Genomic DNA, 72089 nt, shown 5'->3' on the forward strand with positions numbered 1-72089 from the left:
AGGTGCTTACATTCCCATATTTCATAAAAAAAGACAAATAGAAATTGTATGCAAATTGATATGTATTTGTTTATCAAGCAGCTAAGAAAATATGTATACTTATTATTTTTCAATGAATATTAATTATTTCTAATTTATCGATCCTGAAGAATTCATGTGTCGCGAGTAGAAACAGGAACATTAGCTCCGTGAACAGATGTAGCTCTTCGCACCAACCACGCCTGAGCATGGGCAGCAAAGGCTGGAAAATTGTGTCTCCGAAAATATTGAAGTTTGCCCAGATTTAATGTTGAAATGCAGAAACTTATCTCAATATGCATAATATTTACTACCGACCAAATCTGTTCGACCAAAAAATTCCAGGAACTTTTCATCGTTCAAACATACCGCAAGGAAACATGATAGTTCTTAACCTGTGTCAATTTCATTTATTTGGAACAATTCATGGAAGTGATTCAAATAATTAAATTGAAGTCGATGTAAAAAAATTGTTTAAAAATTAACCTAAGCTAGGAACCTTTCAGAATCTATACATGAATAGTTTACAGATGCACTGTGCTTTTATTCTCATGGAAACTTAAATTCTGCAACGTCATATTGTTCACAATGAATGTAATTCTAAATGAAATAGAGAGCTGGGATGTATGAGGCCAGGTGGTTCATACACGCGCCCTCGCATGTTGTAAAACGAATTGACGCAGCTGAGGAAACGGTAGCACAGGTGTGCCTTAACACTAGACCGAGAGTGAAATTCTGGATTTCTGTGCTAGCATCCCATTCACTTTTCAAAACATTAAAAAATCTATTATGTAAGGGTTCTCAAAGACCTTTGCCATTCTTCCACCGGATGAGTGAGACTAGAAATCGTTGAAAACGTACTTTTGAATCGGTCACTACAATACCAAATGATTATGATCAAGAATTTGGATTAAATCACTAGAAAATAGACATTAATTTTAAAATACGTGTACTTTAGTAAGGGTATAATGATTATTATTATTATTAAATAATAATGAAATATTGATTGGATGCGATGAAACCAAAAATGATCGTCGAAGAACAAAATATGTAAGTCCGGGGGCAAATGACTTGAATTGTCTTGTCCCAATTTTCTTCTTAACTCATACGTCGATCATTTTCAAAAATATTGGTTGGCTCATGTAACGCCACCAAATAATAAGAAGCTTGTCACGGGAGTAACTACTTTGTACTAAAATTCCCCATTACTTGTATGTACCAGGTTTTTATCCTTCTCACGTATGAATATGGCAGTAGATTCATTCAAAACCGAATACACGTGCTCAGTCTGGCTGACCCTGAGAGACACTATATACATGTATAAAAAAGAGTGTGACTGACGTATAGACTGCAGCATTCAATGAGCAGTGGCGCTCACAAGTGTCACAAGCGAAGCCNACACAGAGCAAGTGATGAAATTCAAGAAGCTAAATGAAAATTCAAAGTTCATGCGACAAGAATAACTTAAACTTCAAGTTGGAATGACCACTGGCCTGATCATTCTAAATTCCATCAAATAGTCGATAATTACCATAGCTTCTGGCTTGATTGGAAATTTTTCAAGCAGATAAAAAGGATATTGTAGGACATTTTATCGTAGAACATTTTCTACGACTGTAGACGTCGTACTCTTGTCTTATTGGGAATTAAAGGAGGTTTCCTAGGAAGCAAATCGTATAGGGTCAAGTGTGAATCAAAACAAAACAAGAGACCAGGAACAACATTTCCATTGCGGTGGTCTCAGTTAGAGGTCATAAAGCTTGTTTCTTGAGCAAGCAAGAGCTGACCAAGCCACCGGAAGACGCTGTTTACTAAACACGCCAGACCTGCGATCGCTTTACCTATTGCAAGCACCGACACCACGACGCCACGTAGCGGTGCGAGGGCAAACGTTGTGCATTCCTGAGCTGGTGACTAAATATTGCAATCGCGATGTCCTCAATAATTATTGGTGAGTTCATTAATTACATTATAGTATATCAGCGCGTTTAAATTACGTTTTAATTTGCGTGTGGCAGTATTAGTGTTCAATTGCATATTTAGTTTGCGACTTCATCTGCGGGTTGTAGTTTGTGTGAACATATGTGTGTTACAGCTTCAGTGTACATTAGCATATTGCCGCGAATATGTACACATAAAATTATAGTACGAGATGCGTTTGTTTATACAGTGCAGCTGATTTGTACATGAATAAATTGTCAATAAAGTGCTCATGAAATAGCTGCGGTCAAGAGTACAGTTTACGTGTATGTGCGCTGTAACTACGTAGAGTATAACCTGGTCAAGGTGCAGTCATGCACGCTCAATATAAACTTAATGAAACAATACATGAACGATATCAAGTTAGGGGATAGGGACAAAACTAATAATTGGGAAGCTGAGTAATGAATGAACCTGAGGAAAAAATACTGAGGCATGAATTAATAGTTTAAATGAGAACATTATATAGTAAAAGTAATTATAGTGTCCATTATAGTGCAAGCAAAATTTTTGAGTTACTTGCATGTCGGGTTAGTTCAGAGCTAGACGGAGTCTGTGAAAGAACTTGGAAGTGAAAAATGATATTTCTTAGGAGTCAATATCTCTATGCGCATCATCATTTTAAACTTGGACATTATTAGTGACTTTATTATAAATTGAAACATGTGCAACTCTTAATTTCGGAACTCTTAATGTCGGAATTTTTCGTACTTGACGATGATTGATATAAGTCTAATTGTGTTACTAAGGCAGTCAAATTGACAACAAAAAATTAACAATCTGATAGATACCTGACAGACATGTAGTTGAGTATTCAGGCATTCAGAATTCTGATATTGCTTGACGGTTTGTACCTTGACTGAGCAGATCAATTACCGACTGCGTAATTATTTGTGATACGACACTTGCACATAGACATAACCTCGGACGCTGCATTGAATGTCTTAACTCTCAGCAACAGCTACAACTTCGGGTAGCCTCATGAATATTGCGTATACATTTACACAGACACGTATAAACGTGTGCATGTATGTATGTATCACAAAACACGTCTACCCTCATGCACCACATACAGGAAATCCCGTACTATAAAGTGAAGAGGACCAATAAGCGTCAACTCTATAAACAACGCATGTCGCTGGGGGGAGAAGCTGAATCTTCAGCGCAAACAGAGCTGAATCGGTATCGTGTTTGATTCATGCTGAACAATAGCTGGTATCTGTAGCAGAACTGGAGACGCATTTGTAGCTGAAGCGATGGCTGGCGTAATTTTAGCTGAAATGAAGAGGCATTTGTAGCTGAATGCTTCAAAGTATTTTTAGCAGCAGTTTGGACGCATTTGTTGCTAATTTGCACACTGATTATAGTAACTGCAGCTTGAGAGGTAGACTATTTTGTAACTGAGCTGGAGTCTCATGGGTAGCAGAATAAGAGACGTATTTGTGACTGAGTTGCAGACCCATTATGAGCTGAATTAGTGAAACATTTTTAGCTGTAGGGGAGGCATGTGAGCAATCTGGAGTATGGCATTTGTGCCTGGAGGACTGGGATATTAGTGGCTGGAAGATTTACGCATTTGCAGCTGCTGGCTAAGAAACTAGCAGCTGGATGGAAAAGATTCACGGTGGTACGTGGCCATGAATGTATTTTATCCTCGTGGCGCGTCGCTTGAAGATTCAACAGAGTTGACCGAAAAATCAAAGGTCCAAAGGTCCAATAAATTTTAATTGCATTTTACTTGACACGCAATCGAAGCACAACTCATTTCATAGCAGCAACATAAATAAACGACTAAGCGTAGGTAGAACTGACGACTAAACTATCACTGAGCTATGGGAGGGAAATACGTAGTATGCGTGCAAGCAATCTAGTGCAAACAGTCTATAGTAACGATATCGCCTACAATATAGCTAGCTAGTCATGTTCGTCAATGCCATACTTCGTAAGTAGTACACATATTCACATATTCATACATTTTCACAGAATTTTTCAAAAAATGAATTCGTAATTGTGAATGAATTTACAGTAAGATTTTAATTAAAATGGGTACAAGAAATTTTGAAAATTTAATTAAGGCCACTTTGCAAGCTCCACGTAAAATCATTTCACAATTCAGGATTACTCGTATTCCTCCTGTGGCGGGAAAACGCCGTGTCATGTCAGATTAAATCTTTACATATGTTAATTCAATATTTCCTGCTATTAATATATGGCAGTACCAGCCACACTGTGAAATATAATGAAAAACTTTTAGACTCGATGCTTTTTTTCATCTCTAGCAGCGATAATTCCGGTTTTTTTCTCCAAGCAGGCGGACGCATTCATCAATTTTAGCGAACGCCGCTCGCGTCTAGATAACCTACAATTATAATTGGTGCCAGGCACGTGTTAAGAGGACGCACGAAAATTGGCATTATCGTAATAGAATAATTATTGTAATATATTGCATTGTATTAAATATTACAATTATTGATAGAAAGTGATAACAAAATGCATAGAAATTGACATTATTGTAGCGTTGTAGTTCGCAATAGTCAGCGTATTTACACGATCATTCTGAAAACTATACAAGGAACGGATTCCATACGTGTACAGATTATATATATAGACTTAATAGCGGATACGTGAGTCAGCGTTCCCTAGAATAGTGTCATGTACGTCTACACGTACCCCAGCAACACGTCACGAACGTCTCAACGTACCCCAGCAACACGTCACGAACGTCTCAACGTACCCCAGCAACACGTCACGAACGTCTCAACGTACCCCAGCAACACGTCACGAACGTCTCAACGTACCCCAGCAACACGTCACGAACGTCTCGTCATGCGTCATTAAAAGCATTACTCAAAGCTCAGGCCAACAGCGGACTTATTCGTTTCGGTGACGAGAGAAAAAAAAAACAGGGATTAGAATTGCGCCTATAAATAGAAGAAAAGTTATAAACTGCGAACAGATTAGCACACACAATACGTTTCAAATTAAGTTAATTATTGAATATTACTAAACCATCAATTCATTGATAAAATTGTCCCGCGAATCCGAAGAAAATAACTAAAAACTGATAATTCCACTATAACTTTAAGAAAGCTCTGGTTCAGACCAACGACAAGGTTATTTACGACTCAAACAGAGCGTATAAATATTGAATATTTTATGTAAATATAAATATTTTATGTAAGAGGAATATTAGTGGAGAACTTTTACACATCTAACAGAAACAAAATGTCGATACCTTGAAAATTAAGCGGCTTCTTGAAGTTCTCTCCTAGGAATTTCAGTTTAAACTTCTTTTCCTTATTTGTCGGAAATTGATGGTTTGGGCATGAGTATTTAATTTTGCCCTACTTGCGAACAGTTTCATTGGTTTTAAGAGTTTTTTTTGGCTGATCATTGGTCCCCTTGATTTTAAGCCCATATTTTTTATTGTTATTTTGATATCATCTTTTGTAAATTGTGAGTATCCCTGGTACGTTGGCCTAGGCCTTCTCTTCGGTTATCTAAATTTGGAACGTTCAGTGATAGAATATAATTGGAACTGGAAGCCAACAATAGGATATCGTTTCTGGATTGCATTGTAACTAAATATAGCGGTTCCTTTCAGTCTTCTGTTTGTCGCAAACGAATGTCACTGGTGTGGGCTTTTGATTCTTTAGCTTTTGTTCATTTCGTTTTAAATAGCATGAGCTTCAGACATAAATACACCGTGGCTATCGACCTTAGTTCGCCTACCTTGCTACGAATTCAAAATTCGAGTTAATTAGGGATACATTATGTCTGGATGAGTTTTAGCCAAACCTCGTATTTACTTAATTCATGTAATTCATCGCACTATGTCATACTTTGGAAAAAGTGCCTAGATTCCTAATGTTAACTTGAATTGAATAACGGAATAACGGATAAATAATTTTGAAATTGATTACTTATTCTGGTATAAGGATGTCAGTCCCACTCTTATGTAGTTATATGCCCTGCTTTACGAGTTCAGTTGGCGTACTGCTTCTCATCAGCGTAAGTCGGAATGACATCGCGTAAGTTCTTCATTAGATTGGCCGAACACCAGGGGAAGGAGTTTTTAGCGCATTTTCTCATTTATGAAAAAATGCACTATTGTGCTCGCCATGTCCGTCTGTCTGTCCGTGACTTCATGTTTCGTCGACGAGATTATGCGCTCTCTGTCACTCGATCACTGCAGTGAGTACTGAGTTATATTTTTTGCAGATTTGGACATCCCCAGTCGCCTTCACACCGAACAGTGCAAGTAATGATGTCTGAGAACGATTTCATGATTCTACGATTTTAAAATTTTAGGCTCCACCTTTGTTGCATTAGATTTAAAAATCATGGAATCGTTTCATGATTTTCTTAGAAAAAGTTGTTATATAGTTTTTACCCGCTTGAAACTCTCAATCGAAAGGTTTTATGTTACATCGTCTGTTCATAAGGCTATCCAAATTTAAATATTTGCCATGTAAATTTGATCATACTAATAATTATACTTCTATTCGCAAAGTTTTTGAACTGAGGTAGAAGCTTGTCAATGAAACGTTTTCAATAAAGCTATAGTGAATTTGTACGGCGCTTTTTACGCTTGCCAAGTGGATAAATTATTGGTAAATTTAGGGCTTACGCAAACAAATTATATAAATATCTGTCTAAATGATAAATATAATTTTAAACATTATTTATGAATTGATTTTAATTACTCATCGCCTGGCCTGTTCTTATTAGATTGATCTCCTAGTCGATCTAAGATACGATTGATCTCCTAGTCGATCTAAGATACGATTGATCTCCTAGTCGATCTAAGATACGATTGATCTCCTAGTCGATCTAAGATGCGATTGATCTAGTCGATCTAAGATACGATTGATCTCCTATAGTCGATATAAGATACGATTGAACTCCCAGTCGATCTAAGATTCGATTGATCTCCATGTCGATCTCCAAAGCGCGGATGGATGGCTGATGGATCTACTCTCTGATTTATGGATGTACTCATCGAGGTCTCCGCCCAAGAGATCGTGAACATCATGAAAGAGATAATTAAGACCTAATGTGTTGCTGTCTCAGACGTTATTAACGAAAAGGAACTCGGTTCGCTCCAACAAATGAGCTCCACAAAGTCTAAGCACATGAGAAATTTTTATTGTGGGAAAGTTCAAGATTCGACTCGGCAATCTAACTTCATAATTTGCTCATAATAGTTTCGAGATTGATAGTAATTTCGTAGTTTAATAAGATGAAATGTATCCATGCCACAAACTTATTTAACTTCAAAGAATATTCATTTCTTAGGGTTCACATTAAGTCCCGCGGAAAGAGTGAATTATATAATGTGAATATGCAAACCGGTCATATACATTTTCCTGTACACATCCACAGTTTCGACTGATTTTGTATAAAGCGAACAGAGTAAACTTAATTTAATCGCGAAATAAGTCCAAGCTTGCACCTTCTTAATGTTATATGAAGAAAAATTCCGGCTACCTTTTGCTTTGACTTGTGTAGCAATGAACTTGTGTTTTGTCTGATAAGATTCTCATACTTCAATCCATCACAGTCGACACAATAATTCCATACTCCGCTGGCTGTGGCATTTACCACACGAAACGACTTGGTAGGTAATTCGAAAATTAGGGCGATTTTGGAGGCATCATTTTGCTTCATTTAAGTGATAACACTGTTTTACGCACGATTTTGGATTGATATACACTCACAACAACGCAAGTCACGCGCATTGTCATGTTCTTATGAAAGATAATCGATTGATTTACGTTCACAACCAAGCAAGTCAAGTGTGTGGTGTCTTGATGGTTCAAAATTCAAGGCGTCAAACAAAAACATGAGCGGGTTCAACGCTTCTATCCTTAGTATCTGAATTGAGTGAATGGAGTTCATCTAATGAATAAACTTGAAATAAGCTTTCTGTCTAACAAACCTTAAATAAAGATGATAAGGGACGAAATTCGAAATTATTCCGTCAGCATTGGTATCCTTTAGTATATTTTTTCACTAGCCTACAGCAAATGTTATTACTGAACTTTGAAGATAATGAAATGTCTCAACAAACAAAATAGGCTGAAATATTTAACATCTAATGCCACATATAACAACTCGCAGAACAATCTGTTGGACTGAGGACTAGCCTCACAGGAAAATTAGGTATGAAATAATTTAAGTTTAATTTATTCCTTCGAAATTTTATTAGTCTGCAATTTTATGAGCCTGATTATTTAGCTAACCATAAAAAGTTGTTATGAAATTTTTGTAGTCTCTGGAGCTGAGAAAGCCGCTGATCGAAAGTTAGGCAAAATGAAATGCACTTCAGTTAACAATCTAAGAACTAATTAAGTTATACGAAGGAAATCTTAGAATTTTTCGCTTTATCACGACTTAATTTCAGACAGTTGTCACATAAACAATGTCTGGAGACGTTAACTTAATTCTCTGGAACTGTGCGGGTTTTCCTGGAGTGACGAAAAATAAACTGATCATAATCATAGAGTGCGATTGCATCGGGGTAACCTGGACTGATTCGTTTTCTTTATTGTTGGTTGTTATGGAGATTTGCTGCATTCAAATTCCCGAAGAAGAAATTAGAATTCAGAATATTGTAAAACATGAAAAATATTTGACATTGGCCGTTGTATATTAATTATTTTGGGTAGCGGTGAACGTGGGCGTGGAGATCGAGAAATGTTCAGAGCGATCAATCCGTTTAAACGAGCTATTATTATTAGGGCTGCCCCGTATAAGAAGTGAAATTGTTTGGACTGCTTAATTTTAGAGCTCATATCAGCGCCAAATGATTTATGATATTGTAACGGCATGTCTGTAACTTTTGTGGACTGTTAATGGGAATTCTGTGGACTGTTTGATTAGTCATCGCTTGTTATAAAAGGTGAAAATGTGCATTGAATTTATAGATTTAATAATTTATCCAGTAATTCTTGTCCCGTAGTTAATTTGAATGTGTTCCAAACACCGACGACAGTTTCTTCACCGACAAGCCGAGAAGAGTTAATTTATTTAAATTTTGAGGGCGGGAGTTTCTCAACGACGCCCAACGCAGATCATGGCTGTACAGTTGCTTAGCTACGCCCTAAGCCGATCATAGCTGCGTTACTCACTGATCCATATAAACTAACCAACCGCCTCGTTTGACCTACGGTCGGATCCCGGCATTTGCTCATGCCCGACCGAACCATTTTAGACAACCAACACGACCGGCTTCCCACACGCGACAGCTTTCACAAACAACTAACATTCGCAAGCAACGAACTTCATTACACAGACCGGGATTTGAACCAAGCAAGGAGCGACTCGAGACAATAAGGAGATGCGGACTGAACTGATCTGTCTTTACCATAATAGGACACGCGCAGTGTCGTGCACACGATCTGCAGGCATCTGGAAGCAACCAACGCCATGTATTCAACCCCGGGTACTGTTGTACGTGTTAACAGGCGCTCTTTTTCTCGTTTTATTTTTACAGAACGAGTCGTGAACAATTGATCTATTTCTGTCTCCGCCACTGATGATTAGTATGGAGAGTAATTGATGACGGGCAATTGGTTTTAATTTTCAGATATTGCGACACTTTATTTGTTATATAAAATATCTTGATAGTTGATTAAATAAAAACTCGAAATTTTGCATTCTTCTTTCCAGAGTTTAATGAATATCGCACATGACGCGACACTTCCATTCGCAGGAAATAGCATCCTAAACCATGAAATGGGGAATGAAACATGGTTTTCTATTTTCATTTTATTTCAGCCATTACATTTTTTATTTCAGCACAATCATCAAGTAAAGCGTTTTCTCATTGAATCCCTTTCCCTCTGCTACTCGAGAGCTAATGTACGCTGATATACACATTAGGACAAGAAAAAAACTATTCAGAAACACACGAAAAATCATGAAATTAAGATAATTAAAACACTTTGAATCATATTGTCCATTGTTAACAACAGCTTTTATGGTAGGTACTCAACCAGTGCCATAATTTGTCAATTTGAAAAATCCGTGCGAGGCTAAAACAAAAAATTTTAGAATTGCATTCACATCTAACAATGGAGTGACCTTTAATTTTTATTACAAAAATAAAGTATAAATACGAATTGTGGAGGCCATTATAAATTGTCTTCAAAGAACAAATTGAGATTAGTCACTCAAAGAAAGTTCCAACACTGGCCTATAAAAAGAGATTTCCTCAATGCACGGCAAGAAAATCCAAGTTCGGAACAAACAAAATTTTAATCGTTTCCAAGATGCAAGATTTTCACCATGAATTCTTTGTTAAATTAATTAGCACTCGACATTTTTGTTGTAAAATTTAATCTGGTTTAGGTTGCCTAAGCAGGAGTCTTTGGGATGGGATCGTAGGACATGAAAACTTGACCGAGTGAGACAGAACAACTATGGATGAGGTTCGTAAAAATGATACAAAAATATAACTAGTTTATAAGTGAGCAAAACATCTAGCTCAAGCACCGAACCTATGGTTAACTGCTTGACTATGGACACAACTTACCTACTGCACACTCACTAAATCTACGATATAAGTACACGAGTCTCGAGGAGCTTTGCCCAAAGCTTTAAACTGCACGGGCGTGGAGAGAAGAGAGCATCTTGTCGCTCAAGTTGCATATTTAAATACTTTTCTACTTTTGTTTCCAATTAAAAAAGAAAATACAAAAACTGCAACCGAGACTATATACTTTAATGCTATTCGGAATACAGACTTCTTATAAAGCTTCGAGTACAGCGCCTCAATCTAGCAATTACCGGGAAATGTACAAAAATGGAAGCTGATAATTTGCAACTATTTGTCTTGGATTAACTTGCCTCACTCGAGTTTTCACATGAACGATCCCTAGACTAACAGGATTCAATGACTAAAAAGACACTGACGCGTGAATTTCGGCTCGTTTCCTTCTACTACGGAAAGGCAGTCAATCACCGAGAGTCGTCAAGTCACCGTTAGTGATAAGGTACAATCAAGGGCTTTCGCGGCTTTACAGTAAATCCTAAATAAGCGTTAGATTTTGAAAAACTAGTCGGAGCATGACCGTACATAAAATATGCTAAACTTCGAGCAGCACACAGGACAGGTATAAAAGTCTTCTGTGGTCAGCTTTAGCGGCTAAGCGCTTTCGCAGCGAACTTGCTTACATCCTGCATTTTTGTGAGCATGTAATTAATTCATTGGATCATGGATAGCACGATAATGGCTGATAGTAGCATAGGAACATCCACGCTAGGCTTCGAGTGGAGAAAGGGATTGCAAGGAGAATTTGACATGATTGAACGATATTTTGAGGACCATGTACTCATAACATAACTCGTATGTAAGACAACGCTTTTCTAGTAGGCATATTTATCTTTAGCAAAATTCATCACAAAAGCTTTTCACAAACTTGCTTCTGCGTTTATCAGAAAAGTTGATGAGCATATTTCACTCACAGTAACTGGAGATATTGAGTACACTGATACTTGACATGGTCTGCAGTGATGATTCGAAACTTTCTGGAGGAACCATAATGACTCTTACTCTACAGGGCCCCAAAATGACCAAACAAGATCGTAGCTATGATTCTTCAATGAAAATTTGCAAGTTTAATTGAAGAAAATCAAACTTACAAGACGGCAAGGGGAAATGGTATTCGGAAGTGCTAGGTACCAGAAAATATGGGGCCAAAACACGCTTAGATGTTAAACATACTAGCCTGACGATTATAAGGCAGAACTAGACTCAAAACGAACTAAATTTACATGTGTACCTTACAAGTTTATTATGTTGAACTATAGCGTTATTGTATTCACACGAACTATATAAGCATCTATGGCCAGTCAAAAGCTGGATAAAGTTTGCTAAAAACTACTTTACAATGTCGTCAAGGCATCTTAAGTTAAGAAAAACCGAACTTATCCTAGAAACTACGACATTCGAGGTACAAGAATTTGGCTTAATTAATGAACTTATCAGTAATAAAACCAGTTTAATTGAAATACGTAAACTAATCAAACTAGGGAAGGAAAGTTATCTAGATAGAGCGCGTTGAGTGGTATTTCAGATTAGCTAATTACAACATTAGCATTCAAACTACCTAATTGCAAAAAAACACGTTATATGAGGCAAGGTTTGCAGAACATAGAATGCGAATGAGCACGAAAACGATTTTAGTCACTCACCATGTCCAGTTTGAGGTACTCGCACGTCAAAGTACACTCAAGTGCAAATGGTTAGGTTCTTGGATAAGTTCGGTGTCCAATTTAATTTCAAGTTATTACAATAATTTAATGCTACAAAAGGATGACTAACAAAATTTCTGGTGGCTTGATTACTGAAAGAACTGAAGGTCATTACATTCTCGGAGCCAAAATCAAAGTAAAGATTTAACATTAAAATCAAACGATTGTATCAATATGAAGAAAGTAATCGGTCTCATAATGCCCACGTCATTATACATACGCTCTATGAGAAGAGTGGTAGATCAGGTACAATGGACGTTGAATATTAAATAGGCTCGTACAACAAGTCATAGGTAAAAGAACAAGTCGTACGGAAGGCTTACCGTAAATTTCCATGAACAACAGGCGTCGAATGCGACCCGTTGTGCACACACATACGTGATCAAAAGTCTGAAGGTGTTTTACAACTAGTGCTAATTACTATTCATACAACTAGAGCTTAAAACTATAAACCGCGTAACTACACAAAAAATCTACGCGGATGAAAAACTACAAATAATTCTAACTAAAACTAAGGATTCGAAAACCATTCGAGAAATTACACACTAAGACATTAATTGTATTTATTTGTTGTCACATCAAATTCGCCTCTTCAGGTATCATGTCTAAAAGAGACGACGACGTCGTTGCCAGCAGTCCTAAAAATTTCAATGATTCGTCACTGGACGACAATTGTTCCATGATCAATTTCTGCGGTTATATAAATATGGGAATACAAATCTAGCGATGAAGGCAGGTAAAATTTCAGCTCCCAAACCAACGGACGAAACAACTACCTTTAGTGCGTTTCTACCTTCAACTTCAGTTATCCGCAAAAATTCAAACTATAACTCACCAACAATGAGCGATGGAACATAAATGGTATCGTCAACAATACCAAGTAAAATGCATATATATTTTAAGCACCTACGCACAAAGAACAATGTCAATTTTGACGCGGCCAGTCCAAACATTCGTGTGCTATCGCGTGGGCATTGATTTGGATTGAGTTTAAAAGCATTGAAACTCAATAAAAACACAGCTCGATAAGGCGTCAATGAAACAATCTACAATTAAGTTATTTTCAGAAATTGAAACCAGAAATACGAAATTATCAACTTAAAATTCCTCATTGCTGCAACAATAAGCAGCCAATCAGGAAATTACCTCCAATTATTGTGGACACACGAATTCATAAAAGACTATTTAAGAACGATCAAGTTCAAGTAAGTGCTCAAATTACTATCCTAAAAGCTTAGGTAATGTCAATTCATCGTTGACTTGGTACTTCCCGTGATTTAATGTTTACATTAATTAATTTAAAGAAGAGAGTGCCAGACGCAAAGAGAAATCGGAAATTCCAGCTACTATATAGAGCCTCTCAATATAGGTAACAGAATCCCAACAACAATAGGCAAACATTTCTCGACTGGCAGCGAAAAAAGAAATACTGCAATACCTACAGTAGACTCTCACAGGTTGGTTATTTAGCAATTTCTACAGCAGAATTTGTCGTCATTCCTAAATGGCGAATTTCTAGAAATAAATGGGAGCCATCCTCTTTTCTTAACGAAAAAGGCACCAAAATGAAAACGCTTTTCGGTAAGCTAATGAAGACGTGCTTCTAAGCAGACGTGCCAAAGCTTCTACCAGTTGCACAAGTAGGGTAAATTAACAGTTAACTTAACGATACCAAAAGGAACGTACGTAGAAACAAGAAAATAACGATAAAAATAGCGTCCATCAGAGTGCTAATTACTTGAAGTGACAATTTCAGTCCATAAGTACAGAAAACCTAGAACAGTTTCTGAATTCCAAGAAATCCGCAGTGAGAACAATTCAAATTCTCTACTGGAAAGCCAACAGAGAGAACAACCCACAGCTCAAGTCTTTTACTAAAACGACTAAGGAACAGATTAAAAAGAGCTGCAAATTAAGTGTCGCAATGAGCCGACAAATCATTTAGTGTCAGTCCAACGTGCCTACCACACTGTCAATACCTACTAACAGTATAAGAGAGTGAAGAAGTAAGAAGAGAAGCTGATGTTAATTAGTCGCACAAATACTAGTTTCAACCAGGAATCGTCGGGCAGAAAAGCCATGAGCAAATTTGCACTCAATATAGGAGGAATTCGTTGACCTATAGCTACTCTACTCATTCGTCGGCTGCGTCGATATTTTCATCAACACCAATTTATAAGCAAAACTTAAAAATTAATCAAGTATTCTGACGTTGGCAAGCGATTCATCAATGAAAAAATAAAAAAAACGGGTTACTTTCATCGAAAAGCCGCTTGCGTCAGAATAATTGGTGGCCTAACTCGGGGAAAAAACGGGACATTGAGCAAAACTAGAGAAACTCAACCTAAAACTTAAAATAACCTTAACCAATGATGTGCAATTGCGAGCAGGTGATCCCTGCACACTTCAGTTAGCACAACTAGTCACAAGACAAGTTACACTAAGGCACAAGTTTAAGTGCCCTGTAAATTAGTGTAAATAACACACCTATGATCTGATTAACCACATTTCCAGTAAAAATTCGAAAGGAGTTCGCAGCCACTCTACTTCATACACGTTTCAAACTAATCCAACACAAGGATATTCCTGAAATTTATTCCTCAACTCATAATCGTGATTCTCATACTTTAGTAAGTTCTACTGGCATTCAGTACATCAACACTCGGCATAACTTTCCTGCCGGCAGATGGTCTGGGTGCACCGTGGGCCTTTCGTCCCTTGATATCAAGAGAGCCGTCGTTTTTCTCGGCTTTCATTTTACGTTGTTCCCGAAGAGCTTCACGCCGTTGCCTCCTCACCTTGGCCAGCTTTTTCCTCAGTTTAGCCAAGCGTCGTTGCTGACGGGTACTCAGACTTTCTTCTATCACAAGTGCTTTATTAATTCGATTGCTTACGGCAAGAAGTGATTTACAGTAAGCAACACGATCATCATGTGCTCGGTGAGAGAAGATGAGCACCTTAACTTTAGGAAGCTTCGTTTTAGGAGGATCATTTTGGAGCAAGATTTGTCTAACCCCATCAAAAGCTAATCTAAGCTGTTTCCGGCGTTCTCTTTCAGATTGATTATGTAATTCACGTTTCACTGGGTCGAGGTTGGATTGTTTTCTCCTTCTGACGGGTGCAGGAATTTCAGCATTTCCTTTAGCGGCTGCACTTACAGGCACTGGGTAAATTGTTAGAGGTAACCCAGGAACAGAGGGGCCAGCTACAGGTACTGCCATAGCCGGAATATTGTTCGGAACGACGGGATCTTGTTTTGGTTTCCTGCCTCGTTTCTTCGCTGACGAAGCGTTTGTTAACGACCCACAAATAGAATTTTCATTTCGGTACAAACTATTGACAATATTATTATTAGCAGGATCGTTTCCTCGTATGAAGTAATTGGAAGGTAACGAATTCAATGGATTTGCGCCTGACCGCGGTTTACCGGCAGGTTTAGAAATGCTATACAAGGCGCTGTCATTGAATGTACGTATGTTACTGTTATGAGGTGCGAGAGGAAGAGGTGAAACTGGATCAGTATTGATAGTGGCACCAGTGAGGCAGCCAAGCCCTGGGTACAATTGTGAAGTAACACTGGGTACGGAGATGGTATTACTATTATGTGGTGGCGCGTGGTAGGTTGTTATAGAATTAGAAAGAGTGTTGGGGAGAGGGAAATGGGTAGAAGGTCTATGTACTAAACAACCATTCTCGGTTCTTTCCCCAATAGGGAGCGATGGGGAAGCTGGCGTAGGAGTAGGTAGAGGCAAGCGTTTCGAGTCGAACACTTCAATTTTCTTTATCCTCAAATTCTTTTTCTCGGTTGACATCACCACCGAACTGACTCCAGTTTTCAATGCCTTCCTGCCGCGGCCGACGGCAGCCGTGGAACCTACTAAGTAGTTAGCTCCGGACGATTGAGTGATAGCATCTCGAGCGGCCACTCTGCTGACAACTCGTGTGCGACTCTTAGCAGCTCGTTCACTACCCTCCTGAGGATCTGCACAGAAAAGAAATACGACGTTAAACAAGTTAATTTGTGGCGCTATGTTCAGTTTACAGTTTCTTGGAAATGCAACGTGTGAAATGCACACAACAGAAGCATTTAAAAATACTTTTGATAAATCAAATAAACCTGAAATCGACTACGTATATATGCCAAGACTACATGAACAACAATGATGTTCGAATTAACAAGAATAAACGTGTAGATAATAAACAAACATGCCGTTCTCACGAACGTATTGCTAGGGGCCAAGCTGCTACTACGTCTAGGCAATTTTATTAGCGGGTCGGATAAAATTGCCCAATTGCGAATTACTTCGCTTTCGAAGTCTAGCCGGCGACAGGCTTTAAAGCAGCACTGTTCGTACAACACAAACCTGACCCTGACACTGAGATCTGGTCCCTGACTCTTCCATCTACCCCCTCGCCCTCCATCTCTCTTTCCATAACTCTTCCATCTACCCTCGCCCTCCATCTCTCTCTTTCCAGAAATTTGCCGGCGCAAAACGGGAGACAAACATGGCCGTATGCATGGAGCTGCATGTTGTAAGTTAACCACCTCTCCTTCACCAGTAACTGGCAGTTTAGAAACTCAATAAGATAAATTTCAACCTAATAAAGAAAACTCTTGAAAACATCGAAATAAATACTCAATACCCATAGTTACACTTAGATTCTCTTCTACTGTACTACGATACTAACGTTTTCAAGCAGGACTTAAATTTTAAGAACCGTTCCAGCAAAAAGAGGTCGATTGAAACTCCTAAGAAACATTTGACAGACTTGATACAACATAGTCACGTCTACTGAGTTGACGAATGAATATTTGCAATTTTTTTTACAAAGCCTCGCTGCATTTCGATGGATGCTTAAAAAATGCCACGATGTTAGCATACGACTTGAATAACTCGATACGTTCGTAGCACAGCAATCAAGTGGCTCGAGTATTCCTGACCTTGATAGTAAAGTACCTGGCTGTCTCACCGCCGTCTAGACACACACTCACCAAATTGAATCGAATAATTCTCACAGTAATTCAAGACTTTACATCAGAAAATCAAGTTGAAAAATTAATGAAGCCTTCAGCTGATAGATGGTGGTAGCAAACGAAAACGTGAAACAACAAACAGAAAAAAACAGGATGCAACATAAAAATAAAAAGGTTGTAATATTTACCACAGATTGCATATCTTAGCTTATATCCGAGAAAAATGAAGCATATAAATTAAAAAAATTGTAAGTCCGCTAACGTTTCATGGCGAACGTTTCATAAAATGATGAGACTATTCAGCATTAAAATAATAAATTCCTGTTAAAAAGAGAAGAGCAGGTAGTAAAGGTGTATGTATATGCGAGAGGTAGTGATGTGGTCGAGGGAGAAGTTGAGTGCCACGAGAGAGAGTATCGATTTCGTCTGAGGCGAGACGCGCGGCAGGGCGTGTACACGTACTAGACATGAACGGGTACTAGAAGGTAACTAGCAACGAAATGTGGAGACAAAAGAAGGCTATTGTACTTTAATCAGGTCCAACAAGCCGTAACCGAAAAATAAGGCAGTCAAATACGATAGTATCCTTAGATACCTGGGTAGGAAAAATTTAAGTAGTGCAATAAGTGCATCATGTGACCACAATTCGAAGGTAAGGACATTACGGCAAGATCACTAAGTAGTAAAGAGGATAAGAAATGAGAATTTATTAGAAGTGATCATCAAAATAAAAGTAAAAATGTAATAAGAAAATATTACTAACATAAATTTTATAATTATAAAATGTTTCAGAAAACTTAAGAAACTAGTAAAATATCATACAAATAAAACAACGGTCGCAAGAAGCAGCGACGGAGACCCACAACTCGCCGGATGAAGCAAGGGGGAAAAAATGGTAAAGAAATAGTACGAGCCTCGAGCTTGGCAACAACGACAGAAGAATAGGTTAGCAACAGCCAGTCGCTAGCGACGTGGGAGAGACGCGACGCGTTAGTCGAAAGTTACGAGAAGCACCTGCTGATGTGAGACTCTTCCTGCCTTCTACACTCCGCTAATGAGGAACACTCTCCTCATTGACGTATCTCAACTGACTGGCTTATCGAAGTTTACATTCACAGTAAGGATTAATGTCTTCTTTTAGCGTGGAAATAAAATTTTTCTTGAGAAATGACGAAATTTATCAACGTTAAACCAAGGATTCAATTTCCTCTTCTCAGAAGTTCATCAACAAAGTGTACCCCCAACCACTCAGTAAATACTAAATAAGTATCCTTACTCATGGATAATGATATCGATACCATGAAAATTTTTCGATGTGCACTCGGATAATTTTTAATCAGCACAGATGCCCTTGAATTTGGGAACTGATTAAGCTAAATTTACATTTTTAGATATGTCGTTGAAAGCTATAGTAACACTATCAACCAATGCACATTAAACTCGAGCCGATCAATATAAAGCCAAGTTTGTTGAATTCACGGCCGAAAAAAAAAAAAATATTCCCTAGACCACGACGCACCTCTTGAGGCGACATAAAAGGAGAGCAGAGAAGTGAGCAGACACAAAGAGAGGAAAAGAGCCAGAGACTAGACACGCCTCAGACGCATCCCCAAACCCCACTTAGGCCGATCCCCAGTGGGGTTGCTTTCAAGAGCCGCACGCAACTAGAGCAACAGACGAAGCTGGCGTGAGAGGGGACCTGAGTCTGGTCATTATGCTCGGCTGGCTCGTACGGAACACGTGTTTCCAATGAGGCAAAAATGCCGTAACTAATTAAATTTTGGAGGAGCTTCTTACTAGAGGTGCGCTCCAAGTGTAAATCATTTTCTACGAAAAATGTAGCAATATACGAATAATAATTGACCATAGACAGTCATTAAATTCTGAAAGGACATTTCATAAGCCACTGATAATTTTGATAATTTATGATATGACAATGCCGTTTTTATCATTTATTAACTTGTCGTTTTTTTGATGAGCTCATCCAGATTTATATATTTGGTGATAGTTAGTTATTATTTCGTCTCGTATACTGCTGGAAGGAGAGGAAAAAATAGAGAGAATACACGAATAGCGGTGAGGGGCAACGGTTCATGTCTTGGAGCTTGAGTGCTTTTAACAGCTGCTCAGGGACTGATCAGAAGAGCGCTATTGACAATGATTGCGCTCAGGGGAGCGATGCTATTATAGCACAAACGACAAGCGTAGACTGCTTCTTCATGGGTGTAGGCGCGAGTGCAAAAACATGGAGCGTAGCAGGGAAAGCAAAAATTCTTACTATGTCTCATAAATCTGAGCGAAACAATTTCTTGGAGACTTTATTCTCCATAAGAGTCAGAAACCCAATTTCTTACAGTACAACAGGATTGCACGCTTCACCACAAGGTAATAAGAGATTTTCCCACGTAGCCTAACATGGAACGCATCGCATTATGATTTTCATTCAAGTTGAAGTGAGAGGATAAACCGAGGGCATGCAACGTCACGTCTTGGACGTGGTCATCATACAGCCGCCGAGATTAGGCCTACGGCCCCAACGTGTGGTTTTGAAGCGATAGATAACAGGAAAGTCATTACGCAAGTCTCAAGATTAAACACGCAGGAAATCTATGCCACTTGAACAGTTGGGAACACATTTGGACCAAGAATTAGCGCGTGCAGAGGTATCGTTTATCTCGAGAGAGGAACCGCATGAGAAACCGATCAAAAGCGAATGTTAAATAATTACATAGTAATCGATCAGTACCGTGAAATGCGTGTAAATTGTGGACGAAGGAAATGTAAATCACACTGATATATAAGGTATAAATATAAATGAGACAGTAGCCATTATGGGGGTCCGAGAAACGCGTAATGAACAAATACGTGAACAAATACAAAATAACTCGATATGGGTAAAGATTGTAACAATCAACAAATAACAAGTATTTATATAGACTCACAGACGCACATAACGAACGAAATGAACTTCACTCGCCTGAAGCAACTCGCATAATAATCAATGCAAAGGCAAGTACACACGCAGGAGCAATGAGCGAACCACATGTATCGGCTTTACGTTATTGTTGCGATATAAACGCAACACATTAATAGTGATAGTTGCCAGGAAAAGCACTGGAGTCGAGTCAAGTTGACACGCACAGACGAGTCAAAAATTGTGCACCCTATCAACGTAAAGAGTCAGAAAACCCTCTGCAGTAACAAGCATACCTCCGGTACAAACTGACAATAAGAATAGGTCGGCTGAGCAATCACACAGTAACAAGTGCCTCTTCTGTGCATACAGTTGCCAGGAAGCTACAAGGAAAGAGGCCATTAACCTATTGCTGACCAACGAGATGCTAAATTTGCGAGTTTTTCAAAGGGCGACTTGAAATAAACCGAATGAGGGTTCTTGATATATCCTTCGTTACAAATAAAAATATCCATTTTTTGCAATCGTCAGATCAGTCTTCTACAAGTCTGCTAGACTAAAGATCTGAAGCAGAAGTAGAGCTAAAAATTTAACCAATAATTAGATACTTAGATTTTATGTTGTCTGAGACAGCTTACCGAGAAATATCAGCATAATCATGAAAAGAAAAATATCTTTCACTGCCAAAAATTATTGCAACGAGGCGTTAAGAAAACCCAGCTATGAACATAAAATAACATTATTAATTCATATAATAAAATAAATACTTAATGCCCACTATTTTTAGCAGGGCTCTGTCAAGACAAAGTATTCAAAAACAAGGCAAAATAGCGAAATGTCACATGAGAGCACACCGGTTGGTGTGAATGACCGTGAGTTGGCGAGCTGCTCAAACCTTTAAAGAGACGCATGCCCTCGTTACGCAACAAGGAAAAAGGCTACGCACGATTAACAAAAAAATATGCTGCCATTTTTTAATGTTGCATGCAAGCTCTATCTCATGGAGTGACTCAGCAGTAAGCGACAAATTAACCATCAATCTTGACCAAGATTCGAATTTATTCTAAGTTGTAACTAACAAGCTCTATTTCGGTGTAATGGTTGCAGGTTTTGCGCGATGGCATTTGAGAACGAAGCATTGATATTAGATAAAAAAATTAATCCTCACTTACATTTACTGCACAAATACTTCGATGGATTTCAATGCAGTTCATATCTAAAGGTCTGACAGCAAGAAGTTTAATATTAGTAGACTATGGGTAGGAAAAGGTAGGAAAGAAAAATAATGAAAGTATTGCAGGTGGAAGGAAATAACCGAACCAAATAAGTCCCCTACAAAGCATGTGGAGATCAAATTTTTGCACACATATAGTCCGATTGGTTAAAAACATGGGAATGTCTACCAATTGAGGTCCATCTTCCATACATATCTTGCACACATATCTTGCATACCTCTTTCCCATGCCCGCCTAAGCGAAACTTGTTACGAGCAATAAAATCTACCATGCCATACCAGCGGTAGGAAAAAATTACCTTCGAAGTAAAGTGAAATCATCAGTTAATTTTCCAACGAAAAACATGGTGTATGTAATTATATTATTTATACATTTTATTCACTATAATCAAGGCAGCGAAAAAATCGACTATCGTTTATAAACGAGTTATATAGTAAAGGGATAAAGGGTACCTAATATGAGAACGGTACGGCGTAAAATTGAAGCAGAATTGAGAAAGGAGCAAGGAGCCTAGTGTGGCTAGTATTAGACCAAGATGAACGAGCATCCTGTTGATAAGATCGCGCCTGCCAAGTAGGTCTACTAAAAACTTGCAGCGGTGCTAACCCCTCCTGATGATGGCATTCACCGAAATCGACTGGCAACCAAGAATTTGCAGGTTATGCTCGAAAATTTTTACGATGCGCATCTACATTGGTGCTCTGATCTGGTAGATGCGCACGATCTGGTGCTCGTCGATGATGAGAAAACGAAGCTCGAAAATGAATAAATAATATGCACCATATCACGCTAAACAACGAAAACAGCATATATATATAAGCGGCAGGTGTATTTAAATCGAACAATCGCGTAATTTCTGGAAGACAAACGTGAAAAAATGAACAACGAGGTAGTTATGCGCTCAATAATACACTAGTACTAATACTAATTGGAAGAGGCAGACGAGACTTTTAATAGAAAAGAATGGATATGTACGGGCTCACTCAAGCGACTGCCCGGCGCGACTGCTAGCGCGACTGCGGGCACAGGGCCAGGTTCTGCGAGCTGTGGCGAAATAAAGCAGACGAGCAACAGATTTGCTGTTGCTGCTCGCAATTTCACATCGTTGGTGCAAATGGTAAATAAATACAACATAATTTTGTTTGTGTTATTCCTCTTCTTCTTCGTCGATTCATTATTATTATTAAGTACTCTAATTTTCATTATTAATTAATTGGGAAATAAAAAATCGTCTATACCGTCAACACTTAGAATTGAAATGCACGACAAAATCGAACTGCGCTATACCACCTTTTTAAAAACCGGAAATCTTAGTGTCTGCTTGCCAAGACGTGGTTGGTTCAATGAAATAATCCACACCAAGACTGAGATGAGCGAAAAAAGTTGTAGGGAAAGGCGTCGGTGGCAGCGTTCCTGCGTGGGAGAGGAGCGATGTCTAACAATACCGTGAACACACGCGTAGTCGAGCTGAGAGGGCAGTAGAGAGGAAAGACGGAGAGACATTATCCACACGAAGGGAGTAGAGGACACATCGTCGTAACTATTGTGTTCATGTATTATTGATCATAAGGTTTTGAGTATGAAGGAGTATTTATTAAATGTACGAACTACCCTGTAGAATATACGAACTAACGTCAATAGTGTCCATACCACTCATCTAAATTCTAAAATGATCAATACCGCTTTGTTGTCCCTAATCCTACAGAGCAGCTAACAGCTACAGATAACCAATAATACGTTTAGCGAGGTTGTATGTACATGTATCGTTGAAAAAGTAGCGGCTCATATAATCGAAGCCTCCATCAAGTTGTCACACCAGTTTCGTACGTGCGACGCATGTATATAGTGGCAGGGTGCAACGACTGCTGCAAGGACGCTTGAACGCTACTCGCTCTAATGTACAACTATAAAACTTGAACTTGTTTGAACATGTTCCAATATTAAAAATAAAGCGTATTTTTCTTGGATTATAATTTTGTTATGAATTCTTTTGAGAATTTCTTTAATAATAGTGATTTACTGATTTTACAATAATACACAATTTTTAGTTTTAAATAGTTTCTAGCAGTTTCTAGACTTAAGTCGATTTACTGTTCATGTATAATGATTTTCCATAGCAGTATTTATAAATAGTCAGAGCTCAGCCGATTTCTCAGATTCAGTTTTCTATTGCTGAATAATTACAGCAAGAGCTACAGTAATCATCTTGAAGTGGAATCTTCTTGGCTCGGTGCTCCAATTTTCCCGTCGGAAGATCCATTGCTCGGTGCGTTCCAGCAGCGGCGGCGTCAAACGCCCATGTCTGCGGCTGCAATGTGACCTTGAGACGACCAAAAGACGTACACGGTTGTACACACGCACACCACCGCCCCTTGGTGGCGTGCGTCAAGACTCATTTTGATCTTCTTTATAGCTCGTGCTTCTGCTCGTTTCCATTCACGTTTCGGAATATTCTAGTACGAGTCGCAAGAGCGTTATTTGTTGCATTGATAATGTTCACGAGGGACGAGGGAATGTTCACATAATTTGTTAGATATCATTACATAGATACCATCAGCACAACATACGATAGCATGCTTCAACTTTAGCAGAAACACGAAGTAGGGGGCAGATTACCATTACATATTATGTAAAACATCGAAAATAACGCCAAAGTTCATGCTTCAACGACGAGCCAACAACAACACTAAAACAGCAAGACAACATCGAGCATTTAAGTGAAGAAGCGTCAACATTATACGACAAGCAATAACGATGTACGCAGCCCATGTAGCAAGGAAGTACCAGCAGCAGCAGCAACAGCAGCAGCAGCAGCAGCAGCCAGTGCGTGTGTGTGAACGCGTGATGCAATAGCTGCTCTGCGGCTGACGCACACATGCTCGAGTCGCTGACCGCTCTGAAGGCCTGCCAGCCAACCTACCTATCGTGCAGCGCATGCTTCTTCCCTCAACATTGCCGCCAGCAATCAGTTGAATTTTAGGATCGTGTCTTGCAATAAGAGTGAAGAATGAGCATCAAGTAAAGTGGAACGCGATAGTACGACATATCATATTCAATAACGGAGATTAGTATTTCTCAGAATGCATTTAGAGGCACATGCAGCAAAATGTTAAATGATGTGCATGTAAAACCCGTAATAAGAAAGAAAAATTAAAGATTCCAAAACCGTTATTTAATCAACATGAAAGAGTTACACGCGTTTTTAATGTTCTACAATCTCCATGCTTACGGCGAAGGAATAATCAATGTCCTGAACAAACAAACAGACACAAGACCTCTCCTGAAGATGAGGCTCGAACACATTCCTCAGTCAAACTCAATTGAACAAGCTATATGATTGAGTTTTTTCTTTAAACGCACAGAACTGAAAATATTGTCAAATTTCCAATCAAAAGGTGAAATTGCAGCCTAAATAGCAAATGCCAAGTAGCTTATTAGATACAACTTTTCTCATTGGAACAACCTAAACATCATGGATTGCAAACAGATCGAAATGCGTTTCCAAAAAATTGTTTTCGGAATCGCTAGAATTGGTGCATCTACGGTTCGATAGGAAGAACTCTGGTCTGAGCTACCAAGGTTATTTCTATAGGCTAAACTCAAGTTGATCCAGACCATGCATATGCAGGAGGAAATTATTGGAAAAAACTCAATGACCGTCATCGCTACCTGGAGATGTTGAATAACTGGCAATACTATGCCGGTACAAAATATTTCACTAATTTTATTTTGTAAAAAGATTCGCTGCTAACCTCCAGGCTAGATAGTGATTCGCTGCTAACCTTCAGGCTACTAATGATCGGAAGGAAAGCAGAATGTTGAAAATTTGTGCATAATTTGGTTTTCATCTTTAAATGCTTTGAAATACAATTTTGGCACAAATAAGCCTGCTGCACCCGAAAAGGAATTGTAACCATTTCACATAACATTTAACACAGTAACAACCAACCCAATTGCTAATTAAAATTTATAAATAAACTCCAAAGTAAGGTCTTAAGGTACTCACCCATCAAAGAAAGTTTTCTCTTGGACGAGCGATTTGTTGGAATCTCGGTACTAGAAAGTTCGACGATCTCGTGTTTCGGAACGTAAGATTGGTTGGATAAAGTCGAGTAGCTGTGATCATCATATACATTTCGCATTTTCACTTCGCAATTGGTGGTTATTTTATCTTCGCAATTGGTGGTTGGGTCTCCAAACTTCAGTTTCACCATAAAATTAGGCTTAATGACTTGTGGCTGAATTGTCGGCTCTTCAGTTTTCAACTCCACTTTGAGCTGGGGCGCGAGTGCAACTTGAACGGCCAATCCGAGGTTGAATGGTTCGATATTTTTATTATATCCGTTCGCACCGGCCACCAGCGCGTTTTCAACCTTTATATCCGACTTCAGTCGGCTCGCAGAAGAGGTAGATGATGAGGGCGATAAAGGAGGTGTATCCGTGAAGTAACCAGATGTTGCAGGTGAAGTTGCTATTCCTAACTTATCTTTGATTGGGGCTGTTATTTTTTCGGGGTCGTTCACATTCATCTTTCTCTTAGTGCAAAAACTTTCTTCGGCCTGTTCGTGTCGTAAAGCAGCACCAAGCTCATTAGCTTCATCCGGCATGCTGCTCTCAAAATTTTTCAAAAGTGCGACCTCATGTGGAGTCAAATCTGTAAAAATTATGGGATGTCCAAGAACTTCTTCCATATCATCGACATCAGCGATGCTCGAGACCTCTGAATGCGATGGAGTGTCATCCTCTACTTCCTTTGAGGACTTTTTATCAGAACGGCTCTCCACACCCGCATGAGGTGGAATATTTTTGGAGCATAAGGCGGAGGATAAAACGGCACGTTGTTCTTTACACCAAGAAGCAGTCCTACTCCGGCTGTCTTCACTTCTAGATCGAAGAGTGCGATTGACGAGAACTTGAAGAAGTGCAGTATCAGGCAAACTGTTTTGTTCGGTTGGAAGTTGTGCTAGGTTTGAAAATTTTTTGGAACCATTTGCTCGACAGGAACTGCAAGTAAACAGATTACACTCGCATTCATTCGTTGAAGACCAGAGTACGTCTTCTTCTTGCAAACGAACGGAATTGAACCAGCAATCTGTGTCAGTATTCATAGTAAAATTTTCATTGTGCCATATGTCAGCAAGGGTAGCGGGATCTTCATGATGTTCATAAATGTTCATTAAAGCTTGGGTGTCACTCAAGTCCTCGCTGTCAGGAAACAGTTCATCGTGAAGATTTTGTTCACAAGACTGATGGGTTGAAGTCAATGTTCTGAGAGCCGGATTGCAAATTTTACATCTGAATGAAGCTTTGCCACCGGAGGAGCGGTCGGGGGACACAGGCGCCATCAACGATTTGATTTTTTCCACTTTGGCTTTAATTTCAGGGTTTTCCAGGAGATGACGTTTATCACGTAGAAAAAAATTTATTTCTACGAGGGTGGGATCATCGAACAGGAAATGTTCATCTGAGGCAGCGCTGTGGAAGTAGGGTTTATTATGAGCTTTGATTTCCTCCGCTCCAGCAATCCATCCATTCATCTTTTCCAATACCTCCCGTAACATGGTGAGACTGCCACCGCTTGCCATGTTCAATCCGCTGACGGGTATCTGAAAGGAGCAGAAAATTTTACACATTAGTTTTTATTTGCAAATTTTAAGTAAGACTCAGCATAGCTAGCTGCAAAAAAGCATAGGTAATCAATTAGGTAAGGATTACTTTTTCTACAATAGAACAGGATGACTATTTTTTGAGATTAGGTAAAACGACTATTACTGTAAAGTTAGGCATATGCTATTTACACGACGGCAATGAACAGACATTGACGAGAATGAATCTTAGTGAATCATTGCGAAGAAGACACAGCAGTCACCAAGCCAGTCATAAGCATAGGCGAAGGAGGATTTGCTAAGGAAGCAAAATATTGTACGACCGTACGTGCTTCATTCTTTAGGAAAATCTAAGTACGACCATGCTGATATCGAAGGCAGAACTGATCCCGCTATCCAGAAATGAAGCTTATCTTCAATAGAAGTTGAGTTATTTTCAATAGAAGTTAAGTGGCGATTTACGATAAGAGACGAGCGTACTCCTAGCATAGAACTAGGCGCCGGAAAAAGGTACTCAGGTCCTCTGCACGATGACGGATAGTAAACAGGGATCTTAGCTAGCAACAGACTCCCTTTGAGCGTCATGCGCTCCCGTGTGAACCTCAACCTCGGCGATATAAAGCACCACGCTGGCGAGTGAGCGTAGGCTCGTAAATAAAAAAAAAAACATCGTAACAATTGCAGATAATTCGTTATATATTCGCGCCAAATCGGATGAAAACTATTCGATTGGCACATGCCATGAGCGCTAATTAAGAAACGTGTATGCACAAAGTAGAATTCAAATCGAAGCAACACATTTTTTCGAAAACTGGCTCCCTAACAGAAAAATATATATTGGCGTTAGTTCATACTGTGAAACAACATTGAAGTTTAGGGAATGAACTCAGCCAATTAAGGTCTGCATGACGGATTATTGCACAAGTATCAAGATTGCATAAGTATCATAATAATCTTGTGTGACCCAAACAAACCACCTTCCTGACAACCAAAGCAAACCAGGCTTAGTTAGCCCCGAAGCAACGGACGTCCAGAAACGAAGTGCATGCCACGGCACCACAAATCGTTCCGGTGCAACGAAGAACACACGTCGTAGACCATGGTTTAAAAACTATCGAGTTCCTATTGATAATGAATTCAATTGTGACTACAAAATGGTTGGGTAATATCTCAAACTAATATTGAAATCTTCCACTGTTGCAAGATTGCATAACTAATAACACATTAGAATGAATTCAATAATAAACGCTCGGAAGATTCACCTCAAGGAGACTGCCTGCATGATTAACGCAGATAAAATCTTAAAGGATTCCCATATTCGGTGTAGAGTTCACCTACAATGAGGTAAGAATTGTAACATTTCCCATCCTCTATGGAAGGCCGGAAGTTCTCTAACCACAAGACGTCCGTTCCAAGACACTGGACACAGAAAACCTGAACTCTGGACGATTGCTAAACTCCTCTCGCTTTAATTCATTACAGGCAGGAACGAAAAGACCAACACAAACATAATAATTAGGTTCATACTAACGTAGCTCTTCCAATTCGAATAAATTGAGTTTAAACGATAATTAATATAAATGCATTAATTTACACGAATTTCATTCAATTAAAAAAATATATAGGTTTTTATTTTCAGCAGCCTTTCTAATTGTGAATGGAAATTTATAAGTTAATAAATTGAAACTGGAACTGTTAGGGACCTTTCAAGTGACGTTATACAATGAAGGCAGCATTCCCGAGGAGTTAAAAGACAGTGAAGCTAGCGATGGTTTCAGGGCATCATAGAGAAACAAGAGCATAGTGTGTGGGTATGGGTATGCCAAAAATGAGAGCGAGGTCCCATTGCGTATGGGAGCACACACTCGCGCACTCACACACTCTATAGGGGCACTGAACCTAGCCTGCATTTCGGCTGCTCTACAAGATTTTCTATCAGCTGCTTCTACTACAGTATAATAACGAGTTCAATTCCGTATGAAATAAATAACTGGAGTTATACCAGAGCAAGGTTGTTCGCGTTGAGGAATAAAAGTGATATGCGCGAAAAACGTAATTGGCTGAAATTTTTAGAGACCATAATCGAGTATTCAAAACATTTGAAACGAAAAGACGAGCATCAATATAATCGTATATAAAGCCGCTGATAATGGACATTAGAGACTGGAACCCATATATATTGAAGTCCTAATGAAAAGCGAATACACACCGAAATATCGATAGATTCATGACTGCTCAATTATTGATACGAATTACATGACAGAGAAACACGGAACAGGCTCCCTGATTCTTCTCTACTTGCGAATAAGAGCTGAAGACTTGAGTATTTTAACGCTTGTGCGTATCTGCACTGCTATGGGTAAACCGGCATTCAGAAATTAAACCCACCCTTACAATTCTGAGAAGAAGCTTGCACGAAGTGACTGCAGGAATGACGCTGAGCCAAAGGTCACGTGTTGTGCTGACTCAGAATCAATAGAGGGTTGTGTCAGACTAGACCAACATCAGTTGATTCGCATGGGAATTTTCCTTATTTTGTGTCCATTCATCAAGCTCTCCCCCATGATGGTAAGGAAAACGATTTGAAACATAATAGAGAGCAACGAAATTGTAACCAAAATAATTAGGGAAATAAATAGTAATCACATCCGATCGAAATCAACAGCTGGTTTACCGTAAAAAAATTCAATAGAATTATATGAAAAAGAAACGGTTATTCCCATTGAAATTAATGAGCAGGTAACATGTCCCTCGTCGCCCCAATCAATGATAGGGTTGATAGGTCCTTTCAGCTATCACTGATAAGCCAACAAACAGAATTCTATCGATCACTTACATTCCATTCATTGAGTACTCAACGTCATTTTGTTAAATAATTGTCAAATACAATGAACTTTCGTCCTTATAGTTATCATAAATATCGTAAGTCACAAAATCTCAACGTTTCCATGGACCATGACAGCCCCATAAGAAAATCTCTCCACGCTGTACGAGAAAAAGGAATGCAATTCAGCAATTCAACGATGTTCACAATTATTAGATTTGGATGTATACTCATATTACATACGTATAAACTTCATGTTTCTTTTTTTTATTACGCTGACAACATGAAATAAAATCATTTAACGAGGCAAATATATAATCGAGTATTTTAAATCAATACCCAATTGACAACACTAAATCAATACTTCTAAATTACTGCAGTATCTGTCAAAATTACAACAAAAAACGCATGATCAGTTAGCGCGCGCAAAAGAAATGATACAAAAGACATGCGAGACATGGCGCATGATATCCCAAGAGTTTAGAGTTTAAAGGGCCGGCCGGCATTGCTGCCTGGTATTTAAACTTGCAACACGTTTCGCGAGCGGCATGCCGGCAAGAGCGGTAAACATGTCGACAGCAATTAAAGTAAGCCACACCATGATTATTGAAACTATCGTTTTTTCTTGTTTCTTTTCTAAATCATTAATGAAAAAAGCTTCTGAGCTAAGATGTTGCTAGTATTACTAGGAAATATTTGATTAATAATGAAAGTCCTTTTCTTACCGTTCACATTTTATAGAATCTTGTACCGTTGCAATGACCTATACGGTGGTACGAGTCAGATTCATACAATCGACACAGAATGGATGAGATTTGTCTACATAAATATATTAGCACGGATTGAAATAATCAACTTTTTTTGAGATTGTCAATTAACTAATGCATTAATATTTTGAGCCCAGAAATCGGCGAAAGGTAAAATCAAAGCTGCATTGAATACCGGAGATGATAACTATACCGATTTCGTTTCAACTTCAGGTGCCGGTCGGCACTGAGCAAGCCGCTGTTCATGGGGGAACTAAGCATTTCAGAAACGAAATTTATAATAACTTAGTAGTCGCATTTCGAAAGCTCTGGAAATTTGCACCGAATTTGGAAAATCCAAATACACTAATGCCATGGTTTAATAGGTATTCATTTTCATTATAAAGGGATAAAATGGTCTGGCGATTCGAGGGTTACAGTTCGGGTCATCTAAACGAGTTACACATACATTGCTTCCTAGGACGGTCCTGGCTTTTCAATAAAATTTAAGACAACGTGATTGATTGAACAAAAATATTGACCTAGCCTATATACTATTGAACTAGTAGTTAAATTTGACCTAGATGCTGCCACTTAAAAATAAGCTTTGAAATGTGTTGATGAAATAAGAAAGCATTACCACTTCTAAGTAGGCTAACAGAAACGGGTAACTTGGTATGCCAAGTTGGTTAGAATACCGATTTAGGTATAACACGCTAGCTAGGCTACGTTTCTAGCCACTAGCCAGAATGGACGCGGGAAGTCGAATTAAACTCAATTATGCTGACCTGTGAAAAATCTAGGGAGTCATCGAAGATTTCAATTGAATTGTTGAACTTGCTGCGACGTTGATCCGTCCGATAATTCTTAACAGAAGGACTTCTATTCAAACTTCTTACACGTAGCCGCGTCATGGTGTCGACATCAGAATTTAGACGAGGAAAATTGCGGTAATTAGGCTAACACCGAGAGTCACAACAAAAATTTGAAATAAATGTCACTGGAACTTTTTTCTTCTTCAATGAAATAACGCTTTTAGTCTAAATTTTTAGAAATAAGGTGCTTAGTTAAAAGTTCAATGATATTCACTGGATATTCAATCAAACATTACAGGAAATGAGATGAAAGTACAAACAGATGTGCAGTGCTGAAATTTTAGTGCACTGACTTAATAAAGAAATTTATATTTGCAGATATATTTGATAAAGTCATAGTCACAAAACTTGACAAGCTTTGATTTTCAGTTTTAGGCAAGTATCGGGTTATGGTCGTTGCGGGTGTGGTATCAAACCCGGGATGTAGCACGGTGCGCACCACCAACCAACACCGTGGTCTCGCCTCTACTGACTGCTAGCGCGAAGAGCACTGCGATATGAGGCGGGAAGCGAGGAGACTTGTTCTGTGTTGCCATTGACAAACGAACGGTGCTGCCGCACTGGTGACGGACGGGAATTGCAGGAATTCTACTCGCTATCAGTCATCAGGATATTGCAAATATGTCAATACTATTTAACATTTACTAGTATAGAATGTGTGTAACTGATATTAATTATAAATAAAGGACTGCACCAGCTAGTTTGATATTTTCAGTGATAAAATTGTTATATTTTGTTTGAATACCATTATGAACATTGATAAGTACATAACAAATCATTTATAATTTATTTAGGAATGTGATTGTGAATAAACGGATACGTTATCGAAGTTAACAGCTACCACACGACGGTCAAGACCCAATGGTTCTCAGAAATATATAATCACTAAAATAGTTTACCGATCTACCTACTCAACATCGAAGTGAATATTCGCAGTCAATTTATAAAGTATAGAAAGCTGGCATTGAACTCTGTTACGGGTACCAACCGAAAGAGGGCTCATTGTAAGCTGGTACCGCCTGCGGAGAGTTTTCTTCGAGACGCAATGCTTATGCGGCATTCTGTTTTAACAGATAGCACCAGTGCCGGCTTGCGTTTTCAAGAATTACAGTAAAAGTACGCAACGAATTAGAAAAAAATGTATATCAATTAAATGCTGACATTATTTTGCGAACATTTGCTGTGCATTTTTTGTACAAAACTGAGTACTTGCAGAGATTTAAGCGAAAGTGAGGCTTGGGTGATCAGCCGACGCTTGGCAACTATCCGGGAATGCCAGCCGCTTCTACATCAACTGACTCGCTCTTTCGAAAGACGGGCAGAAAGATGCGAGTTTCCATGAAAACTCCCAGACAGGTTGCCGCTAAACGCTACTTTAGCAGTTAACTGTTATCTTTTGAATTACCTTTTTACAGAGAGAGGGCACACGAAAACATAAACACTGTTGATCATTGTAGGCTTCATTACCCACACTGAGTCTGCCGGCATTTGAGGTGAGTGTGGTGACTAAAATGATACAATGCACAAAAATATTCCCCATAGCTCTTCATCCCAGGAATTATTAAACAAGATTTAGATTTATTTTACACTTGTTCTCATGCCCTACAGTTTTTACTGCACCAGTAATGTTTAAAAATTTACTCGTCCTTAATCTCGGCCTTCAAAATCAAAGGTCAAAGCTATCGAACTTTGAAAGCGAGGCATGCAAGCAAGACACTCGTAGAATGAGATGCTAGTCATGGACTCGGGTATATTGCCTGCGGAATATATTCCATAAATTGAAGGGGAGAACATAGGCCACCCCAGCTGCCGCAGGAATCTTGACGAGTGCGTCAGTGCTGAGGACTGCTGTGTTTATGATGAACGTGGACTCCTTTAGGCTGATAAAAACCATTGGTCTGAGGAGAATAGCGATGAGGATAACAATAGGAGGACGTTTGTTGTCGTGTGACGCTTTTATGGTATCGATGGTAGCGAGTGATGGCCGAGATGTAATGTAAATTGAAATGTTGAAAGATTCCTTTATGTTATGCACAATTCAAACCAATAAATTAACTGTATAAATAGATAAATAAATAAATAAAATAAAGTACTACCTCCAATAAAGTAGCTAAAACGCAAAAGAAAACTTTGACACAACGAAGACATAATTTCATTTGGAAAATTTATGGTGTTGGTTGGTACCGAGCTGGTACTCCTAGGCTATCAAAAATCAACGAAATACCACGGTTGATAATTGAACACAATAATTAGATATTAATTACGTACTGTAAATAAATAAGAATGGGACAGTAGCTAAATATAACCATTAAAATGGTACTCAATAAAGATCTCTGAGACGCAAAAGAAACTGTCACACGCACAAGCAAAGCCAGATAAGACGGAACGTGATTGGACGCAAGCAACCAGCAACGCGAATAGATGAAGGAAAGTTTAGGGGATTGCCAGACACTAGGCCAGTAATTTGACAGAAGAGGGGACCCAAAATATGCAAGCAAGATTTATTTATTCGGTCGCGCGCTCACATGGCCGAAAATAAAAGCCCAACATTGGTCTCAAGATTACGACGCACTCTAAACGCCCATGCTCTTGCTAAGTTCATATCTGGTCCATACGAAAAAGATGCAGGGATTCTGACAAGCGGTCTTGGCAAGAATTCATCATTGAAGATCAGTAGCGGGCAGGAAAAATGTATTGAAAGAAGGTATTAGAAATTGCCAGCGCAATTACAATGAAATATAGATAAGTGGAACGGGCAGCAAAAGTCAAAGACGATTTTATATTTTCCCCAATAATGGGAAATAGCGAGTGTAAACCATGAGTATAAAAAAAAATAAACGCCTAATTTAGAGACAGAAGTGTGATGAGTCAACTACGTCTTCCATTCTGGCGCCACTGACGCAGCTTTTCAATGCCAAAGCACGCTTCACGTGCGCTTGATAAGCAACTAACGAACGTCCAAACTTTGTAGTAGGACAGTACTGAAAAGTCTTTGGGTACAAGATAATTTGCATTTAACCCAGCAGCAAGGTAATTCAGGGCGAAACGAAGGTTATTTCTCACAAGAGCAATCAATGGCGGAGGCAGACAAGGTTGGCATAAAATTCACTAACCAGAAATGTAAAGTTCAAGACAAAAACATTCAAATGATTGTGTCGTTTCAGAAAGGTGCGAGCACCAAATCACTCAATATTTTTAATTTCCCATCAAGAAAGATAGTACAACATAACAAACATTATGTATAAAATTGTGTTACAACGCAAGGAATATTTTATTATGAACAATATTCCTGTACCTATAATAAGAAGCTTAGGATTTCAAGAAACGTGATCAAGGAAACCACAGCGCTTATGACGGCTTTATCTCGAAGGACGTTGGTCTCACAAAATGTTGAGGACCTCTCATTGTCAGCAAGGTCGTCAACGAAGAATACCTACTGATTAACGACAACTAGAAGGAAATAAGTATACAATATTCCGATCATTTTCATTCACAAATGAAAGTCCTAGTTCCGAGTATTTTCATTGCTGCTCAGTCGGATACTATTTCACCAGAGTGCAACCATACGTATATATCAGGCAGACGAAAGAACAACTAGTCGCACGAATCGACAATATTCAAGATCTATCGGTCCGCGCAATAAATTTTGTAGAAGTTTATTTCAAATTCTTAAATTGCATTCTTCATGTAATGAGGCTCATGCTTGAATAAATTTTAATAAATATCAATCCTGAAACAAATAGCAGTAGTGATAAAAATCAATAAAAGACGTAACTACGCTTAATAATTTAGATTACGAACTGAGTGCAGGGGACTCGTGAATTTCTTAAGAAATAATTCGGCATAACAATCCCTGCCCCTTATCACGTAAGAGAAGTGAAAGTTACGCAATCTTATGTAGTTGCCATTGCCTCGATAATTTGTTGTGCTTTGCTGGAGAATCATATAGCAACAGATTCTTTTTAAAGTTGAAAAAATGAGCAGCTCACTTAATGATAAAATTGATCAGAGTAGCACTGAGACAGGGAGTCTTTGAATGCGAATAGCAAATGCATATTAATGATACAAACTGATCCATTCACAGGACCATCGCAATAATTGCAGCACGCAGGCGAACGTGATAACTTCTTCAAGGATGCTGATGTTCTTCAACCTTCAGCAGATAAAGTGACCAAGTCGCGCGTCTACCAACGCTTGGCGCCGCCGACAGTTACCAATTGAGCAAGAGCAACATAGATCTTACAAGCATTCACGTAACAGGTGCCAGATTAAATTTGATCGTATTTATATTCACTTCTTTGAAAGGCAGTCAATTCAAATGAAGTCAACTTTATGCTCGGGATCAATAAAATAGTTGATACTAGAGGATTACTTAATTTATTTTTGAAAAAGATGACAAATGTCTGGCATGGAGATTTAATCAATTGATTTTCGATTTCAATAGATGTTATCGGTCGTCATACAAAAGACACTACAAGATGTCAGAAGTCGTTCGCGTTCAGACGAAATAAAAGAAATTCGAGGCACGAATGCCCACTATCGGCCCAAGAGCACAATTGTAGATAGAAGCTCTTACGAAAAACGTGATGGGTAAAATTGTACAGGTAGTGTGCAGGAGTTAGCGATAGGCGGCAATGAGAACAGTGATGTCATATCGTCTCCTCCAGAACGCACGGTTGATATCAATAGATAACACCAATTACAGCTCTTATCTCACACTTGTTCTCTCAATACTGCTGGTACGTATGGACAGCCAAGCACTTTATGTAAATGCAACATTCTCATATTTCTACAACATTTTGAACTGGTGATAACGATTAAAACAAATTTGTTATACATTTTTCAATAAATGAAAGAATTTCTAACAATTTTGTTAGTACATTTAAATAAATAATTCGGGTTCCAGCGGCTCAACCATGAATAACAAGGTCTACTGCTTAAAATACCACATTTTCTGAATTATTATTCAGTCAAAAAAGCAAACAATTTGGATTGAGACAGCAGTAATGTCATGCCATTCAAAAACCTCAGAGTATCAAGGTTTACAGCAAGCATTAATTAACCATACGGCATTACAATTTCAAATTTGACCATAAATTCACTGGTAATTATATTAAATTCAACGTTAACATAAAATTCCCACGACCATAAATGTTTGTCGCAATATATATCATGAATTCGATAGAAGCTCAAGGTCAGTAATACTACCAAAATGAGAAGATCAGAAAAGACAAACAAATCGTAGTGAAAGAGCGGCTAGAGTCGCCATATGTCTGCGGGTGTAAAGAGGGTGCGAGTAAAGAGAGACAGCGCGCAGACGACGCCGGCAAGAGAACTAAAGAATGAGAGAGCAACGAATAAAAAAAAGGAAGAGAGAAGCAGGAGGGAGGGCGAGAGGGGGCGCTAGCTGCTCACGTGGCATGTTAGTTCGCCGGCCGGTGCGCACAGTATGACTGTTCCTGTTGCGATTCTGCCAGCTTCACCGTACGTACGTACATGCCGGTCACTGAGCAAGCCCAGGGACGAAATCGCTTAGGCTATACGTAAATGAGCTGGTAATTCTACATTAATTAGTGATGAATAAATAGGACAATTCCATCTTTATTTAACTCGACTATCAAGAGGAAAGAACCGATGCACCAATATCGAAATGATATACATGATATCGATTGTAACACATGGGTGACCATTAAAAAACAAACGAAAAACAAACTGACCAAGCAAAGCGGAGCTGAAAATACAGACTTATTGTTTTAACAAATCAATTAAATTTGACATTGATTTAGACGATGTAAATATATTATTCAGAATAGCACAGAATGCCGATAACACTCGAAAAAAAATACTATAAAAATGAAAGTGGGCAACAATGAGCTTGCAATAGTAGGACCAGTCGTTACTCTGTGAAGAATAGTACAAGAGGTGCTCCAAATGACTATCAGTAGCAGCTGGTTAGTTCTGTACCGGCACTCCCACGACACTCAACAGTTCGCCGCTGCCACTCAACGCCGTTGATAACGATAATGATACGCCCGTTTATCTATCGTAGTAGTATAGTTGTACGCTTTTCTTTTCAATGGCCTAGATGATATCCATTTACCATTATGCCAATGAATTTACTTTTCATAGTGAATTGATCGTACATACGGCTTCCGATAACGTAGAGATGAAACTAAGCTTAATGAAGAGCTGATCTCAATTGAATTCCTGCACCTGCTATAGACGGTCAAACGGATGACTGCTAGCCAAATTAATGAGTGATGCTGGCGATCCACATATTTTTACTGCTTTTTCGCATTTATGAAAAAAATGCCCTATTGTGCTCGTCATGTCCGTCTGTCTGTCCTCGACTTCACGTTTTCGTCGACGAGAAAATGCGCGCTCAATCACTCACTGCAGTGAGTACTGAGCTATATTGTTTATAGTTTACTTACACAATACCTATGGTGGACGATATAAACTTTCTGCCACCCAAACAACAGGTAAAAGATAATATTGGCGTGAATAATGCCTCAATAAAAACATAATATGCCCTTCGTTTTTAATACCTCACGTAAATGTCGTAAAAATCCTTCAAATATTATGTAAAGCATTATTGATAGAACATTAGTTCACAAATGCATGTACATCGCGAGATCACACGTACCTCAATGCAATGTTCGAGCAACAGATCGCAGTTAATCCTTATACAAGACATGGAAAAGTCGGCATAAACAACACACCAATTCGCAACAATAATTTGCAAGACTTTTACGTCACGATTCCAGCGGGCATTTAACAAGTGGCGTTCTAACCAGATGAGCAGGCCAGTCCCTTTAATAGCTTGGAGCGACGCGCGCAACATGTTGCAACTCGATCACCAGAATATTGCACCAAAAGATTCGGCGAAACGAAGCAAAGACACTTTGGCAGAGCCAACTAACTCCACAGTCAGTTTATCTAATGTTGAAACAACCGCGAGTGCTAAAATGTTTGGTAAATAATCACATGGTTTTAGAGATATTCACAAATAGATATCCAGCAATGGCGCCAGTAGCATACGGTTGGCAGCACTGTTTCCCGCGCACGACCGCTGTCGTCCTTGAGAAGTTGAGAGCAGGATAGAGGCGCGGACACGCACATACGCACGTACGGGAGCTTTGACTCTTGAATTCTTGAAAATTAAACAAGATATGCAACGAATTTTGGCTTGTTTTTACGCAAAAATCTATATTGAATATCGTTTCAGTGTCTATCATATTCCATTGCTTGGAAAAAGATATTATAAGCGTAATGGAAGCAATAGTTATATTCAATGAGTAATAATTTTACTATCTTTATAGCGCCGCGTGATACGAATGCACAGCAACTGATCAGGAGATTTACAGTCCCCCAATAATGTGTCTTAACCCCCATCATCCAGGACGCTTGCGATTATACTATGTCAGAGTACCGAAAAGGTGTGTATTTACAATGCAAAGCAAAGCGAACGCAAGAATTGCACCATAGCAGTGCTCCACAACCACTAGCCTGGTGCAATGTACAGCCACCTGAGGAAGTCGTGCGTAGAATCGATGGGGAGTTGGAAGAATATTCGCGTTGTTTTCCTCCTTTTGATAATATCTAATGTATGAAGATAAGACTCGTCAGGTTTCCGTAAATTTGTATGAACCCCATGCGTTCAAACGGATCAAAGTATTAATGCAAGAATGGTGGAGTACTCAAGTCAACAAACAATGAAACTTGACGAACATCAATGAAATGGTATATGCTGAAAAAGCGTTCCTACGAATATATTAAGTGGGACCTGAGTAGGTGATGGCATACCCACAGCGAGGAGGAATTCGCCATTGAGCATATATGAAGACATTGCAATGATGTTAGCGATATCGCATGAAGCCAACGACAGAACCTCTTTACTGAGAATTTATAATCAAGTAGCAGCTCGGCTGGCCTTGTGGGCTAAAGAACTGTACCCACACAGAAATGAAATTTAACTTTCGAGATATCGTTGCTGGCCGGTTAAAAAAATATTCATGTTTGTAAGTTCCAGCTTGAATTGTATTGTACAAAATCGCAAATAAAAAGTATTCATTCCCGGCAATTTTTCTACAACGCATAAATGAGGCTGTTAAGCAGACGAAGAAGCAATAATTTCAATATAAACGATGGAATATAGTCAAGAACCAGCAAGACGCAAAACAAAACAAAGCATTGGTCTAGAAGTCAACATCCGAATCGAAGGTCGGCGGCATGAGCTGCAGCGGATTTGGCAGCTGCAGAGACTGCGTAGATCAGCTGCACTGCATAGATGCAACGAGCCACGCACACGACTAGCGTGTCCAGGAAGTGTGGAATGAACGCGCGTGTTCGAACACGATATGAACGTAGCCCGCGAATGCCGGTCACATCGAATAGTTATACATTAGACGTCAGGAAATCACTGCCGGAACTAATTCACTATCAGATGCAATGTAATATTGGGATTTGGAATTGAAATCTCCGTTTCCAAGTGTGCTAGGCCTAATTAGAATTGGAGACCGTTCGATCACGAGTGAAATTACGGAAGATTGCGTGATGTTTTATACATTGAATCGTTAGTGGCAAAATGGAATTGGCATTGATGGAGCACATGGGTACTTATGATGGTAAAAGTTGTGGATAAAGCATGAATGCGGAAACATTGTTTCATAATTTGAAAAGCAGATCAGACACGAACGTCATTCAACTTTGGCATAGAAACTAAGAGGAGTGATTAGGTAATTCCTAAACTAACAAAAATGCGCTAACATTGTGATTTAAGCAAAACATTAACACGAAAAATAAAGTCTTTAAAATGAGGATAACGACTCAGCAGTCAATCAAAAATGGTAAATGATACCGGTACTTACATTTCAAACGTTGCCAAAATTGGAGAATGATCCGGAACGCCGGTGGAATGGCCAGCTATTTTATGGCAAAAGAAGCATGCATGGAGCTGGTTAAACTTCGTCCGCGGTATCCTATGTTCCTTAGATGAAATTTGCTCACGTTTACTACGTGAACTTGAAGATGAGTCTTCCACAGTCTTTTAATATGGTGAGCCACAAAGGCCGAGAGAACCCGTCGCACCAGCTCCTCAATGCCTTATCCAGAGGAGCGTACACACTGCACGAGCGTCGAGCCTGAACTAACAAGTTTGCTACAGCAGCATCCTACCTCAACTTCCTACTGACCCAAAGGTTGGGTTTCGATCAAAAAGAGGCGTTTCTTTTCTCAGGGATGGCCCTTGGAACTTACTCCCGTGAATATTTTACAAATTTAGAGAACGTGATTCATGGAGTATCTCGACGCCATTTCCTAAACTGTATGCCAGCTTTTAAGCGAATTAAAAGTAAAAAAAAAGAAGTACCAGACTGTACGCAATAAAATATGGAAATGACATACTATAAAGAATGTAAGAAGTGGTATGTATTCCGTTTTCTATTTGTGAAACCAAATAAAATGTAGGCTCTAAAATTTTTTAAATAATTCATTAAACTGTTAAAAAGAAATTAAAAAATCAGAAACTTGTTTCACGTTATACGAAGATTAATATGAAATGCGATTGAACAGATCATTAAATTGAATACCTACTAATAATGTATACAATTAAAATCATTGGCTAATAAATTGTAAGACAAGAAGAAAGGTGCAACTTCCACAGGGAGGAGGAGCATATGATGGGAAGTGTCCGGGTCGTTCACACGTTCCAGATCAAAAACGCAAACATAGGTAACTCCTTGGTAGCTCACTATCCGGCCTTGTGAGCCTTGGGAATTGGGATAGAAGAACACAAGTTGCTGGCAATTTCTTCAACCTAGCCTACTAGTGGTCTATCCGCGAGATGGGGACCTAAAATGATTATTTTGGCATTTACTCAGTTGTATGATCTATGATCTAGTAGCGCAAACTGATGCAAATATATCTTTTCGAAAATTTATTACACTAAAAAATTTAATTTCACTTCGAAATCCAAAGCTTTCATCTATTGATTTCGTGAATAATTATCCATTTGCTGAATAAATTAAGCCTTACCTATCTTTGTGAATACGGGAAAATAGAGAATCCAACAAAATCAGTTAGATTATAGGATACAAGACATTTCTATGCAATAATCGATAGACATTTAAAAAGCTGAGAGCTTCGAGACCTACAAGATGCTTCTAAGGTAAACAATTTTAAGTAATAAAACATTGTGTTGATCTTTAGATTACCTTCAAACTTTCCATACATGCACGAGAAATTTCGTGTTCCTATGAGGCTATGAACAATGTACAGTAGGCTAGGTACGGAAATTGCCAGTGGTGCAGTTCCCTATGCTATTGGGGTTAAACCTAAAAAATGAAAAGAACAACAATAGAACACTATTAAGATAAGCGTTAATAATCTCGAGTTCACCTTGTGCGCAGGGAGTTAAGACACATACTTTCAAAATATATATAACGCAAAATATAACGACGCTATACGAAGGCGACTTCTTATCTATTGAAGTACTAGCTACTAGGCTACTAGCTAATTGAACGTTTTACCGGTTATATTCTTCTTCGTAGTCGAAGTCAGAATTCCGGGTATCAACGCTTGTCAGTTTATGGGGCCAAATTGAGCGATTTTTTTCTCGATTACGAAAATCAGATCAGACTGCAATGTTTTATCTATTTTAGGTATCAGACATTCAAATGCCGGAAAAAAAGTATTTGCGAGAGCTCATGGAAATGGCTATCTATCGATGTGACAACTATCGCTAACCTTGAAATGATCGAAAAATGCCATCAAATATATCATTCGTTCAATAGTTTGGATTGCAAATTTATCGAATTAAAAACTGTGTTTTCTCAGTTTTTTTTTATCATTTTTTATTCATTCGCTTCACTCCTGGTTCACTATAATATTGTGCGAATAAGTCGATAATTTATTCGTCTGAATTATTCCTTATCCATAAAAATGCCATGAAGAAACTTGTACGTGGATAGATAAACTAACAAACGTGTTGAAATGTATAATTAATATTTGTGGAAATATTTATATTTGGAAGATATAAAAATAAAGAAAAACACTAACTACATATAATTAATTATAAGTTGGTTTGTTACCTGTTATGCCTGGATAGCTTCAGCTAAGCTCTCTCGTAATTACTATGCATTTGGGTAATAAATAAAACCTTAAGTATAATATGTTTTCAGTATTGACGCTCACATATTTTAAGATGTATGAGTACCCGATGCCACGGTGTACCTAATTTTGAGATAGAAAAATATTTTAGTTTCAGGCAGGTGAATTCAGCGATCCTCTGCTCTGAGAAATCTTTCGAGAGCGACGACTTCAAGTCTCTATTCTGTATTTTCTCTCCGTCATTTGGTGACACCGATGCATTACATTAATTCAGTTCCAAATAAATAACTTTTTCTTAACAAAAGTTCACAGTGTTGCGGGAATTTCTGTATCCATAAAACGATTTTTAAAGGTTCGTCATTTTAGAGAGCATCTTCAGTTCTGGGTAGGCAACTAACTTTGTTGGGGGAACCACCAAACCCCCATGTTCCCCTCAAAAACCCCCCAACCTAAACTATCCCTACCAACCCCCGACGATAAATCACAACAAATGAAACATAGATGAAACTGTCCAATTTATTGCAAATAGGGCAAATAAATCTGCACTACTCATTTGTTTCTGATTTTTCCACAAATCGTTTTTTATCGTTTATCTTTAAATCGTTTCTTCTCATTTCAATAGTGAAATATTTTTTCAGCCAGCCGTATGTTCCAGAAGCAAACAAGCGCAGTTTGAGATGAAGACATCAATTAAGCCTAACGCGCCTGTGACTTCAGTTGGGCGGCATGCAGCTATGCTTCACTCACTGTACATGTCAGCTCGTCATCTGTAATTTGAATGTCTTTCCTATCTTTTTGGCATCCTTTTCTTAGATAAGAAATTTTCAAACTAGAAAAAAAACGCCAAAAATTTACAGTCTGACAGTCGGTAGCGGAAATTGAATTGTAACAAAACTTCTTATATCGAAATTGAATTTGTTTTAAACGTCATCTAAGTTTAAAAAACGCAAAGTTTAAAAACGCTCATTTATTGATGTCCGCAGGGAACTGTGCTTCCAGAACAATGGTTGCTATTGTTTGTTAGACATGAATGATTTTTCGATGAATACCGAATAAATAAACATCTATGAGTTACAATAGTTTCTGCAACAATCCAGTGCACAATAATACTAAAGTGTAAATTGAAGTTTCATAATTATTTATCTAGAAACTAGCAAGTTCATACAATTATTGAACTCGGGTTTGGTCACCAAAAATGTATCGTTAAAATATTGCCAGCCTTATTGGGTATCGTAATATATTTTGCCGAACGTATCCAGACGAAGAATAAGAAGTATAACTACAAGACATAATTAAAATGTATTATCAACTTTAATAAAAATTCTAAACAGCTGATTATGCACCATTAAAATGTTCTATTATCTAGATTAATTCCATGACGGCAAACTGTGTATTGAGGTCTGAAAAATTAAATAACTTGGATTAAAACATTCATTCCGATAGCGAATCATGAAATCGCGCATCATGCAGCGTGTTTTTCTGACCAAACAATATATAGTAACGCAATCGAGAAAAATATGATAATTGATGCACTTCATACTCAATACAAGGAAAAAAATCAAAATTCCGTTTCAAAATTTAACTTTGATCACTAGTATTAGGTTTGTTATTGTGTTTAAATTTTGGTAATAATATCGGATGACCAACTCACATCCGATGGAATTTTGCTTCATTTTTCAACCGAGTGCACCCTATAATGAAAATACTCTTATATACATTGAACTAGCAGGTTAGTCTATCGTGGCCCGCGCTCAATAATCCCTGCAATTTGATAATCCCGTTATTGTGAATACCGTCATACAAACTTTCCCTAATCCCAGTTTTAACAATTAAGTTCATTTAAGGTAATTACAAAAATACCCATGCAAATCCGCATTTTACATGGAACATAGAACTCATATATGACTCTCGATTTAAAAAGAATATTTAGCGTGTTTAAAAATGGATGTATATTTAAAAATTGTTAAATGAAATTTCAATATTACTCCAAACATTTTCTCCCGTTCTTACAGTCTTAGCCTAGTCTCTCACTAAGAAGCTACCATAATGTTTGATGCTCCAGGTTTTTGGAAAAATTCACACACACACAAACTTTGGCGAATTACAAGTAATTACGTCACATGAACAATAACTAGTACTAATAAAAGAATGGAGGATATTGCAGACAACAACCCTCATAAAAGTCGGTGATCACTTTTCCAACATGTCAAAATGAACAGATTCGTGAAATCTTAGCTGTATATACTCTCAAATGTTGAACAAATAAACTGACTTCAAGATATTATGACATCTTTTAAGCAAACTCCATCAAAATCTCGCCAGAGCCCGTTTGTTTCGTAACATCCAATACGTGCAGCATACTCAAAGAACTCGTGCACAAAGTTTCAACGCATCGACGAGAATCGGATAAAACTGTCTCCAACTCGGCCACGAAAAATTATTACACTCTACAAAATAGATCTTTTCGATATTCTTATTGAACTACTTCAATAAAGTTTTCTTTTTAACAAGATTCGAGCATTACAGTGGTTCACAGCTAAGTCTTCTTCACATCAAATGCAGTGATCTACTATTGAGCCATGGTGTTGTGTTCCCTGGAACTTCTTCCCGAAATTCAAATTCGTACTGATCAGTCCCTCCCCACCTCAATAATTGCTGATCTTTGTCGATAAACTGATCGATGGTTTTCTTGTCAGCAAATCGAATTTTTTCGGCTGAACTGCTAGGAAGCCATGAGTAAATGAGCTTCCACACTGCTTGAATGATCCAGGGCATGTCGTAGAGAATAACTTTGCTGAGCATCCACGGGTGGTAGAACTTGAAAAGCTTGATCAGGTGCCGCACAAACTGGAGGTCTACGTTTTCTAGACCGGCGTCACTCAGGTCGAATACCACCGTAACTTTTTTCCCATATTCTTCTCTTTCTATTCTGTCAAGCCAGTAACTTAGAAGTCGTTTCACCTCAATAAATTCAAACATTTGTTTCTCGTACTTGCGCACCGAAAAAATTAATAGCTTACATCCTTCCCTGTCCCTATTGTGCGCGAACATCCCTCCTTCTGATAGTAGCCTACGGTCAACATCTCTAGACCTCAAATCGTTAACGCGGAATTTCTTTCTCCATCGTAAGGCTTCGATGGCAGTTTTAACAGCCAAATCTTCAGAGCCGTTCTGCAATAAGAACCTCCTGATGTATAGATCATCGTGTTCTATTCTTGCGACGTCTCTGTCGTCGAAGAAGTCGACATCGAAACTGGCGACCTCCGAAAGGATCGCCGACCGAAGGGAAGAAACGTCCGTCTCTGTAGGTCCTTCGAAAGTGGCTGAAGGACTCATGGCCGACTAGTTGCTGATTGATCTTCAGCGGCGGTTTCACAACTGATTTATTTTCCTCAATTGTCGATCAAATTATGATAGCTTAACTTATGGTATTGTTCAGATACGTTCATTCTTTAAATCATTAGGTATGAAGAACTTCTTCAACTGTTTACAGGAGCTAGAAAAGTGTTTCTAGCATGTAGAAGGAATCGAGAATCTTCATTTTCATAAAAACTTCTCACAGCTGCCGGTTTCTGTTGCCTGAAACTGAAAAATTTTTGGATTAAACATCCAATATGTGAATGGTAAACACAAGATATTAAATAAAGATCAATTCAAAGTAAAAAGACAGGTGAAATTGCGAACAAACAGGTCACATATACATACGATCCTTTTTTTCAAATGCATAGATTTGAGGTAAAGTTTAACCTGTTTCATAAATTTTACAAAACGTCACAGTTTAGTGCCTAAACGAAGAGATAATCGAAGAAAAATTAATCAAGTGGAACATTTTATTTCTTCAGGCTGAAGTACATAATGCAAGACCCCAACAATGAGGTTTTGGGGTCAGGAACTGTCGTGGCTGATACTGGAGGAGAGGGAGACGGGGAGAGTTGACACCTTGGGTGCTATCACTTTCATTCGGCCACTCTCTGCGGTCGAAGGTTGTTCCTGATTTTAAAACTATAAAATATGTCTTATTCTTCCTCTACGAAAACAAGATCTTGGTTCTACAAGTATATTAGGTCAAAAATATGAGCAGACTGTAATCTAACATTTAAATTAAAATCACACTTAAGACGTCAATGTCAAAGGTTCCAAACTTTTACTGTCGTGTGACATTCAACAAGTTTCAAAGCCCTCGTGCGTGCAGTTAAATAGATGATAACGAGATGACAGAATATTACTGAACGTTTCAATTTTAAGCGCAAATATAATGCCACCCAAGTTAGATCACACATTTTAATTTCCATAGAAAATTCTAAATTTATGTTGCATCATAGGTGAAATACTTCAAACTCAAATCACACTTTAATGCAAAGATAAGCCAGTTTATTCAAGAGTTTAGGCGAGTAGTTAGGTTGGATAATTAGCATGTATAATTAAAGTTTGACTAAAAATTTCAGGACATATTGATAACCTAACAACACTAATTGCATAGATTGACACACACAGAAAAGTTATGTTTTGTGTGCTTTGTTTCTTTAAACCCGAGGAACTTGGATATACTGCTAGGCTTTAAATTTAATGTACATCCTTTTTGAGCAACTATATATACCGTTAGAGGTAAATGCACTCTCAGTTCTGAACTGGCCTTTAGTTGAGCTGACTTGCACAATCCAATCCCCTCTCTTCTCTCTCTAATTTACTCACACGGTACAAGATAAAAACGAAAAACATCCCAAAAAGAGTAAAGAGCAAATAGTAAACTGCTACTCACACAACCAGGTACAGGATACCTAGAAATTCAAAATAAAATGTCTGACAAACGAGGCGAGGAGCCTCTTGCAACTGCAGACTGGGGTAACGCTTTCACGCAACTATAAGGTTGGTGAGCTGGAGACCTGCACCCCGATCTGCTGGTTGCCAACACTCATCGTGCTGGTAAAAAAGTGCCCTACTCTCCAGGTTACCAGGTCACTTCCTACATTCTATAAAACCATAATTCTTCGCACATTCTTGTACATGTGAATCCTACATTAGTTAACTCGAGTACTTCATCGGTCAACATCGTCTTGGTGTGAATTGTAAGATACAACGATTGAGGTATGCTATAGTATTATGCTCAAAATGCTCAATCTATATATGCCATTTTGCTCAGTGAAAAATTATTATCCGGCATATATATGTAGCTTTGGTGAATAGAAAATCTCTTTGGATTCATGACCCAGAATGAAAATAAATATGGAATAATAAGTTAGAGACTTGATGCCCACCTTTACCAGGAAACTGAATAGTTTCTATCAAAACTGTCGCTAACACCTTGCTGGCATTCAAATTCACCACTGCATTTCAGTTGTTTTAGTTTAAGTAATAGGTTTTTCGACCATCGACAAAGGACGGGTGATTCAAACATCTCATTCCCTTAATGGACCAACAGGTGCAGCGCGGGGTGCCTCCCCTTCGAATGGACATGAAAAAAGGGGTGTGAGGTCTAAGAGACCGCATTTTATTTCCCAAATATTGATCAATGATCTACAACTTCTTCTCAATGCGCTTCAAGGTGAATGTTGTTATATTTATCTACAAATGTAACCTGAAACTATTCTCACGGCAATGACATACAACTTTCGTGTGCTGATAGAACCCTCTGACTAGACAGAGATCCTGTAAATGAAGGGACTTTCATCGTTAATGGAAAATGATACGATGAGATGAGGAAGACAGGGCTGCTGCATATAAGTGGTTGTATCGATAGCGATAAACAGACGACAGCTTCTGCACCAACTTAAATTGGAATGGGGGACTCGGCACCACAAAATCAATTATGTTTTACGAGAAGGAAGCTCGGGATCAATATGGTGAGATGTTGCACTGTGATGTGCTGGGGTGACGTGATGCGTACTTTATTTGTGAAGGGGTGCAGGGTTGTCCGTCTCGACTCTATTTAAGTTTGTTTATGAGACTTTTGGGGTCAAACCAAGTAGTTTACAAAAATTACACGAAAATTCTTCAGTGAATGTCAAAAAAATATGTAGGGACATTTTCCTGTCCATCTGGGAATTAAAACTCGACGAACTAGATGCAGTTTTATAGATTAAGCGTCGAATACAAAATTAAAAATATTGAAAGAGAGAAAAATTATCCGTTGCATTTTGAATTGTTGAATCGCAACAAATGCTGGGAACAATTTAATTGGTCGTTGGAAATAATCCGTCCTCTAGCGAGACTATCGTTAACTCAATTTCGAGAGTCTGAACATTTATCAGCAAACTTATTATTATGCTTAAATTCACTGGAATTAAAATGCTACTCTCATCCGCAATAAGGGAAGGAAGAGGGTGACTCACCCCTCAGTGATTCACGGTAAAGGGTGTGTGGCCGCATCCCTGGGGGCACTCAAACAATTTTGGATGCAGAAAATATTTTTTTCCGGAATCTACCAATGCAATAGATTGTAGCTGCAATTGTGGAATATTTAGATTTTATTTGAATTGAAGAGTTAGATTTTTCTCATATTTAAACCTAGACTTAATTGTGATGCAACTCGGTTGGTCGCACACAACGTATTCCTCGAAACACGACATACTTAACTCAAATGCAATAATTTCACTTGATCCCTTTGCCTGAAACCATGTTTTTTGATAGTGCTTTCACATGCACAATTCTAAGCTCAACTCTCAAACTTAATTACCTTAGAACTATGATATTATTCACTAAATTCTTTTGTCCAAAATCATATTTTCTAGGAAGTAACTTACAAAAATAAAATATGTTTCCCGAGCGCATGTTCCAGTATCCCGAGGAAGCGGACACGAAACTAATTTTTACATACATTGTCAACAGAACATTTGAATTACTTTTTAAACGTTGAAAGCTTCAGTTTCATAAGGCTGATCATGTATATTTCTAGGTTGATTATGAGTAAGAATTTCAAAGAGATGGATTCCAGTAAAATAGGTTCAGGATGGCCCCGTACGAGGTGAGGTGTTCTCCCGATGAGTCAGCGCGAGGCATGTCATGAGTCAGATGCCAGCCGAGGGATTCACGCCACGGGCAAGCGCTGCCACACGCCTTTATTGTCTGCATGAGATTAGTTTAGTAATAAAATATTTACTGTAGTATCTATTTTAGAGTCTGTTATTGTGTTTATTAGAGTATAATCGTTCGAATATGGTAAATAATTACTAATAAATTGATTGTACAAGTGTTTAATAAATTAATTATCAAGAGCGAATGACCATCGTCGACTCAGGAATAGAACAGAGATTACTTTGCTACAATAGAAACGATCGCTTCCACTTTCCATGATTTGTAATAATGTACAAGTCCCCACCCCCCAAACGGGGTACGTCGGCAAGTTACCCATGCTCCATGCTACTCATGTATCTGCGATACATGAGTATATGTCGTTTATAAGGGGAATAATTATTAATAAGTGATACAGTATCACTTCTTGATTTTACCCTCAAACCGCAACATGTCAGACAGGATTTAGTGCGGTTCTCATAGGCCCACGAAGGTGTTTCTTTTTTTGTACAGCTTCATTTTCAGTCTATAGATATTAATTTGAATTTCAAAGAGTTCTTGGCAATTGAAAGTGTTGCTTCGGTTGACCCGTTATGTACGGGAACAATTTTTTACAGATTAATTTTATGGTTTACATGGAGACCATGGTTATTTTTCTAGTTTACACGGTCTCGGTTATTTTTATGGTTTACATGGTCTCGGTTTTGAGCTATTCTTCTCACCTCTTTAACATTCCCCATAAATTGCATCATATACATCCCCATTTCATAGCCAAAACAGTTGCCTTACTGTATGAGTATTCACTGTCCTTATTTGCATGATGACGCAATATATTAAGCGCGGCTGTGAACGTTTACTTATGCTCTAGCAACAAATTATGTAATAAATAATATCGTAAAAACCTCGGATATTTGTTCACTAAATAATTTTGTCATGTTATCCCCAAGCTTCAGTTTAAGACTACAAGAATCTCTCAAAACTGGTAAATTAAATTTATTTTGAAGCCTTATACTCTTTTCATGTTATTTTTAAGCTACACGTTCGTAATTCACTTCACTCGACTAATTTCCGTTGTCAATGCCTTTTGAACTTGACTTAACTATTTTCTACGTTGAGTTGAGAAAAAACTTTAAAAATTAAAAACAGTTATTCGCAAAGAACTTAATAACGCAAACATTTAGCAAAACGTAAATCCGTACACTTCATCCCAGTGAAACTGTCGACCGGCGGTTGAGAACACGGGCCAATATCTGCCATACTTAGCGAGAAACCCGCTAGGGGCCCGTGACCCGCAGTGGGCTCGCTGCCCCATGTTACCCTACTCTTTTCATGTTATTTTTAAGCTACATGTTCGTAATTCACCTCACTCGACTAATTTCCGTTATCAATGCCTTTTGAACTTGACTTAACTATTTTCTACGTTGAGTTGAGAAAAAACTTTTAAAAATGAGATATTTCTACTCAAAGTTCCAGGTCCCATAAAAGTTCCATGCACTCAAAGCGCTCATGGTAAATCAGGATCCCCAATTTTCGGTTACGTAGGAACCTAATTTTTGGGCTACGGAGTTCGGAGCTCAAACCATTTCAGACCCCTGGGGGTGTGAGGGGGTCACAGCACAGTTTTGGGGGAGTAATAGTGCTCATTATTCCCGTACTTTTCGAGTGTTATTTTTACGTACACCCTCAAAGATCCCTCCCCCCAATTGTAGTGAGCTCAATTCATTACAATGAGATTTGGGGGAGTTTTACTCTATATTCGTGTGTCCCCCGGCACTATTCGAGTGTTCCCTGCACTGTATATTCGAGTGTTCCCTGCACTATTTATTCGAGTGTTCCCTGCACTATATATTCGAGTGTTCCCTGCACTATTTATTCGAGTGTTCCCTGCACTATATATTCGAGTGTTCCCTGCACTATATATTGGAGTGTTCCCCGCATTATTCTAGTGTACTCTTTAAATATGAGCGTAAAATGTCGTCTCTCTCCTATCGTCATGATCACTAATTTTGGATATGCGAATTGATTCTTACATCAGAAGAAATAAATTCTCGAGTGTATATAATTTTCATGGTAAACACCGTCGACCTTGAAAATTTGATTAGTGGAAAACTTAGAATCAATTTATAATATTAATTAAATTAATTATATCACATTTTTGAATATGCTAACATTTTGAAATATTAAAAACCTATGATGCGGAGTCAGAGTAAACTCTTAAAACATATTTATTAGAATTGAATAATTTTGTGGATTGGCAGCCTAATTTAACGAATTACAAGCTCGTGTATCAAAGCAATTGTATCAAACATTTATCAATAGGCAGGTAAACAATAGGTAGAAGGCAAGTAAAGTGGCATTAACGATATCATGAAAAGATTGATGACATGTACTCATCTTTTTATATAGATATACAGCGATTGTAAATCACAAAATAAAATCTCTGAATTAAATTTCTTTTAATCACCAATTAATCTCCACAGAGGTGATTAGTGGAGATTAAATGGTCGATAAATGTTTGTTGTTTTTAATTTATACCTATCAAGAAAGATAATTTCCGAGATAAATTCGGCGTTTATTTATATTATGCCTACCTGAAAATTCTTGTAGAAAATTGACATACGACAATTGCCGTAATGGCAATTTCAGAGATAAATTGTTCAGAGATAAATTGTTCATGGCGTTCACGTAGCCATGATAATATCTCAGGTATTTGTGACTTTACTAATTGAAATGCATTGATTATTTAGTGTCGTGATGTTCACTGGGTACACATTAAGTTATTTACTAATATTCTTTCTATGCTCATAGTATTTGGAATGAGAGATAATGTACTTATTTCAGTATATTCCTTCATTGTGGTAATGGACGGGAAATGGATCGTTTGAGACGTATGAAGCGTTTATTGATAGTTAATTGGTTGCATGTTTTCATTAATTGGTCATTGTCAGGATGATTTAATTTACTCGCATAATTGAATAAAACTTTTAATACAAATTTAACGTTCTTTTTTGATCATGTCCTGATTTGGCCGTGTTCATCGCTAATTTTATTCACATTTGATCTTGTTCATCTCTGATCGTGTTTATCAGTGATCGTGTTTATCAGTGATCAATTGGTGATCGTGTTTATCGGTGATCGTGTTTATCGGTGATCGTGTTTTTCGGTGATCGTGTTTATCGGTGATCGTGTTTTTCGGTGATCGTGTTTATCGGTGATCGTGTTTATCGGTGATCGTGTTTATCGGTGATCGTGTGTTTATCGGTGATCGTGTTTTTCGGTGATCGTGTTTATCGGTGATCGTGTTTTTCGGTGATCGTGTTTATCGGTGATCGTGTTTTTCGGTGATCGTGTTTTTCGGTGATCGTGTTTTTCGGTGATCGTGGTTATCCGTGATCAAGTCTATTTCTGTAGTATTAATCTCTGCCATGATTGCCTATAATCATGCTTCACGACTTAGCACTTGTAGCTCTGAGTAGTAATGAGTAGTTTAATAAAATACATGAAAATCCGTATCTAACATACGTCCACTGAACACATATCGATCAACAGAGTTCAACAGTCAAATGTTCACAAACTTCTTTTCTGCATCGCGTGAAATCTTTGGTCAGCTAGCAGCCAATATATATAGGCTCACTCAACAATATGCTTCATATATGCTTGATTTGTTAAGCCAACGATTCTCTCATACTTTTCATCGAAAAATATTCTAAAATCATCTTAAGAAAATTTGATTTGCTGACAATTTCCGTGGCTGAATGTCGTTTTGCTTCACGATGGAAATTAAGGCATCGACTCAATTAATGAAACAATATGATGAATTTCCGCTATTCAATCTCTTCACAGGTACAGGTGCTCCGTACCCAAGTAAAATCGTGTATTCAAGTGTCAGTGATGAATTAGAACTATTTAATTATTCTTGTATTTTGATATACAGCATCGGCTCACGAGACAGTCTCATATATCGCAAAAACTGCAAATTTCAAACTGTTAACAATGGGCTACAGCTTGCACAGTTGTCACTTTCCATAAGGCATTCATGGTTGTAAATTTGCCCGTACCATCATAACCACATTGTCATAACAAATGTCTGTCATCGTTCCAAGCGTATTTAATCCGAATGCTGAGCAAAATAAAACGCATGGTCACGTTGTTGGCTATCAATTAAATTGAAAAATTGAATTAAAACCGAAAAATTGATCTCAATATTTAGGGTTTGAATGTAGTGAACCGAAGCCTTTGCCATTTGATCGTGCCAACGCATTATCTTGACAACATGATCGATATAGAATGGTAAGAGCTTGTTTATACAAGTGCGAATAACGACCAGGGAATGCATTAATTTACATTTTCAGGGTCGAACTATTCTTGGCGTTGGTTGATCGACAGGCAGTTTTAAGTAAGTAATTTTAATTTATTAACGACGTTTCGAAAGCAACTAAATTCATTTTCAAGTTTAAAAGAGGCTTTGAATACTGGATTTTGAAGGATATAAGAACATGATACACGTAAATAGGATATAAGATTAAAATTTGTAATAAAAATTAACTCTGATACAATTTCAAAGTTCAGAAAATCGCATAGTTGTGAGATGGATAGCTGGTGTCCAATGCGATAGAGATGAGGGCTTCAGCCATCATCGGTTGGATGATGCCGGGCCACTGCATGATGATATGTTGGTGCGTTCCTTCGAGTGTCACGATCGAAGCCTGGGTTGAATTCATATTGATGAAAATGCTCTACTGTAATGCTTTAAAATTTGATCTGGTTGCGAACTTGTCTCAGTGGCAGATAAACGGCTGCTCAATGTCGTAGTAGTTACTCCAATTACTTCATTGAAGTCCAAATAATGAAGAAAACTATAACCTTCTTTGATGCAAATCAAATTGATTATATTATACTTTGGGAAAACTCTCGCTCCTTTTGCATGGGACTTTGCTGCTTGCAGTTCGATCAGGGGTGCACGTTGGTGTTGACAACGTCAAACCTTGTTGTGTTTAGTCGCACGTGCTTTCTGCCATCTAATACTGATTTTAAAAACAAACACTCACTTATTTAACGGATAATAAAAACAAAATACCACGAACGTGAGATAAGGTCCAGTTTTCATTAAACAATTGATGAAACAATTTACCAGGCGTGCTGCGAGTTCTCAGCTGTTCCGATAATATAATGTGATTCTCGTTCGGTAAATTTATTGTAATGGAGCCAGATTTTTTTGCTAGAAGTTGTATAGCAGACGTCAAGCATTGACGGTCTACTGATGTCATGTATTGGATCGGAACTACGAACAAAGATCCACACGACACCAGTAATTACTTGTGACCTGAAAATCAGTAAAAGGCGACTTCATCTGTAAAGGTTCACAGGTGCAGAGGCCTATTAAATTAGGTACCCACGGAAGCCTAGAGATTCAATGGACTCGTTCATTTTAGTGTTCAACGCTCAGGTATAGGTATGATAAAATTGGGTGAGAGGTGAATCTCGGCATCCATCACTTTTTTACACGTTGTATTCATATCCTCGAATAGAAACTAAAAGTGGACCGTAAAGGAATGTGAGTTTATTAATAATTTACAATGATTGTAGGGTTGTTGCGTACATGAACGATTGTGCATTAATTTTCAGAAGCATCGAGTTGCAAGTGTGTCACAAATGATTCAATTCAACACGATAATTTAACATGAGATTTCCAACAAGACAAAATAATACAAAGTTTAATAAAATTTGTTACTTGGCACATGCAAAATAAATTGCAACCGCAGTCCACACGGAGTCACGTAGCCAGATAATTCACAGCATGACCGAGCAATTATTTTAGAGTTTTAGACGATTGACGCCCCAATTAAGTGCCGTACTATCAAATCAATTTAAAGGTTTGTAACTTCGTCAGCAATCAGTGACGGCTTTTCAAGCTAAACCCGTCAATCACGGATGAGAAATCAACCGATTCTTGTACTTTAACGACTTTTGATAACACTGCCCGAGGACCGAGATATATCTTGGTACAAATATTTACATGTGAAATTACTTATTACAATCATCCGTCGAAATTTCCATGTTAGAATATTTATTACATTCATCCGAAGATGATTAACTGATGACTGTAAATTAGGAAGGACCTTGATTTTGCGTGCAAGATCTTACAACAAAACAGTCATGAACGAAGCAAGAGGCGGAGTGAGGCCAAGTGAGGCGGAAAAGGTTCTATTGCTTACATATGTCCGGCGCGGTGGGCGATTATCCTATATAACCTCATCGCAACCTCGGCACAATGTAACCGCATCCAAGCGGAAAATCGTGTCAATTGTTGGCGGAATCTTTTTCTATTGCTTTTTAATTGAGCTGCACACACTTGATTTTTCTTTTCCTCGTTTTAATCTAAACAAAATGTTCGAATAAAAATATATTTTAGGATTTGAAAAAATTGCAAGTTTAATTTACACTATTCAACTTCCACCAGCACCAGCATCGAATTGTAAACTTCTATTTGATGTAACGTTAACGATCGTTGAGATCACGGTAATTGAATATAGGTTGTCTGTGCGAGAAATTATGTGTTTATTTTAAGATTTCAAATTGATTCCTTAATTACACATGAGCTTGAAGATTTATCCATAGTTTTACATACGCTCATTAATGATTTCCATCATCAAAGGGCTAACATTCTTAATTATGGCGGAAATGACGAAAAGAAGCTATGAAAATGACGAAAAGAAGAAGAATTGCTAACATATTTTATGTGTCATGATAAAACCGTTCATTTAAAAATAAGAATACTTGTGGCTGTACAAAAAAATTGTTTTCATTCTAATTTGAACATAAATTGACCCCTAATTTGAACGTCTTGACCCAACTTGGCACCGAAGAAGAACTTATCAGTACAACGCGCAGGAGGCACGGATTTTCTGTGTGTACACTAGAAATAACTAGGGCAGCGTAGATGAAGTTGATGAGAAAATGCACATCTGTACCTTGATTAAAGTGAGGCTTGAAGGATGCCAATTGCATGCACATGCTCGTGAATGAGAAGTGGGTCACTCCATCACCTGCGTAATGTTGAGTGATGTGGGTACCTTTGAGGACCGTCTGTTGCACTCATAAAAATGTCTGGATCATATCATCTAAATAGTAACTTGCTTATAGCACTGATTTATAACGATGAATAGGTCATTATGTCGTTCATATAGTGACGCATGTTATTCACAAAACACTGCTACATCTTTTTTACTGGGTCAAACTGGTTCAGGATGACTCACGCAAAGGTAAAAAGGTGTATAAAAATTTAGACTAATCGTTCCCATGTTACATATTACTTCGAATTCAGGTAATTTGGCAAAAGTTGTTAGATGATGCAAGTTCGATTGATGGCCAGAGGATATTATTTATTATTTAAAAATTTGATGTCAGTTGTGTCAATGAGTAGCAGGTTTTCGAATTCTGAACGCGAGAGAAGCAGGTTTCATAAACAAATTCCGAAAGAGGTTGGCATTCTGAGATCAAGAAGCAGGTTCTATGAGTTAATGAAATTTCGAATATTGATGCTAATTAAGTGGCAATTTGAACTTTCTAACATGGACCCATTAATAAAAAAATATTAATTATATTCCTAAAACGGGTTATTTCAAATAATATTTCATCGACAATAATAATATCGACATTGTATTTCTTGAGTTGTGTACTATAAATGTACCAAATGATCCCTAACAAGTTAAGTTTTACAATGTTGACTTTTGTCCAGTCTATCAAGCGTGTCTAAAATGCTTTGTTTAATAACAGCTGACGGGTTCTCGATAAGCAAAATACGTGTATCGTTATTATCATTCTGCTTCCCAAGATAGAATTTATTGCCGTTTAAGGGACACTTCATAGGCAATAATTATTGAATGGACATACGAGTACTTTAATAATCTCTCGTAGCTGTAATATTTGTTATCTGAGCTGATATTCAGAAGAAACAATTTGAACGGCGAACAACAGTGGTTTATTGGTCACTTTTAAAAAATACCTCATTTTTAAAGCAGCTCATAACGAATTTACATGAAAGGTTGTCAGAACTTAAAAAAAAACACTTTGTTTTGTAAGCAGCTCTTAAAAAATTCATGTGGGAGGCAGTTGTTAAAATTAAAAAATATAACTCAGTACTGACTGCAGGAGTGACAATGAGCGCATTTTCTCGTCGACGAAAACGTGAAGTCACGGACGGACGGACAGACAGACGGACGGACGGACGAACAGACATGGCGAGCACAATAGTGCATTTTTTTCATAAATGAGAAAATGCGATAAAAACATTTCATTTTATAAGCAGCTCTTGAAGAATTCATATGCGAGGCTGTTGTAAAAACTTCACAAGAAAACATTTCACATGTTAGTATGCGTGACAATATAAGTCATGAGTAATCTTCAGCAGCGGTTGAATTAATCAAGGGAAGCTTTTTCTTTACACGAGCTCGCACGATATGCATGTGCCCTGATTATAACATTTATTTGAACATCTGAAGGACAGTAGCCTCATCACAATCATGATTGATGTTTAATTAAAAAGCGCACTGAATTCAAGTTCGCAATCGACATTCAAAAATTGTGAAGCGACGATATTCCCCTACGTCTTAAAACTATTGCAAAACAAATGTATTTGTTGGAAATTAAATCTACAGTGAATCTCCCGTCATGGCACCAAACGTTGGACACCTTTGATTAAGAATAACAAAGAAAAATATTTAATTTCTAGCTTTGTTTTTAGTATTAATTTAGGATATGATTAATGTTTGTAAGCAACCCTCTGAGTTATATCTAACAGATTCTTGCCGCTTGTTCACTCGAGACTGGTATTTTATGAACGCTCGTCGCTTCACATTCATTCGTTCATATATACGTTACTGACATCAGTTACGTGTAAGAGCGGACGGGAATAAAATAAGTTTAAAGTAAATATTTTGTGCACTCCTTAATTATGCCCGGAATACATTGCAGTGCAGTCCATTTTATATAATTGCCAATAATACATTTAGTAATTGACTTAGATTTGGTTGGCACGCATTTTTATGCATTCAGTTTACGCTATGCATGTCCTCACATTCAGTTTACGAGATTAACTCGTCTCTTAAATTTTCGCTTCTGCGTTCAGTTCGACACGCATGAATCTTCATTCATTTTACAGGCTATAGCACCGGCATTCATGTTGTACGTGTGATTCAACATTCAGTTCTACGCTTATACAACAGTTTATACGCATATGCACCCCATTTACGCAGGAAGAGAAGAGGTTTCACGTTACTCATTTACTCACACTCTTACTCACACTCTTACTCACACTCTTACTCACACTCTTACTCACACTCTTACTCACACTCTTACTCACACTCTTACTCACACTATTATACTCACACTCTTACTCACACTCTTACTCACACTCTTACTCACACTCTTACTCCCACTCTTACTCACACTCTTACTCACACTCTTACTTACACTCTTACTCACACTCTTACTCACACTCATACTCACACGGGAGCTACAGGAAACATGTGTTGCCAAGTCATGCCAGCCTTTCATACAGCACAAAACATGTGTGGCTGGAGCTCATGTGTGAATATCATACGCAATACCGTGACGGCTCAGTCGAAACTCATTTAAATTTGTACGACGATACCAAGGCGAGTTTTTAAATGTAAATTAAAGTACACGGAAGTAACGCACTCTTTATAAAAAGTAACCGAGATAAAATTTCTAGATGAGAAGCGATAGGATAGATTTCGTTCGAAATTTTTTATTATAGATGTAGAATTTACCCCGAATGCGCCAAACGTCTTTAATTACATACAGGGTATAGTTTATGTTAAATATTTAAAGCAACAAACTGTTTATGTTATTATTGAAACTATTGTAGTAAGTTTCTTCAAATATATTATTAAAAAACAGCCAATAAGTGCAGCTCCATCGAAGGCTTGATGATCCCAGAGCACAATACATTGAATCTTGCATGAAAAGGAGCCCTCAGCGACTAAATGTTGATAATTATTCAAACTTACCTCAGTTTTCTATACAGACAATTTAAATTGGAATTTGTTGAACGAAATAACCTTGAATGCAGTTGATAATACGTCGGCCTCGTTCACTTGTTCAGTCGCAGGTGATATATGATGATTATTATAATGATGTTTTTGATGACCTCGATGGACCAGACTAATATTATTCTATGAATTTATTACTAAGAAACTATAAATCTTTTGTGATCACGCAAATCGCAATTGAAAAATGAATAAATAAATTGAACAATTTTTTTGTCAAATATTTTCAAATGATTTGACCAAATATCATCACCGCCTACCTTTGAAAAATTTTATAATATGAATTTTACATATTTTTGTATTATTGGGAAAAATTATGGTATTATATGAGTGGGGAAATTTATATCCCTAAATATACCGTACTACATGGAAAGTGTTTAATTTGAAAATAATCTTATTGTATCGTAATTAGAAAGTTTAACTTGGGTGTGTGACGTAATTGCTATTTTTTATTTATAATGAAGTAAAGTCATAATTTACCTACTTACTTGGATGACGCTGCACTGCTTAATCCAAAAAGAAATTTTTACACGAAGATCTCTACAAAACAGTTATGATGTAAACAATGTTGTCTCAACTCACATATTCATACGAGAGTCAAACTCAAATGATTTTAATTACCAAGTTAAAATCACGGCAAATATGTACTTCAGAGCATCTTACAGGAGTCATTCATGTCCGTCAAATGTTAGTCGTGAGGAGGTCATGTTTCAACGACCAGGTTTCGGCCTGCAGTTCCCGGAGCGAGCTTTTGTTCCGAGCAGCAGAGAAAGCCAAGTTCTGCAGAGCTTCGAGCCATGAGCAAGAAACAACAATGCGGCAAACAGCGCAGGGTGCCTTCCTAATTTTACGATTCGCTGACCATAAATGAAGGCACCGAGACGAATTTATGGAGCTGTTCAGCTGCTAGAATCTAGGTTTAGAATTGGTCGTGAGTGCAACGTCCAGTCGAGACTGGATGCCACACTAAATTCCATGTCGCAAGCACGCTTGATGCCGCATAGACAAGCACCGATGGTGTTTGCTGTACACGAATGATGCTGTGCTGCCATAGAAGTATTTACATTCAAGAAGATACACAGTAATTAGTATTAGATGGCAGAATCTTGTTGTTTAGTATCGTACAATTAATGATCAGAGAATGCATTACAATTTTCAAGTACTCGAACCATTCTTTATTTGATGTTGATACATCAAAAGGCAGGTTTAACACGTAATAACAATTTATTAAAGACGTTTAGAATGTAACAATATTCATTTTCAAGTTAAGAGAAGCATTGAATTATGAAACTTTGTTGGACATAAATATGTAATATACACGTAACTAGGATACAACTCAAAATTTCGAGCCTGAAACTCCCTCCGCAAACAATCTCAAAGTTTAGACAAATCCGGTAGTTTGGAAATAGATAGCTGGGACCCGATCCAAAATGACGAGGGTTCCAGCAATAGTTGCATGATGACGATGCTGGTGGGTTCCTCCAGCACGGTGCGAGCGCCGGTCTTGTGAGTTTGTCTCAGGGGGTTTCTCTGTCCTCCAGACTGATGATGGCAGGACAGACGGTCTCAATGTCGTGGTTGTTAGTCAAATTACCCCAATGTAGTCCAAATGATGGAAGTCTAAAACCTTCTTCGAAGCAAAAATTATTATTATGTAGAGGTGCACAACATTATCTGAGCAACGATTGCTGGAACCCCCTGTCATTTTGGATTGGACCCCATGCATGCATCTACCTACCTATTTCCAAAGTACCGGAATTTGTCTAGACTGTGAGATTGTTAGTGGAGGGACTTTCCGGCTCGAAATTTTTGTGTTGTATCTTATTTACGTGTATCCTGTACTTGTATCCAACAAAATTTAATCATTCAATGCTTCTCATAACTTGAAAATGAATATTGTTACATTCGAAACGTTGTAAATACATTATTATTATTTGCTAAACCTGCCTTTTGATGTACAAACGTCATCTAAAGAATGGTTCGACTCCTTGAAAACTGTAAAGCATTTTTTGGTCATTAATTGTACGCATACAAAGAAGTTATACAGTGTGCATGACTTTAACGCGAGGTTTGGCGAATGCATTTCAAACGAATAAAGTTGCTCATAAACCAAACAGTGTTGTCTTCGTCCCAATTCATATATCCACGTTCTATTCTATCCACAAAACAATAGTCTGTGTTATGTAGTTTCGGGCTCTAAACTGTTTATTGAAACGTGGGCACCAAATTCGCTTATTAAAACGTGTGCTCCAAATTCATTTATTGGAACTTGGGCTCCTAATTCGTTAATTGAAATGTGCATGGGCTCCAAATTCGTTTATTGAAACGTGGGCTCCAAATTTGTTTATTGAAACGTGGGCTCCAAATTCGTTTATTGAAACGTGGGCTCCAAATTTGTTTATTGAAACGTGGGCTCCAAATTCGTTTATTGAAACGTGGGCTCCAAATTCGTTTATTGAAACGTGGGCTCCAAATTCGTTTATTGAAACGTGGGCTCCTAATTCGTTTATTAAAACGTGGGCTCCAAATTTGTTTATTGAAACGTGGGCTCATAATTCGTTTATTGAAACGTGGGCTCCACATTCGTTTATTGAATTGTCACCGGCTTCAATGACTAGTTAGTTGTTATGATCGTTATCGTTAACATGAGACTTTTATATAAGACATCCAAGACATTATTTTCCCTTGAACAACGGGCTCGTATTTGACACTCCAAACGGCTGGCTGCCCGGCTTGTCATGAACGCAGGTGTCTGTCTGTTCTATTTAACGCTGCTGTCTATGAGGCTTTAAAAAAATGAGAACACGTCTCAGAACTGCATGCTAAGCCAGCAAATCAAGTTCCATTCAAGTGCAGACTGTGTGGACTTCATCCAGGAAACTGATCCAATCGTTTGAAGGTTTATATGACTACGACAAGAGGGAAGCTTAATTATCGTGCAACCAAAGCTTCGGTACGTGAGGACATAATCTCATGAGTATTGATTGGTTTAAGATATCCGTTGATTTTTAATATCTAATCAGAACGAAGCCCTTTAGTACCAAACTTGGGTAATAATGCCGAAATTGTTTTTATCCCAGAAGGGTGAAAAATTGAGGGTATCAGTAAGCTTTTATTTCATAAAATTGACTCTATTAAATTGACTTGGCCAACGACTGAGTAAATTTTTCCTGATCATTTTAAAGTCACCTTGCAGGGACGAATATACATTATTTGCTCTATATATGAAATAAAGAAATTTAGTTCTATGTGGCTAAAAAGGTTAGAAATATTGTTCTGTGCGAATAAAAAGGCTAGAAATTGGGTTCAGTGAAGATAAAATGGCTAAAAATTTGGTTCTGTGTGGATAAAAAGGCTAAAAATTGGGTTCTAGGCGGATAAAAAGGCTAGAAATTTAGTTCTGTGTGGACAAAAAAGCTAACAATTGGGTTCTGTGTCGATAAAAAGGCTGGAAATTTGGTTCTGTGTGGATATATGGCTAAAAATTGGCTTCTCTTTGGATGAAAAGGCTGGAAATTTGGTTCTGTGTGGATAAATAGGCTAAAAATTTGGTTTTATGTGGATAAAAATACATTTAGCTCTGTATGGGGATAATTGTTCATACATAGATTGTCTATCACTCCATGTACTAGTGATTGTGAATTAATTTATTCCAGCATAAGGACAAACATTACATGGCCGATAATATGAATTCATGTTTCCATTATTCGTGAAATGACCTGTGCTTGTGGTATCCATATTAATTTTTTCACTAAGCTTTTATCATTGACATGTTATATAATGCAAGGCCTCAGATATTCTCGCGTCCATACAATATGGGGCCAGACTACACATGTTAGTTGACGTGTGAGACTACGGCGCCAGAGTACACATGTTAGTTGACGTGTGAGACTACGGCGCCAGACTACACATGTTAGTTGACGTGTGAGACTACGGCGCCAGACTACACATGTCAGTAGCGCGTGTGTCTACATGGTCACTGATAGCACAGGTGTACGGAAAGACCCTCAGGAACACTTGATATTGATGGATGATTTCAAATCTGAAAGCTAATGATGAGTAACGCGCACATGTAATTTATGCGTCTAGGTAGCAGCTTTATCTTTATAGTTAGTACCAAAAAGTAGATTTTTTACAAGTAAAATGATGAAACGAATGCTTTTTGAGAAAATCTGTGTTTGGTACTCGTAATCTATCTCATGTTTGGTACTCGTAATTTTACGCTTAAAATAAAATGGAAGTGTAGTGCTTAGAATATTTATCAGCACCCCTACTCCGGGATATCTCAATCAAAAATCATTATCAATAAAAACTCATTAATCATTATCATTATCTAAAATCATTAATCACTAATAAAAACTCAAAAATCAGTAATCATTAAAAAACTCCCAATCAAAAATTATTATCCTCGGAGGTTTTTCAACGTTGGAAATTCCCTTTAATTAAAACACATTAAAATTTATAAACTTGTGAAAAGATCGATGCATATTCTAACCCAATCAACTTTCACTCAAAACTCTGAATTCATTCTTGTTGGAAAATTCTTTCGATGCAGCATTAAATTATTTAGAATCAAATAATAGAAAATTATCCGCTGTTATTTTTGCGGAATAGTGAATCAATCAACCAGTCACGCGTCTAATGCCGGCGTCGCTTCCAAAATATAAGTAAAAATTTGTCAGTGGCCCAGTAGACTCTGTAGAAAAAATCTTCGCCTTATCCTGAAGAGTACAGGGATCTAGAACGATCCCCTGATCCTTTATAGCATTCTATCCTCATAGGAGTCGTTAAAGTTGGCGCAGCGGTTTAAGATGTTACAGTAACCTCGCATATGCTGTAAATATTTGCGCCGATAATGTACACGAAACACAGCATTAATTGCGCATTTATTTTCTGCACGTGTATGTGAGATGTATACAGCGGCATGATATAACCGAGCAAAAATATAGTGTTCCAGTAGACTCATCAAGCATTTTCGCAATCACTAATTCACTTTAAAAAAATCCACCTACTGGCAAAACATCTCGATTGATGCACATATCCTACAATACTAAGTTTTATTTGTGGTGACAGTCAGAGATCATCTATGATGACCAATTGGCGTGTTATAGCAAAAACCGCTGCAAAATATATGAAAGCTTTTGAGCACCAAATATTACTCATAGATTAAAACAAAAATTATTATCCTCTTTTCGGTGGCCACCTCAAAGGCACCGATGGTTTTCTAACAGGGACTCTCGGTTCAGTCAAGTGTTAACCATGGTAAAAAGTTCCTAATCAGATTTGTGAAGAGACTAACGAGCTGTAACATTCTTCACTTGGAGAGTCATTGAGTGGTATTACACCGCAGCACGACGTGTGGAGATGACCCTTCTACAATATACTTCACTAGGGCTTCTAACCTGACGTATATTATTTATTTAACTCACTTATATACCAATTCTCTACGTCCTCCTCCATGTAGAAATATGAAAAGTATTTCCCAATACAAACGTTCCATTTAATTACAAAACATAGCTTATCAATTGTGTTGAGATATGAAATTCTGGAATATAGTAAACAAATTCGCAAGCGCGAGACGGATGTTCAGAGCTCAAACATGAATTAAACTTAAAATTCAGGTATAAAAGAAGATTTAGCGTTGTCAGGAGCAATTTATACAAGGTTAACAGGAAAATGGTATCCTTGCATTAGGCACAACAGTTTAGACTAACGACAGGATTTATAGTGAGTGCTGAAAACTTGTTCAAATTATGAAAAAAATGACCAGACTCCCTAGTCAGATGAAGTTCATGCATAGGAACTGTGTAACCGGGCTTCAGACGTCATTTTTATCACCAAATGGAAACCAGCTGAGAATGTCAGCAAGGCATCGTTATTTTTCAGTAAACACCGATAAAATAGCTAGATATTTCGGCACGTTCAGCTGAGCAGCTGGATCACAGTGGGGGTTAGTGAGCTACCACAAACGCTCAAGCTACAAACCTTCACCTTCCCCCCAGACTCCAGACGTGAGACGCCGACCAGAGATAATTGTGACAAACTTATAAAGCTGTCCTAACTTCCATGTCCTGGCCTGACCGCTCACACCACTCGTCACATCCACTCATTCACCGCTCACTCCACTCGCCATCCTCACTCATCCACCGCTCACTCCACTCGCCATGCCCACTCATTCACCGCTCACTCCACTCGCCATTCTCACTCATTCACCGCTCACTCCACTCGCCATCCTCACTCATCCACCGCTCACTCCACTCGCCGTCCCCACTCATTCACCGCTCACTCCACTCGCCATGCCCACTCATCCACCGCTCACTCCATTCGCCATCCCCACTCACTCACCGCTCACACTACCCACACCATTAAACTAAATGTTACGATGTTAATAATTCATTAAATTAGCTGTACTAAAATATTCTCGGTCAGTTAATTCGTCGTGCACTCTTTTCATCAGCTTCTTTCGTAATAAATTTCCGAACATTATCGTCAATTCTCATTTGACTGAAAAACTTCCTTAGACTTAATCTGCATTTCTTTGCTCCCATACAATTACTTGATTTTGATTTTTTAATGCTGATATCAGTCGCATTGTATTAAACTTATCTTTTTTAATGCTGATATCAGCCGCATCGTTTTAAACTTATCGTTATCAATCGACTCCTTTTTCGAGACGACACCGGAGAGCTGCAATCAGGGTGCCGTAGTCGCTCAGAAGAAGCTCAGCTATCACGCAGCTCTGATATTCGAAGCCTTGGCAAGGCATTTAGATAAAAAAAATCTGGACGAGGCGTATTGTTTAACAAAAGCCCAGGCTGGCGTCGACCGTTCTCGCCTAAAAAATAATTTCGCCTTAGAGTGAAGCTTTCCACAGACAAACGTCAGGAGATGGGTGACAGCATAACTAATGAAGTTGAAAAATAGTGTCGTTACAGTCGTGTAGGTGAAAAACTTATTCGACGCTCTGCATCTATAGAAAATCTACATATTTCATGCTATATAGTAAGCAGATGATTCCACATAATATATAAATATAAATCGCTGGATAGTGAAATAATATTTAATCAAAATATAGACAGATACATTTTATAAATAGGTAATAAATGAAATTGATAGAAAATACAGAGTGAAAGGCAATTTAAAATTAAAACAGGTCGTCCGAACAGCAACCTTGCACTCTAAACAACAGTTCCTTAGACTCGCAACAATCTGGCAAAATTCTGCACTCTTAGGTTCAGAATCGCCAATTAGCCAGATGGCATAATCTACAACGCTGACACTGCTATTATTATTATAATTCCCTAGGGTAATCTTTCAATCAACTTGCAGCCGATGCCTTCAATATTTTTGGTAGGGGAGAAACTTGCAGCGTCTTCTTAGGGAACTTTCCGCAGTTTGCACGAGTGCTGGAAATAAACTATTTCATTGCTGTGCTGATTGAGATTGACTGAAGACTGCATGACTTTACTGGCTTGTGCGTCAGTCGGCGTTAGAACTTACTTTTTATCTAGTGCCTTTGCAATGAAAAATTTGATATTTATTTCGATTTCATTACATTTATTTTCAAACAAGGGATCTAACATAAGATTTTTTTTCACTTTTAGTGACAGAAATACTCGTCATAATCAAATGAAGCCGACTATACTAACTGTGCCAGCTTGTAAAAATTATTAATACACATTTGAAAGAAGCTGAATGTTTTTCAGTTATGTTATGAATGTAAAACAATATCGGTTAGCTTTGTTATTCGGTTTATAAAGAACAAGAATTAAATAATATTAGCAATGGTTAAAGTGATAAACACGTCAGGATATTTTACATGAATTTACTTTTATATGTCCAATGAATCAGTAATTTTTGTTTTGCCACTGCATCTGAAATGTTCGATTTCAAGACTAAACATTTCTACTTCGAGAACAAAGAGAAGCTTAGGACTGGAGGCAGATAGCCCCGGGCTGTAAGGAAAAAAAAATCAAGCTCAGTTTCAAATTTCAAAATCTTTGCCCTTGGGCACTTCGACCTTGGGCACACTTCGAAAAAGTCATTTGACCGTGGCCAAAGAAATACGATTCATTTTCTGTTTACGTAGGACTGTTAGCTTCAAAGAGTTTATGAGATGAATGTGTCTGTTGTAAGTTAAATTAGACGAAATGAAATTCAAAGGACGGAAATTTATTATAAAACAAAATGTTTGATCCTTAGAGTAAATTTTAGAACAACTGATTTCAATTTTACTCCTCAAAAATATTTTTTTGGTGGAGTTAAACGTAACGAAAAAAAGGATGCATAAAGAGTTTAAATGAGAAATTCTAATAAGTAAGCTTGGTCTGTATCAAAAAGTTTATCTACGAACCTATGGAAAGTAAAATATGCATATTGCTAATGCAGGAGGCTTTCAGATCATGACCTGTGAACAACTCTATTTAGGATCCCTTGTAGCGCACGGCGGCCATCATCAGTTATACTTTGGGGTGTTTGAGACAAGCTCGCTTACACCTGACGCCTGAGAGCACAATCCGAAACGGAAAGATATTTGAAAAAAAATGCAAATTCTGAAGCCTCTGCTGGGGGCTAGGAAAAAATGTGAGGACAATAAATAATACCGTTTCGGTCTTTGGAAACAACGGGGTTGACGGGACATAAGATTACGAAACATGAACTATTGTCGTAAATTTTGTAGGGATCGAACACTTCTCTTGCATCGCAATTTGGATTGCATAACAGGTTCAGAAATCCACGAAAGCAGCGGTCAGTCATGCAGTTAAAATTTATCACTAAGGTGATACTGTGCGAAAATGTTTCTTAACTACGTAAAAAGACAATAAAAAAATTAAATATAGAATTTTTACCTGCGTAAATTCGTCATCATGAGACAGTCGAGAATTCTGTCTACTCTAAAACCTAATAAGTCTCCTATTATAACGAATAACTAGCGGAATTAACTCAAAATTTGCTGATAAGTAACAGGACATCTAAGTAGAATATCCCGTTACTACTCTGTCGTTGCCAATATATGTATATATATGATACCTTGGCTCCAGAAGAATTACCTTTTTCTGGAGCCAAGGTATCATTCAGGTGGTAGAGATTCAAATTTTTAGAGATGACTGCGGTTGCCGAGCAAACCATTTTTAATTGCATTTTTTGAGCCAAGTCACGAACTTGGACCCTAAGAAGTCATTGGGGCGTGAAGAAAACACCTGGGTCCCAAGCCATGACACAAGGTCGCATTTGCTGCCGCAGTTTTTTGCTATGTTGAAATTGGAAGAGCCTGGACCATGGTTGTACAGGTACGTTCATGGAAAATCACGTTTATTGGAGTGTTAATTAATATTATAGTTAAGAGAAAATTCGTGGATAAAATTGGGCAACGAAGATTAGAAATCATGCAATCAATCATTGTAATTAAAAAGTTCTCAAATGAATAAATTTAATTCGAAAATATTTTGGCTATTTCGCGCATATATTTTTTAGAAATATTCTCTAGATTACTGTCAATGAATTGGCTCTACTAATATGCTTTTTCTATTTGGCATGTAATATTTTCATGCCCATGATAATTTGACCGCAGCTAATGTTCTATTAATTATAGTAAAAAACTTGTGTACATATTCAGTTACTCTGCGTCAGAAACGATACCAAAATTTTGTCGATGAGCCAGCGGTTAAATTAACGCCCATGACCAAGACAGCAATATAAATGTATAACAAAGATTGCTGTAGTGTCATATGGTCTAGATATTCGATCAAACTTTTGCGGACACTACAGCGGCCTCAGGGATGTGAAATATCTCTGAAGAGAGAAGGCCGGGACGAACAATGTAGCGATCTCACGGCCAAGTCCCAATAGCGTGGAAGCCGGTAAGATATTTCGTATTGTGGTGAGAGACAATCCGCGTCTTAGTGCGGATAAAGCAACCGGAACCGATGTGCTGTCTTCGCTCTACGTGCTTAAAGCGAAGCAGGCCTCTTACTCATACTTGTACATAGTCCTCTTACTCATACTTGTACATACTCGAGATGGGCTTCTATGCCTCGGGCGATCTGTCTGGAGAACCTGGGTCCATCTGATGCTTGTTAGGATTCCCGCTAAATGCAGGGTAGCACATAAACCTTCACGACACACTTGAACAAACTCACTCTTAAGGATGAAATTAATGAAATAATTTCAAATTGAAGTAACGCTTGAGAATACTATTTAATCTGAAACAAGGCGATTTAATTTCTGGTCTATTTTCACTTTCCGCTTCAATCGAGCGTGAATCAATAAAAAATTCCGTTTAAATATTCAGACTTTAAAAATCTGATAATTATGTATAGGGCCGATGGTTTTTAAAAACTCTTAGTTATGTCACGGATTCAACAATCTATAATGAATAATTAAACGGTACTTGATCACTGACTATGAATCAATCGGCATGCGAATAACTCATTACTGACCATCAATTAACGCATATAAAGTTTCACAACGATAGACAACGAAGTAAAAAATTTTCACTTCATCGAATAATCTTTTTTGGATGTAACTTGGTTGCGTGCTTGTTATAGTAATCCAACCATAAATGTGAATTTCAAGTGTTAGCCTTATTTTTCAATGAGCGCGGGCGCGTTCAGAGAAGGGCACATTCCTAAAAAATTTTTTGTGTATTTTACTCGTCTGAATTCTAAATTAACGAATCTACGTGCTCAATTTGCATCAATTTTATGCAGGCACCATTATTACCGACCATCAATGGAGCAAGTAACGAAAAACTGAAGATGTTTGCTGGAATCTAACCTGAAAATTTAAGGTATCTATCGCTTGAGATTGCCAGTCAGGTGCTTTTAGATTACAACTTATTAGCTCACATTAACTTCGAGTTTCAATTTGATGCAAACAAATGTTACGAAACTTGAAAGTTAAGAATCTGATTCCATTTAAGACTTGTATATTCTTGTAATTCGTTGATCCTAAACCAGTACCAGCGATTCTTTGTAGTCGTTGGTCTACAAATTTCCTTTGTAAAGAGAAGCAAGTAAAAGAAAGAGTTAAGCACCTATTAATGGCTTATACCTACAGAGGACCTCATCGTTTGGTTTTGGAGGGAGTACAGAAGAGATGCACTTCAAATGGTAACACATTGGCAATAGATTACCTTTTTTGCTGCAGCTGACTTCTACAACGGCAGTCGTAGCGTCACAAAGTCATTGATGATCGATGGAACCTAAAAAGTGAAGTCGTGTGAGTTCTTGTATTGTGGTTTGTAATTGATTAAATTATCGTCAATGGCACCGAAGGCAAACATTCATTATGATCATAACACACATAACTACCAATCAGTCTACGTCGTCACAGATACTCCTTTTCTGGTTATAAAGGATTTCTTTACGAGTGGGTAAACGATATTTGATAATAACTATATTTAAAAACTACAGTAAACCTGCATCGATCGATATTGTCTCCTGGATTGTCGGAAAGATTCTTGAGCGAGTATGATAAATATTTTGAGAACGCATCGCACAATATTGTCTGGGGAGTCGAACAGTTTTATGAACGAGTGTTGCTGTAATATTTAGAATGTATATGAAATATATTTTCTCCTGGATTGCCTGATTGTTAACGAATATTCCTAATGAGATTTAATGATGCATTCGGCCTGCGTGCACTTGAAGATGACACTATTCCCTGATTTAATTGCTCATTTACAGTTAAATTTATTGCGGTGCGAACAACTTGAATTATGGCCGGTGGCCTATAGAATACGAAGGTCATATTCTTTTGTTAGTTAGTTTTATGATGGTTATACATCAATCAATGTATAATATAGTGCAGTGCGGACTATTACGGAGACCTTACCAATTTTGCAATTTCATTTTTTTTTCGTTCTGTAGCTTTAGTTCCAAGATGTTGCGCAGAAAATGTAATCATAAATGCATCATGCAGTGGTTGAAAATAGGCAGATAATAAATTGCATCTTAAAGTTTACTTGGGTCTTCCATATACTTGCCAGCACGACAGATACGTAGAGTGATACAGCAGCTAAAAAACTGAAGGTTTTACATCGGCTCATTTGACATCATTTCCCATAAGAAGAAGTGAAGTAGCAAAGTCTGGCTAATTATTAATAATTGTGGTCGTATTTGCTCTTTTGATGTTGAAGTAGCGTAAATAAATTTCAACATTAAGTACTCGTAGTAAATCCTAGTGAACGTTTAACTATAGATGATGCCTCTCATAAACGTAGAGTTTATCAGATTTTACGGGTTGCCAGAGAGTATTTCTGCAGAAAATTTATAGTCAACTCACTTATAAGATTATTGTAAATGAACAAGGATGACAATAGGCATCGCGTGTTAAGTGCTTCAGAGCACACGGATTTTGGTTGCGGAAAGTTGGACAATCTTATGAAACCCAATGCAATAAATAATTCAAAGTATTTGATATAAATATATTTAACTGCGCGTTTAGAAGGCATGGACACTTCAACTAT

At 37.9% G+C, this 72089-nt stretch overlaps 2 protein-coding genes across 3 annotated transcripts; both read right to left on the reverse strand.

Moving 5' to 3' along the window:
- Positions 1 to 9768: 9768 nt before the first annotated feature.
- On the reverse strand, positions 9769 to 40933 carry LOC108671700. Of its 2 annotated transcripts, none has more exons than XM_018159270.2 (3): positions 40304 to 40933; positions 25389 to 26988; positions 9769 to 16240 (listed from the first exon to the last, which is right to left on the reverse strand). In XM_018159270.2, exons 2-3 carry the CDS (start codon positions 26965 to 26967, stop codon positions 14886 to 14888), a joined length of 2934 nt encoding a protein of 977 aa, XP_018014759.1. In that variant the 5' UTR covers positions 26968 to 26988; positions 40304 to 40933; the 3' UTR covers positions 9769 to 14885. The 2 variants fall into 2 exon arrangements, with proteins under 2 accessions (XP_018014759.1, XP_018014758.1); XM_018159269.2 differs by lacking the exon at positions 40304 to 40933 and adding an exon at positions 31347 to 31889.
- A 3182-nt stretch (positions 40934 to 44115) lies between these two features.
- Positions 44116 to 47412, reverse strand: LOC108671703 (motile sperm domain-containing protein 2-like). Its single transcript, XM_018159274.2, has 2 exons — positions 47302 to 47412; positions 44116 to 46127 (listed from the first exon to the last, which is right to left on the reverse strand). The coding sequence occupies exon 2, from the start codon at positions 45876 to 45878 to the stop codon at positions 45090 to 45092; it is 789 nt and encodes a 262-aa protein (XP_018014763.1). The 5' UTR covers positions 45879 to 46127; positions 47302 to 47412; the 3' UTR covers positions 44116 to 45089.
- Between the last annotated feature and the right edge of the window lie 24677 nt (positions 47413 to 72089).

Source organism: Hyalella azteca, unplaced genomic scaffold (assembly GCF_000764305.2).
Source record: "Hyalella azteca isolate HAZT.00-mixed unplaced genomic scaffold, Hazt_2.0.2 contig9004, whole genome shotgun sequence".
In the NCBI taxonomy this organism is placed as follows: Eukaryota; Metazoa; Arthropoda; class Malacostraca; order Amphipoda; family Hyalellidae; genus Hyalella; species Hyalella azteca.

Bases quoted from the DNA above. Each gene is read 5' to 3' on its own strand.
- LOC108671700 (XM_018159269.2), bottom strand. From the start codon at position 31,472: ATGACGCGGCTACGTGTAAGAAGTTTGAATAGAAGTCCTTCTGTTAAG. The intron at 26,989-31,346 runs GTCAGCATAATT...TGCTCCTTTCAG, and splicing joins ACTCCCTAGATTTTTCACAG to ATACCCGTCAGCGGATTGAA. The intron at 16,241-25,388 runs GTGAGTACCTTA...TTTTCTGTGCAG, and splicing joins GAGAAAACTTTCTTTGATGG to ATCCTCAGGAGGGTAGTGAA.
- LOC108671703 (XM_018159274.2), bottom strand. From the start codon at position 45,878: ATGAGTCCTTCAGCCACTTTCGAAGGACCTACAGAGACGGACGTTTCT.